We start from the raw sequence: 72,089 nt of genomic DNA, 5'->3' as shown, positions 1-72,089 counted from the left end.
CATTTAAATACAAACCAGCATCGATAGTAAACGCTCTTCTCTCCCAATGTTCCCCCTTCAGAGCCAGAAAGTCCAATGTGTCGTATAAGAACGTTTCCCAGATGCCCCGGGAGAAGGACATCAGAGACATGAAGATCTTCATCGATAAGAAGTATGAGACGGTCATCATGCCCGTGTTTGGCATCGCTACACCTTTTCACATCGCCACCATCAAGGTAACCTCTCGTTGATGTGTATCTGACTATCTGGAGCCAGATTCACCAAATAAATTCAGCATTTATTAATCTTAGTTAATGTTAATTTCAACATTTACTAATACATTCAAATCAAAGGTTGTATTACCGTAAAACTTCAAATAATAGCCGAGTCCCAAATAGACGCCTGTCTCTTTTAAACGCCCGGTGTGACGACAGGTTTGGGTAAATAAACGCCGGTCTCAAATAGAGGCCTGGTCTGTTTTTTTGTTTCGGTTTGTATTTAATCTTCTAAAACCAGTCAGATCATCTTTTTAAACCAGTTTTATGGTGCAGATTGCGCACGCAAGAGAGCCGTGCGCATCTGGGCGGGAGCTGTTAGTGCAAGCAACGGAGAGGGAGAAGTGGACGGGAGCGACGAGGAATTCGCCAATGAACTTGTGTAGTTGAGGTGTATCGCGGTGAAGATGATAGTAATGAATGTTTTTTTTATGCTGCCAATAATCTCGCACACAAGACGAGAAGCGCCACGCTGCGTCAATGACAACTCGAGGTATTATGATGTTATCTATTTATTCAGTGACGCTCTGAGGTAAAGTGTTCAGACTGCAGACTTAGCAACGATTGTATTTAATTGTACAGTACAATCATAACATAGTACAGTACAGACATTATATTAACTCCATAATGTCCTTAAACATAAAAATATTGCTGGCCATAAACTGAGCAAGTGCACGACCGGTGTGTGATAACGTTACCTCGAGTTGTCCTAGACGTGACACGACGCAATATAATGTAATTCTTACATTAACTGATTTGTTAAACACATTCGAATTATAAATAAAATGTAATATAATGTGGTAAACTCTTACTGTCATGCTTTCTGTCTGTCAGCCTAAATTCTATGGATATGCTACACTCAATGAACAACATCAACACTGAATTAAAGGCCTGTCTCTTATAGACGCCTGTCTCAAATACAAGCCGGTGCAGTTCGGCGATTTGGGAAAATAAAAGCCCGGGCTATTATTTGAAGTTTTACGGTAGTTAACATTAGTTAATGCACTGTGAACTAACATGAACAAACAATGAACAGCTGGATTTTATGTTAACTAATATTAACAAAGATTAATAAATACTGTAACAAATGTATTGGTCATTGTTACTTCATGTTAGTTAATACATTAACTAATGTTGACTAATGAACCTCATTGTAAAGTGTTACCGATATATGAAATAACAATATTAACGAAATATTATGAACTGCTTTATCTGAAATGTTTTTGCTTAAGAAGATTGAGTCTGGCCTGTGTTTTGGCCTAATCTGAGTCTCTCTCTCTCTCTCGTGTGTGTGTGTGTGTGTGCAGAACATCAGTATGTCAGTGGAAGGAGACTACACCTATCTGAGGATAAACTTCTTCGTGCCGGGCAGTTCGCTGGGGCGTCACGAGGGCAACATCTTCCCAAACCCAGAGGCCACGTTTGTCAAAGAGATGTAAGAGATTTCATGATGCTGAAGTCCATCGGTGGGCCTGAAACACAATGTGTACAAATTGCTCAAAATCTTTTAAAGTCCCCCTGTAGTCAATTTTCTGCCTTAAAACTCATCTTTAATCACCAAAATGACACATTTAAAAGTTTTTCCCTTGGAAACAATTGCTTGAATGTAATTCTACACCCTTGCCTCATTTAGTATGTGTGGTTCTATGAATATGCAAATGAGCCCCGCCTCCACTCACTCACTCGTTCGAAGATCACACGTTGATCTGATTGGTTACAAGGTAGTTTGTGACGTCAGAAACTCTATATACTATATATACTCAGCAATGGTGTTGACTTATGAATTTACACATGATTCGTGTTAAAGCATATTAAAAACTGGATTTTCACCACAGAGGGACTTTACATTAATTAGCATAGGTTTTGTATTTATTTTTAGAACTAATTGATCGTAGGATTAATCGTTTCACGCAAAAGTGAAACCCAGCATTTTTGCATTGAACTGCAAGTTCATGCTAATTAAAAAAAAAAACAAGCAAGTTTAAATCCAATGTATTCTGATAATATAGCATAATGAGAGATTTACAAACAATTTAAAAGGCGGGTCATTTCTGACCCGGAACACCAAATCAGGGAAAGGATAATTTGAAACATTGATACGTTTTTTTTCTCAAAATTATTCAACGCTTGCACCTTGGTTTCAAAGTTTGTGTTCTCGAGCCCCAAACACTGCTGTTGTGTGAGTGAGCGGCCGGAGCGGGTAAAGGCTTTTCTGTGAGAGCGGTGTGTGTTAGCGGCCGCTAAGTTAATAACTTAGGATCTTTACAACGGAAGTGAATCAATCTAATCTAACTTTAGCTGGACAATAACTTTATCCTAGATCTGCTGTAAAGCCAAAACAATCTGTTACTGTAATCTCCTGTTATCACTGTAAAGCTGCTGTGAAACATCTATATTGTTAAAGCGCTGTATAAATGATGACTTGACATTGATGAACGCCTGCTGTTAACAAGCAGAACTCTAACTCGCGGCTCTTTTCCTCTGTTAGCACGTACCGCGCGTCTAACCTGAAGTCCCCGGGCGATCACTCGGTTCCCTCCACAAACCTGCAGAACGCCTTCCGCATCATCAAGGAGGTGCAGAAGCGCTACAAGACCCGCGAGGCGGAGGAGAAGGAGAAGGAGGGCATCGTCAAGCAGGACTCGCTCGTCATCAACCTCAACCGCAGCAACCCCAAACTCAAAGACCTCTACATCAGACCCAACATCGCCCAGAAGAGGATGCAGGGCTCGCTCGAGGCGCACACCAACGGTGAGAGGGCTTTAGCGCTCCGTTAAAGGGATACCATGATTTACTCTCCCTCACGCATTCCTCGGTGTGTATGACATTATCCTTTCAGACGAATACAATCAGAGTTATATTAAAAAATGTCCTGGCTCCTCCAAGCTTTATAATGCCACTTTTATGATGGATAGATGCACTTTTATGATGGACAGATGCACTTTTATGATGGACAGATGCACTTTTATGATGGATAGATGCACTTTTATTTTACAGTACAGCAGTTACAATATTACAATATATTTTTTATTTAATTTAGCATTTTATTTAATAAGTCACAATTTATTATTTAATTTATACTAAATTTGTCAGTGGGGGAAAAGGTTGCTTGTTCATGAGTACAACCAAGAAATTAAGTATTTAAAAAAATAATTTTTATTTTAAAGTACAACTGTAAAAATCCCAAATCGCTCAGCCTTAAAAAGATGGTTCACACTCAAAGTAATAAAAAAAACTTTCCAGCTTAAATTTTTTGGATAATTTTTTTCATTTGTCAGTCGTATTAATTATAATTAGGGGCGGCAGTGGCTCAGTGGTTCATGTAGATTGTCTACAAACCGAAAGGTTGGTGGTTCAATCCCCGGTTCCTTGCATGGCTGACACCGCCGTCGGTGTATGAGTGAATGGGTGAATGTGAGTCTATATGTAAAGCGCTTTAGTGGCCATCTGTGAAAGCGCTATATAAATGCAGTCCATTTACCATTTAATTGCAATAATTGTCTCCTAACAAACTATTCAATAAATCTCTATCAAATAAAGTTCATCAATCTCAAAAGACTGACTGTCTTGGCGTCTCCAGGTTTCCGTTTCACGTCAGTACGCGGAGATAAAGTCGACATCCTTTACAACAACATCAAACACGCCGTATTCCAGCCCTGCGACGGGGAGATGATCATTGTGCTGCACTTCCATCTGAAGGTGGGCCACTTTACTAGCACTGATGCTCTATTGTAGCTTTTATTAATGTTTAATTATTATTTTTATATTTTCTATATTTTTATATTTTCTGTATTCTATTTAATTTTTTATATTTTCTGTAATATTTTTTTTTTATATATATATATTTTCTGTATTTTTTTATAATTTTTTATATTTTATGTATTATTTGTAATTATTTTAAATATTTTCTGTACTTTAAATATTTTCTTATATTTTATGTATTTTAAATGTTTTATATTTTCTGTTTTTTTATTTCTGTATTTAATTATTTTTAATATTTTCTGTATTTATATTTTATGTATTTTTAATTTCTTTGTATTTTTAATTTCTTATATTTTCTGTATTTTTAAATTTGTTTATATTTTCTGTGTTCTTAATTATTTCTTACATTTTATATATTTTATTTTTTTTTATTTTTAATAATTCTTTATACTTTCTGTATTTTTTATATTTTCTGTATTTTTACTTTTTTTTTACATTTTCTGTGTTTTTAATTCTTTGTTATATTTTCTGTAATATTTTTAATTCTTTCTTTTATATTTTCCGTATTGTTTTTCCTTCTGTTTCTCAGTACATTGGCTGAATTTAAAGTAGTTTTGTGTGTGTGTCGTAGAACGCCATCATGTTCGGTAAGAAGCGCCACACAGACGTGCAGTTCTACACAGAGGTGGGCGAGATCACGACGGACCTGGGCAAACACCAGCACATGCACGACCGCGACGACCTCTACGCAGAACAGATGGAGCGAGAGATGAGACACAAACTCAAATCCGCCTTCAAGAACTTCATCGAGAAGGTGGAGTCTCTCACCAAGGAAGAGCTGGAGTTTGAGGTTCCGTTCAGAGATCTCGGGTGAGCGAGCTGCAGATGAAATGAAGCTCAAACATGCTTGAGCGTTCCCATACACACATAAGATTTCAGTCAAAACAATGGGTCACATTCACTTTTGTGAGTCAAGCTTGAAACACAAATGCAATGTTTCTTGGGGAAATGCAAAACTTGTGAACGAACAAAGAGTCATCGCAAAAGTTTTAAGAATGAACTGTTGGGGGAATGCACAGTATTTTGAGATAACACAAAAACAAATGAAGTTTTTTGGGGCTTAACGCAAACTAGGTTTTTTGGCGTAACTTTTTTTTTTTTTTGCTTAATGCAAAATGTTTTTTGGGGGGTTACAGCAATGAGTTTTTTTGAGGGTTAGCACAAACTATGTTTTATGTTTTTTGGAGGGAGAATGCAAGCGTTAAGCAAATGAAAGCAATGTTTATTGTTAAGCGACAAAAGGCGATAAAGTGAGGTTTCTGCAAAAAGCCCTTCTATAGAGATGGTTTTTAACATTGGATCAAGTTTAAGAACAAACTCCTGTGCATAACTACATGAAGTAGAACGTTTTCGTGAGATATTTTCCCGTGCATATCAATACGCAAGATCTATGTAATTATTAGTGAATGATACCCTGTGGCTTTGTCCCAGATTTCTCCTGGTTTGAGCGCCCTGTAAGGCGTTATTCTCCACTGTTTCAGGTTCCAGGGCGCCCCCTACAGGAGCACCTGTTTACTGCAGCCCACGTCCAGCTCGCTCTGCAACGTCACCGAGTGGGTGAGTGTCGCGCCACACGACCCATACTAGTGCTGGAGCGGATCACAATATTCACGGTTCGGATCATTTACAGTTTTTGAGCCATGGGTCGGAAAGTCGGTAATAAAATACATAACAAATAAACAAATTACAAGCAGAGATGAATACTAAATAACAAAGTTACAAAGTCTAACAGTAGTATTCAGGTACAGAAATGAAAATGTAAAATAATACTGTTCACCTTAGAAATTAAAACAACAAAATACAGCTTTAACAACGATAAATCTATATTTATTATCATTAATGACACAAAGTGACAGCAGCCTAATATTCCTGCTGTCATGTAAGACAAGTGCAGATAGCGCGAGTCACGATTTTCGCCTTCTGCATTTAAAATTGTTTGAATGTGTAAATTGGCAAGACAAAACACGTCCATATTATAAACTTTCACTTTTAGTAGTCAATCCGCGAATCGCATGAGTGCCGAACCGTGGGGTAAGCTGGTCCGTTCCACCCCTAACACACACACACACACACACACCCCCGTCCTCACGCCCCGACTCTCTCTCTCGCAGCCTCCGTTCGTGGTGACGCTCGACGAGGTAGAGCTGGTTCACTTCGAGCGAGTCCAGTTCCACCTCAAGAACTTCGACGTGGTCATCGTTTATAAAGACTACAACAAGAAGGTCACCATGATCAACGCCGTGCCCGTCAACTCTCTGGATCCCATCAAAGAGTGGCTCAAGTAAGACTTTCACTGGATGTACATGTAAAATAAATACGTTTATTTGCAACAGTTGTTTTCATGTTATCTACTATCTTTAAAGGTGCAGTGTGTGATTTTAGCGCCATCTAGTGGTGAGGTTGTGAATCGCACCCAACAGAAGTTACGGTGGCCGACAGGAAGTGCCGACAAGTCTGAGCCAGCAGAGAGTAGCCAGTTAAACAATGAGGTTTCTTTACAAAGACAAATGAAGAAATTAGGTTTACTTAATTATTCAGTAAAGCGATGTTATTGCGAATATTATTGTCACTTGTTCATCATTGTGTCAGTGTTTTATTCGCTGACTTTAACTAGCTTCTTATCATGAAGAACACACAGTGACGAAACGTGTTTGTTCGTTTAGGGCTCCTGTAGAAACATGTCGATGTAAGAGAAACACCTCATTCTAAGCTAATAAACACACAACGGTTCATTATGTAAGATCTTTATACACCACTGAACACATAGATATGAATATGATATTGCATTTCTGTCAACAGATCCTCATAAATATCACACACTGCACCTTTAAATTAAACATATCAGCCAATATAGAGGATGTCGGCATCTGCCATCTAAAAAAAAAATGTGTTGGTAAATGGCTAATGCTAACAGAGTGAATGTGTGTGTGCAGCTCGTGTGATATCAAGTACACCGAGGGCGTCCAGTCTCTGAACTGGACCAAGATCATGAAGACTATCGTGGACGACCCCGAGGGCTTCTTCGAGCAGGGCGGCTGGTCCTTCCTCGACCCCGAGAGTGAGGTGAGACGTCTTGCTGTAATGAGGAATATTGTGACGTGTTCGTTCCCGGAAGAATCTCAAGACTACAGTAGAGGCGTTTCAGGAGTTCAGAATCACTGATGTAGAGAAAGATGAGTGTGGAGAAACGGGTCCTCTTTAGATGTTCCCCCGGTGATTAACTGTGGCATTTGTGCCGTGTGTCTCAGGGAAGCGGAGCGGAGGACGACTCGGAGTCCGAGATGGAGGACGAGACCTTCAACCCCTCGGCGGATGAGGAGGAAGAGGAGGAGGAGGACAGTGATGAAGATTACTCCTCTGAGACCGAGGACTCCTGTAATGGTAAGGCTGCATTAGGGGCTTCCGCACCGGAGGAACCTTTCCATCGTCCCTATAGCCACTGGTGGAAGTTCCCGGGTGTCGGCGTGTTTGTTCTAGGAACGAGTTTAGATGAGTCGGTCTAAACCAGCACTAAAGGAACTATCCATGGCGGTAGTGTTCGCTGATTGGCCGAACACACGCGAATCACACGTGAAACACAAGTACCCGCCATTATTAAAAAGGCTGTGTAAACACAGAGTATAGCCTATATATTTACTCCAGAAACTGACTCTACGAACATGTAAAACAGTAGAAACTGTAACCGTAACCCAGGTTGTGGCCTGTAACCCGGGTTCGTACGAGGTGCTTAAATTTGACCTTTTGAAATTGAAGTCCTGGAAAACCCTTGAAAGCAGACATATTTATGAAGAGCTTCTTAAAGTGCTTGAATTATTGAAAGACAATATATATGAAATTAGTGCTTAATGTTTTTGAGACAATATTTTCACTGCAGCCTGTCTGATATAGATATAAAGACATTTCGCATGGCTGTGAGTGTGATATTGCTCATATTAATATCCAAGTATATGATACGGCTTTCATTCTTCAGGTCAATCATATATTAATGTGGGAAAAATCAGTTTGAATCAGGAAAGCGATTTCTTTATCATGGTATCCTTTCAATGGTTATAGTTTCCACAGTTGCATACGTTGCTTGTGCTGCACTTTATTCCTACCATTTTGTTTTATTAATTCATTTTTGTTTATCTATTTGCCTTTTTTAGAATTTGAAAGATAATAATGATAATGTTTGATAAGTGAAATCTCTGATTGTAGTCCTTGAAAACCCAAAAGTAGTGCTCGAAAGTCCTGGAATTCGCTCCATGCACAATATGGCGGCCGTTGACGTTCGAGCTCGAGTGTGTGGGCCAGTACTTCCGGTGATCTGACAGCGAGAGCGAGAGACAACAGCGACCGAGTCCCATTACCAGAGATATTTTTTCACAATGAGTGTTTTTAGGATTCAAGAGAAGTGACTTTCCTTTCAGAGGGTGACCGCCTCAGCACTTCATCGTTGTGTGCCGTTGTGTACCAGTTCGTCACGTTACAACAGTTAAGTCAGCGTTCATGCATTCCCCGTTGACGCTGCGGTACGGGCTGAGTGATGCAGAAGATCCGGACGGATCACTTCATCCCGACCAAATGTTTAAATGCATATCATTTTCAGTGTATTTCACCTGTGCGTTTCTATGCTTTCTATCACTGCATTTATTTTGTGCAGGTGAGATGAGTAAAGATCATAAATCATAATCTGTCTGGTGTTTATAAGCAGCACATACAGTATTTTACTACGAGTAAAATATACACAAACTTACCTATATTAAATTGTTTGTGGTACCTAAGTTAAAAATGTAAAATATTTGATGATAATATTGATCGAGCAATTGATGCGAGTAAGTGAAAATATATACGCAGATTGAGAAAATAGTATTTATGGAGATAAATTGAAGCCTATCTCAGGGCAAACGTGTGAATGTTCACGGTGCATTTAATGCAAACAACTCTAATCTACTCTACTCTATAATTACAGTAGGCATAATTGTCATTGCGTATGCGTATTGCAGCATGAGTCAAGCACAATCTTCTGTTCGTGAACAGTTGTTTTTCATTCATTAATCTGACTATGCATCCGTGCATTTAATTGCCATTGGCTCGTGTGATAGTAATATGGATCTTAGTAGTATTTCAAGTGATAATTGATTCTATAAACAACTATAAAAGAGAATTTTCGGCTCTCTCCGGCTCCCTGCACCGGGCGTAATGCGAAACCGGAAGTGTCTACCCACACACTCGCTGATCCGAAATCCAAAATGGCGGCCACGTGCAACTAGCCGTACCCTGTGCAATTGGTTAGTTGGTCACGGAAGCTCCTGATTGGTTGTCTGAGTGATCATGTGATTGTTGATCTCAGATTACAGTGCGTCACTGGGCAGCGAAGAGGAGAGTGGGAAAGACTGGGATGAACTGGAGGAGGAAGCCAGGAAAGGTGAGTTCAATCCACTGTTTTCCCTCCAGAATGATGTCACTTCCTGGAGGATTTGTTAGTAATTGTTATGGTGTAGTATGGTGCATTAATGATGCATTACTTACTTAATATGCATTAATTTGCACACATTTCCAGAACAGAAATGTAAACTTTGGATAAAGCCAAGTTCAGAAATCCTCTTTTTATCACTTCATAAATCATCAAACACTGTAAAACAGATAAAAAATAAAAATGTTTTAGGAATAAAATGTTCTTTAGATCAATGTATATTTAGGTTATTTCAAGTAAATATTTAGTTTTTGATAGAAGTAAATAAATTTTGCTTTATTTTATGTTTATTAATATTTAATTTCTTTAATTTATATTAAGCTTATTTGGAGTAATACCACTATAATTTAGTATTATTATTTTTTCATTTTAACATTATTATATTAGTAGTAGTGTTTCCCTCTGTCAGAGGAGTTTGGAAAACTCTGAGACTTTAATGATATGAATTGTAATTGAAATCTACCAAACTCAAATAAAAGTTCAATAAAATAAACACTTAAATGTTTGTTTTGAGTATTATCTTTCCACTAATCTGAATAAAGACAAATCTATGGAAGCTTGTTTCCGCCACAGAATAAAACATTTTAAAAGATAATTGCGACTTTTTTATCTCACAATTCTGACTTTATCACGCGATTCTCACTTTATATCACGCAATTCTGACTTTATCACGCAATTATGACTTTATCACGCAATTATGACTTTATATCACACAATTCTGACTATATCTCGCAATTCTGACTTTATATCTCGCAATTCTGACTTTATATCAGGCAATTCTGACTGTATATCAGGCAATTCTGACTTTATATCACACAATTCTGACTATATCTCGCAATTCTGACTTTATCAGGCAATTCTGACTATATCTCACAATTCTGACTATATCAGGCAATTCTGACTTTATATCACACAGTTCTGACTTTATATCACGCAATTCTGACTATATCACGCAATTCTGACTTTATATTACACAATTCTGACTTTATCACAATTATGACTTTATATCACACAATTCTGACTATATCTCGCAATTCTGACTTTATATCAGGCAATTATGAATGTATATCAGGCAATTCTGACTATATCAGGCAATTCTGACTTTATATCACACAATTCTGACTATATCTCGCAATTCTGACTTTATCAGGCAATTCTGACTATATCTCACAATTCTGACTATATCAGGCAATTCTGACTTTATATCACACAGTTCTGACTTTATATCACGCAATTCTGACTATATCACGCAATTCTGACTTTATATTACACAATTCTGACTTTATCACAATTATGACTTTATATCACACAATTCTGACTATATCTCGCAATTCTGACTTTATCAGGCAATTCTGACTATATCTCACAATTCTGACTATATCAGGCAATTCTGACTTTATATCACACAGTTCTGACTTTATCACAATTATGACTTTATATCACGCAATTCTGACTATATCACGCAATTCTGACTTTATATTACACAATTCTGACTTTATATCACACAATTCTGACTATATCAGGCAATTCTGACTTTATCAGGCAATTCTGACTTTATCAGGCAATTCTGACTTTATCAGGCAATTCTGACTATATCAGGCAATTCTGACTTTATATCACACAGTTCTGACTTTATATCACGCAATTCTGACTATATCACGCAATTCTGACTTTATATTACACAATTCTGACTTTATATCACACAGTTCTGACTTTATATCACGCAATTCTGACTATATCACGCAATTCTGACTTTATATTACGCAATTCTGACTTTATATCACACAATTCTGACTATATTAGGCAATTCTCACTATATCAGGCAATTCTGACTTTATCAGGCAATTCTCACTATATCAGGCAATTCTCACTATATCAGGCAATTCTGACTTTATCAGGCAATTCTGACTGTATATCAGGCAATTCTGACTTTATATCACACAATTCTGACTATATCTCGCAATTCTGACTTTATCAGGCAATTCTGACTATATCTCACAATTCTGACTATATCAGGCAATTCTGACTTTATATCACACAGTTCTGACTTTATATCACGCAATTCTGACTATATCACGCAATTCTGACTTTATATTACACAATTCTGACTTTATCACAATTATGACTTTATATCACACAATTCTGACTATATCTCGCAATTCTGACTTTATATCAGGCAATTATGAATGTATATCAGGCAATTCTGACTTTATATCACACAATTCTGACTATATCTCGCAATTCTGACTTTATCAGGCAATTCTGACTATATCTCACAATTCTGACTATATCAGGCAATTCTGACTTTATATCACACAGTTCTGACTTTATCACAATTATGACTTTATATCACGCAATTCTGACTATATCACGCAATTCTGACTTTATATTACACAATTCTGACTTTATATCACACAATTCTGACTATATCAGGCAATTCTGACTTTATCAGGCAATTCTGACTTTATCAGGCAATTCTGACTTTATCAGGCAATTCTGACTTTATCAGGCAATTCTGACTATATCAGGCAATTCTGACTTTATATCACACAGTTCTGACTTTATATCACGCAATTCTGACTATATCACGCAATTCTGACTTTATATTACACAATTCTGACTTTATATCACACAGTTCTGACTTTATATCACGCAATTCTGACTATATCACGCAATTCTGACTTTATATTACGCAATTCTGACTTTATATCACACAATTCTGACTATATTAGGCAATTCTCACTATATCAGGCAATTCTGACTTTATCAGGCAATTCTCACTATATCAGGCAATTCTCACTATATCAGGCAATTCTGACTTTATCAGGCAATTCTGACTTTATCAGGCAATTCTGACTCTCGCAATTCTGACTATATCAGGCAATTCTGACTATATCAGGCAATTCTGACTTTATATCACACAATTCTGACTCTCGCAATTCTGACTATATCTCACAATTCTGACTTTATATCTCGCAATTCTTACTTTGTCACGCAATTCTGACTTTATATTACACAATTCTGACTTCATATCAGGCAATTCTGACTTTATATTACACAATTCTGACTTTATATCAAGCAATTCTGACTTTATATCAGGCCATTCTGACTTTATATCTCGCAATTCTGACTATATCTCGCAATTCTGACTATATCTCACAATTCTGACTATATCAGGCAATTCTGACTTTATATCAGGCAATTCTGACTTTATATCAGGCCATTCTGACTTTATATCTCACAATTCTGACTATATCTCGCAATTCTGACTATATCTCACAATTCTGACTATATCAGGCAATTCTGACTTTATATCACACAATTCTGACTTTATCAGGCAATTCTGACTTTAGTAGGCAATTCTGACTTTATCAGGCAATTCTGACTATATCAGGCAATTCTGACTTTATCAGGCAATTCTGACTTTATATCACGCAATTCTGACTTTATATCTCGCAATTCTGACTTTGTCATGCAATTCTGACTTTATATTACACAATTCTGACTTCATATCAGGCAATTCTGACTTTATATTACACAATTCTGACTTTATATCAGGCAATTCTGACTTTATATCAGGCAATTCTGACTTTATCAGGCAATTCTGACTATATCAGGCAATTCTGACTATATCAGGCAATTCTGACTATATCAGGCAATTCTGACTTTATCAGGCAATTCTGACTTTATATCACGCAATTCTGACTTTATATCTCACAATTCTGACTATATCAGGCAATTCTGACTATATCAGACAATTCTGACTTTATATCACGCAATTCTGACTTTATCTCGCAATTCTGACTATATCAGGCAATTCTGACTATATCTCACAATTCTGACTATATCAGGCAATTCTGACTTTATATCACGCAATTCTGACTTTATATCTCACAATTCTGACTATATCAGGCAATTCTGACTATATCAGACAGTTCTGACTTTATATCACGCAATTCTGACTATATCTCGCAATTCTGACTATATCAGGCAATTCTGACTATATCTCACAATTCTGACTATATCAGGCAATTCTGACTATCTCGCAATTTTGACTTTATATTACGCAATTCTGACTTTATATCGCAATTCTGACTTTATATTACACAATTCTGACTATCTCGCAATTCTGACTTTATCAGGCAATTCTGACTTTATATTACACAATTCTGACTATATCAGGCAATTCTGACTATATCACGCAATTCTGACTATATCACGCAATTCTGACTATATCACGCAATTCTGACTATATCTCACAATCTGACTTTATATCACGCAATTCTGACTATATCTCACAATTCTGACTATATCAGGCAATTCTGACTTTATATCACGCAATTCTGACTTTATATCTCGCAATTCTGACTATATCTCGCAATTCTGACTTTATATTATGCAATTCTGACTTTATATCACACAATTCTGACTATCTCGCAATTCTGACTTTATCAGGCAATTCTGACTTTATATCTCGCAATTCTGACTTTAAATCTCACATTTCTGAGTTTATATCAGGCAATTCTGACTTTATATCATGCAATTCTGACTTTATATCAGGCCATTCTGACTTTATATCTCGCAATTCTGACTATATCTCACAATTCTGACTATATCTCACAATTCTGACTATATCAGGCAATTCTGACTTTATATCAGGCAATTCTGACTTTATATCAGGCCATTCTGACTTTATATCTCACAATTCTGACTATATCTCGCAATTCTGACTATATCTCACAATTCTGACTATATCAGGCAATTCTGACTTTATATCACGCAATTCTGACTTTATCAGGCAATTCTGACTTTATTAGGCAATTCTGACTTTATCAGGCAATTCTGACTATATCAGGCAATTCTGACTTTATCAGGCAATTCTGACTTTATATCACGCAATTCTGACTTAATATCTCGCAATTCTGACTTTGTCATGCAATTCTGACTTTATATTACACAATTCTGACTTCATATCAGGCAATTCTGACTTTATATTACACAATTCTGACTTTATATCAGGCAATTCTGACTTTATATCAGGCAATTCTGACTTTATCAGGCAATTCTGACTATATCAGGCAATTCTGACTATATCAGGCAATTCTGACTTTATCAGGCAATTCTGACTTTATATCACGCAATTCTGACTTTATATCTCACAATTCTGACTATATCAGGCAATTCTGACTATATCAGACAATTCTGACTTTATATCACGCAATTCTGACTTTATCTCGCAATTCTGACTATATCAGGCAATTCTGACTATATCTCACAATTCTGACTATATCAGGCAATTCTGACTTTATATCACGCAATTCTGACTTTATATCTCACAATTCTGACTATATCAGGCAATTCTGACTATATCAGACAATTCTGACTTTATATCACGCAATTCTGACTTTATATCTCGCAATTCTGACTATCTCGCAATTTTGACTTTATATTACGCAATTCTGACTTTATATCGCAATTCTGACTTTATATCACACAATTCTGACTATATCTCGCAATTCTGACTATATCAGGCAATTCTGACTATATCTCACAATTCTGACTATATCAGGCAATTCTGACTTTATATCACGCAATTCTGACTTTATATCTCGCAATTCTGACTATCTCGCAATTTTGACTTTATATTATGCAATTCTGACTTTATATCGCAATTCTGACTTTATATCACACAATTCTGACTATCTCGCAATTCTGACTTTATCAGGCAATTCTGACTATATCAGGCAATTCTGACTTTATATCACACAATTCTGACTCTCGCAATTCTGACTATATCTCACAATTCTGACTTTATATCTCGCAATTCTTACTTTGTCACGCAATTCTGACTTTATATTACACAATTCTGACTTCATATCAGGCAATTCTGACTTTATATTACACAATTCTGACTTTATATCAAGCAATTCTGACTTTATATCAGGCCATTCTGACTTTATATCTCGCAATTCTGACTATATCTCGCAATTCTGACTATATCTCACAATTCTGACTATATCAGGCAATTCTGACTTTATATCAGGCAATTCTGACTTTATATCAGGCCATTCTGACTTTATATCTCACAATTCTGACTATATCTCGCAATTCTGACTATATCTCACAATTCTGACTATATCAGGCAATTCTGACTTTATATCACACAATTCTGACTTTATCAGGCAATTCTGACTTTAGTAGGCAATTCTGACTTTATCAGGCAATTCTGACTATATCAGGCAATTCTGACTATATCAGGCAATTCTGACTTTATCAGGCAATTCTGACTTTATATCACGCAATTCTGACTTTATATCTCGCAATTCTGACTTTGTCATGCAATTCTGACTTTATATTACACAATTCTGACTTCATATCAGGCAATTCTGACTTTATATTACACAATTCTGACTTTATATCAGGCAATTCTGACTTTATATCAGGCAATTCTGACTTTATCAGGCAATTCTGACTATATCAGGCAATTCTGACTATATCAGGCAATTCTGACTTTATCAGGCAATTCTGACTTTATATCACGCAATTCTGACTTTATATCTCACAATTCTGACTATATCAGGCAATTCTGACTATATCAGACAATTCTGACTTTATATCACGCAATTCTGACTTTATCTCGCAATTCTGACTATATCAGGCAATTCTGACTATATCTCACAATTCTGACTATATCAGGCAATTCTGACTTTATATCACGCAATTCTGACTTTATATCTCACAATTCTGACTATATCAGGCAATTCTGACTATATCAGACAGTTCTGACTTTATATCACGCAATTCTGACTATATCTCGCAATTCTGACTATATCAGGCAATTCTGACTATATCTCACAATTCTGACTATATCAGGCAATTCTGACTATCTCGCAATTTTGACTTTATATTACGCAATTCTGACTTTATATCGCAATTCTGACTTTATATTACACAATTCTGACTATCTCGCAATTCTGACTTTATCAGGCAATTCTGACTTTATATTACACAATTCTGACTATATCAGGCAATTCTGACTATATCACGCAATTCTGACTATATCACGCAATTCTGACTATATCACGCAATTCTGACTATATCTCACAATCTGACTTTATATCACGCAATTCTGACTATATCTCACAATTCTGACTATATCAGGCAATTCTGACTTTATATCACGCAATTCTGACTTTATATCTCGCAATTCTGACTATATCTCGCAATTCTGACTTTATATTATGCAATTCTGACTTTATATCACACAATTCTGACTATCTCGCAATTCTGACTTTATCAGGCAATTCTGACTTTATATCTCGCAATTCTGACTTTAAATCTCACATTTCTGAGTTTATATCAGGCAATTCTGACTTTATATCATGCAATTCTGACTTTATATCAGGCCATTCTGACTTTATATCTCGCAATTCTGACTATATCTCACAATTCTGACTATATCTCACAATTCTGACTATATCAGGCAATTCTGACTTTATATCAGGCAATTCTGACTTTATATCAGGCCATTCTGACTTTATATCTCACAATTCTGACTATATCTCGCAATTCTGACTATATCTCACAATTCTGACTATATCAGGCAATTCTGACTTTATATCACACAATTCTGACTTTATCAGGCAATTCTGACTTTATTAGGCAATTCTGACTTTATCAGGCAATTCTGACTATATCAGGCAATTCTGACTTTATCAGGCAATTCTGACTTTATATCACGCAATTCTGACTTAATATCTCGCAATTCTGACTTTGTCATGCAATTCTGACTTTATATTACACAATTCTGACTTCATATCAGGCAATTCTGACTTTATATTACACAATTCTGACTTTATATCAGGCAATTCTGACTTTATATCAGGCAATTCTGACTTTATCAGGCAATTCTGACTATATCAGGCAATTCTGACTATATCAGGCAATTCTGACTTTATCAGGCAATTCTGACTTTATATCACGCAATTCTGACTTTATATCTCACAATTCTGACTATATCAGGCAATTCTGACTATATCAGACAATTCTGACTTTATATCACGCAATTCTGACTTTATCTCGCAATTCTGACTATATCAGGCAATTCTGACTATATCTCACAATTCTGACTATATCAGGCAATTCTGACTTTATATCACGCAATTCTGACTTTATATCTCACAATTCTGACTATATCAGGCAATTCTGACTATATCAGACAATTCTGACTTTATATCACGCAATTCTGACTTTATATCTCGCAATTCTGACTATCTCGCAATTTTGACTTTATATTACGCAATTCTGACTTTATATCGCAATTCTGACTTTATATCACACAATTCTGACTATATCTCGCAATTCTGACTATATCAGGCAATTCTGACTATATCTCACAATTCTGACTATATCAGGCAATTCTGACTTTATCACGCAATTCTGACTTTATATCTCGCAATTCTGACTATCTCGCAATTTTGACTTTATATTATGCAATTCTGACTTTATATCGCAATTCTGACTTTATATCACACAATTCTGACTATCTCGCAATTCTGACTTTATCAGGCAATTCTGACTTTATATTACACAATTCTGACTATATCAGGCAATTCTGACTATATCACGCAATTCTGACTATATCACGCAATTCTGACTATATCACGCAATTCTGACTATATCACGCAATTCTGACTATATCTCACAATTCTGACTTTATATCACGCAATTCTGACTATATCTCGCAATTCTGACTATATCTCGCAATTCTGACTTTATATTATGCAATTCTGACTTTATATCACGCAATTCTGACTATCTCGCAATTCTAACTTTATCAGGCAATTCTGACTTTATATCACGCAATTCTGACTTTATATCTCGCAATTCTGACTATATCTCGCAATTCTGACTTTATATTATGCAATTCTGACTTTATATCACACAATTCTGACTATCTTGCAATTCTGACTTTATCAGGCAATTCTGACTTTATATCTCGCAATTCTGACTTTAAATCTCACATTTCTGAGTTTATATCAGGCAATTCTGACTTTATATCATGCAATTCTGACTTTATATCACGCAATTCTGACTTTATATCACGCATTTCTGACTTTATATCTCGCAATTCTGACTTTAAATCTCACATTTCTGAGTTTATATCAGGCAATTCTGACTTTATATCATGCAATTCTGACTTTATATCAGGCCATTCTGACTTTATATCTCGCAATTCTGACTATATCTCACAATTCTGACTATATCTCACAATTCTGACTATATCAGGCAATTCTGACTTTATATCAGGCAATTCTGACTTTATATCAGGCCATTCTGACTTTATATCTCACAATTCTGACTATATCTCGCAATTCTGACTATATCTCACAATTCTGACTATATCAGGCAATTCTGACTTTATATCACACAATTCTGACTTTATCAGGCAATTCTGACTTTATTAGGCAATTCTGACTTTATCAGGCAATTCTGACTATATCAGGCAATTCTGACTTTATCAGGCAATTCTGACTTTATATCACGCAATTCTGACTTAATATCTCGCAATTCTGACTTTGTCATGCAATTCTGACTTTATATTACACAATTCTGACTTCATATCAGGCAATTCTGACTTTATATTACACAATTCTGACTTTATATCAGGCAATTCTGACTTTATATCAGGCAATTCTGACTTTATCAGGCAATTCTGACTATATCAGGCAATTCTGACTATATCAGGCAATTCTGACTTTATCAGGCAATTCTGACTTTATATCACGCAATTCTGACTTTATATCTCACAATTCTGACTATATCAGGCAATTCTGACTATATCAGACAATTCTGACTTTATATCACGCAATTCTGACTTTATCTCGCAATTCTGACTATATCAGGCAATTCTGACTATATCTCACAATTCTGACTATATCAGGCAATTCTGACTTTATATCACGCAATTCTGACTTTATATCTCACAATTCTGACTATATCAGGCAATTCTGACTATATCAGACAATTCTGACTTTATATCACGCAATTCTGACTTTATATCTCGCAATTCTGACTATCTCGCAATTTTGACTTTATATTACGCAATTCTGACTATATCTCGCAATTCTGACTATATCAGGCAATTCTGACTATATCTCACAATTCTGACTATATCAGGCAATTCTGACTTTATATCACGCAATTCTGACTTTATATCTCGCAATTCTGACTATCTCGCAATTTTGACTTTATATTACGCAATTCTGACTTTATATCGCAATTCTGACTTTATATCACACAATTCTGACTATCTCGCAATTCTGACTTTATCAGGCAATTCTGACTTTATATTACACAATTCTGACTATATCAGGCAATTCTGACTATATCACGCAATTCTGACTATATCACGCAATTCTGACTATATCTCGCAATTCTGACTATATCTCACAATTCTGACTTTATATCACGCAATTCTGACTATATCTCACAATTCTGACTATATCAGGCAATTCTGACTTTATATCACGCAATTCTGACTTTATATCTCGCAATTCTGACTATATCTCGCAATTCTGACTTTATATTATGCAATTCTGACTTTATATCACGCAATTCTGACTATCTCGCAATTCTAACTTTATCAGGCAATTCTGACTTTATATCACGCAATTCTGACTTTATATCTCGCAATTCTGACTATATCTCGCAATTCTGACTTTATATTATGCAATTCTGACTTTATATCACACAATTCTGACTATCTCGCAATTCTGACTTTATCAGGCAATTCTGACTTTATATCTCGCAATTCTGACTTTAAATCTCACATTTCTGAGTTTATATCAGGCAATTCTGACTTTATATCATGCAATTCTGACTTTATATCACGCAATTCTGACTTTATATCACGCATTTCTGACTTTATATCACGCAATTCTGACTATATCAGGCAATTCTGACTATATCAGGCAATTCTGACTATATCAGGCAATTCTGACTATATCAGGCAATTCTGACTTTATATCACGCAATTCTGACTTTATATCAGGCAATTCTGACTATATCACGCAATTCTGACTTTATATCACGCAATTGTGAGATGAAAAAGTCGCAATTAGCTTTTTTTATTTTTCATTTTGGCGGAGACAAGCTTCCATACAAATCAGCCCAAATTGACCAGTGCATGAAAAAAAAATTCCCTCCTGGTTTCACATCTCTATCACCCTATACAACAGTGATTGGTGTTTTTGGTTGTTTCCATCAGCTGATCGAGAGAGTCAATATGAGGACACAGAGGATACAAACAACCGGAAGAGGAAGGGCCGTTCGTCAGCTCCACCGCCCAGCAGCAAGAAGAAGAGGCGGCATTAAACACACACACACACACACACACACGCACACACACGTTTCCCACAGTCCTCTTTTACTGCCCCCCCCCCACACACACACACACACACACACACACACAGTGTGTCTGATGTAAATAGCGTCGGCCAGCGCTGGTGTGTGCTGTAGGATAGTGGTTTTCATATCAGCGGATGGACGTGGATTTTCCTGCGTTACATCCCTCAGGTGTGTGTGTGTGTGTGTGCATGCGAGCGCTGTTCTGAAGGGTAGATGTGACCTAGTGTTTGTGTTTAAGTAACACTCATCCTTCCGGCTCATCTCTCTCTCTCTCTCTCTCTCTCTCTCTCTCTCTCTCTCTCTCTCTCTCTCTCTCTCCCTCTCTCTCGCCCTCTCTCTCGCCCTCTCTCTCGCCCTCTCGCCAGTCCTGCTCGTTTCTGAATAGTTCATGGCTTTTACGTTAGCACATAATGATTCACTTTGTGCTTTTTCTGTTTTTCTAAATCGAGGGGACGCAAACACACACACATTGTAAACATACACTTTTTTTTTTTTTCCTTTAATACTCTTTTGCTCATTCTGGATTGGTAGTCTTGTATTGTTCAATCAAAAAAGTTTTTTTTTTTTTTTTTTAATAAAAGTTAAGTGAAATTAAAAAAAAAACTTGTTAGTTTCTCATTTAAACCTTATTTCTGGGTCAAGGGTTTCATCGGCGCATCCAGTGGTTTGTTGACGTGGTTCTCGACTGGTTCGGTCATTAAGCCGTGATCCACGTTTTTTAGGAATTTAAACAAAGCTAATTTATTTTTCAAAAATGGTTGACACGCACAAGCGCCGTACCGCTTTTATTAACATACACTTAAATTGTAAGAATATGACTAACACGGTAACACTTTATAATAAGGTTCATTTGTTAATGTAGTAACTAACATGAACTAACCATGAGCAATACATTTGTTACAGTATAAGAATCTTTGTTTGTTAGTTAATAAAAATCCAGCTGTTCATTGTGTTCATGTTAGTTCACAGTGCAATAACTAATGTTAAAAAGATGTTAATAAAGTATTAGTAAATGTTGAAATTAACAAAGATTAATAAATGAAGTACAAGTGCAGTTCATTCATAGTTCATGCTAACTAATGTAGTTAACTAATGAACATTATTGTAAAGTGTTACCACATCTCTGATGAATAAATATTATAAGGTGAGGCTATTAAATGACATTCCCAAACTAGTTTCTGTTCCCACAATAAAGTTAGTAAGTGAGTCGCCACAATCATCAAAAATATAGAAAATAACACATTAAGTGGTATTTTGGGTTAAGGTTATAATTCAATTCAAATTTATTTTTTAAAGCGCTTTTCACAATACATATTGTTTCAAAGCAGCTTTACAGAAAGTGCATTTCAGAAATGTACATAGAAAAATACAGTTAGTTAATCAAGTATTAATTTAGGGCATAACATATCGCCGGCGTCGAGTCGTCTCTGCACGGGTGTTGGGGCATCTGAAGTTTCCATGAGAGGCTGGATACAAACTGGTGATGACGAACTCGAGATGATAACAGAAAAGCAGATGGGAAATAATTAGCGTAGCTGCTGTTCATAATATTAATGCATTCGATCCGATTCAACTGTAGTATAAAAGGTAAGTATTATGTGAATGCTTGGCTAAAGAGATGCATCTTTAATCTAGTTTTAAACTGGGACAGCGAGTCTGAGCCTCGAACAGTATCAGGAAGACTATTCCAGAGTTTAGGAGCTAAATGTGAAAACGCCCTCCCTCCTTTAGTGGACTTAGATATCCTAGGAATGACCAGAAGCCTCGAATTTAGTGACCTTAAAGAGCGCGATGGATTATAGGGCGATAGAAGATCCGTTAAATACCCAGGAGCTAAACCATTTAGGGCTTTATAGGTCAGTAGCAATACTTTGTAAATGATACGGAACTTTATAGGTAACCAATGTAGAGATGATAGAATTGGTGTTATATGATCATATTTTCTTGATCTAGTAAGAACTCTAGCGGCTGCATTTTGCACTAACTGTAGCTTGTTTATTGAGGATGCAGGACAACCAGCTAATAAAGCATTACAGTAATCTAGTCTCGAGGTCATGAATGCATGAACTAACTTTTCTGCATCAGAAACAGATAGCATATTACGTAGCTTAGCAATGTTTCTAAGGTGGAAAAAGGCTGTTCTTGTAACATGAAATATGATTTTCGAAAGACAAGTTACAATCTAATATAACACCCAGGTCTTTTACTGTAGAGGATAAAGTAACAGGACACCCTACTATGTTAAAGTTGTATTGTAAGAGGTTTTGTGGGCAGTTTTTTGGACCAATAAATAATACCTCCGTTTTATCTGAATTTAATAGCAGAAAATTACACGTCATCCAGTATTTTATATCTTTAACACACTCTGTCAATTTAGATAATGTATTGTTTTCATCTGGCCGTGATGAAATATATAATTGAGTGTCATCAGCATAACATTATTAATGGAAATTAATTCCATGTTTTCTCATAATATTACCAAGTGGCATCATATATATTGAGAATAGCAGAGGGCCTAACACAGATCCTTTACTGACATTATCTTCGATTTTTCCCCATTTAAACAGACAAAATGGTAGCGGTCTGATAGGTACAATCTAAACCAGCTTAATGCCTGTCCATGAACACCAGTGTAGTTTTGTAGTCGATCTAAGAGTATTGTGTGATCTATAGTATCGAACGCAGCACTAAGATCAAGTAAAACTAGTACTGAGATACAGCCTTGGTCAGAAGCTAGAAGTAAATCATTTGTGATTTTAACGAGCGCAGTGTCAGTGCTATGATGCGGCCTGAACCCAGACTGAAACTTTTCATAGGTGTCATTTTCTTGCAAGAAAGAGCCCAGTTGGGCAGACACAACTTTTTCTAGTATTTTAGACATAAATGGAAGATTTGAAATGGGTCTATAATTTGCTAGATTATTATGATCTAATTGTGGTTTCTTAATGAGAGGTTTTAAAACTGCCAGTTTAAATGTTCTTGGAACATGACCTAAAGATAAAGACGAGTTAATAATATTGAGGAGAGGCTCTTCCACTACAGGTAACACTTCTTTCAATAGTTTAGTTGGTATTGGATCTAATAAACATGTTGTTGGTTTAGATGCAATGATAAGTTTATTTAGCTCTTCCTGTCCTATAGTTGTAAAGCACTGTAATTGTTCTTGCGGGGTGATAATTGAGGCTGAATCATAAGACACCATTAAAGATTGTACATTTACAATTGTGTTTCTGATGCTTTCTATTTTCTCAGTGAAGAAGTTAATGAAATCATTACTACTAAACTGTAACGGGATATTTTGCTCAGGTGACGTCTGTTTATTTGTTAGTCTAGCCACGGTGTTAAATAAAAACCTAGGATTGTTTTGGTTGTTTTCTATTAGTTTGCGGAGATGCTCAGCCCTGGCTGCTTTTAGGGCCTTTTTATAACGTGACATACTGTCTTTCCACACGATTCTAAAGACCTCTAAATTAGTTTGTTTCCATTTACGCTCTAAATTACGGGTTTCTCTCTTTAGAACATGCGTAGTATTGTTGTACCATGGTGCTTTACTTTTCTCTCTAATCTTTTTTAATCTAATTGGTGCAACAATGTCTAATGTTCTAGAGAAAATGGAGCTCATAGTGCTAGTTACTTCCTTAAGTTCATCTGTTTGTTTGGGTTCACTGAGCAGCTGAGACAGATTAGATAAGCAATTTGAGTATCCATCTATAGTTGTTGGAAGGATTGTTCTGCCTGGTCGATAACGTGGCGCAACATGACAAATTTCAGCAGTACGTAATATGCAAGTTACCATGTAATGGTCAGTGACCTCATCACTTTGCGGAATGATATCTATATCGGTTGGATCGGTTCCATGTGATATTATTAAATCGAGTGTGTGATTAAGATGATGAGTTGGTCCGGTGACGTTTTGCTTGACCCCAAAGGAGTTTAATAAATCTGTAAACGCAGCCCCTAACGCATCATTTGTGTTATCTACATGTATGTTAAAATCTCCAACAATTAATGCTTTATCGACGTTGACCAATAGATCTGAGAGAAACTCTTTTAGGAAATCAGCGTAAGGCCCAGGCGGTCTATATACGGTAGCCAAGGCTAGAGATAATAGGGATGTTTTTCTTACATCCAAGAGCGTAACATTTAGTACAAGTACTTCAAACGAATTAAACCTGTGACCCGTTTTCTGAGTAACATTAAGAAAATCTCTTTAGATAGTTGCAACACCGCCGCCACGACCAATCAGACGGGGCTCGTGCTTATAGGAGTATCCTGCTGGAGTAGACCAATTAGACCGAAATAATCATTTGGTTTAAGCCAGGTTTCAGTAAGGCAAAGTACATCGATGCTATTGTCTGTGACTATTTCATTTACAATAACTGCCTTAGGTGTGAGTGATCTAATGTTTAAAAGACCTAGGTTTATAAATTGTTTTTGTTCACTAATATTGAGAATTTCTGGTTTAATAACAATTCGATTTTTCCTAGATCCAACATCTGCAAAGTTACAACGCTCAAAGTTCAAAGCAAAGGGAGATATTTTCTTGTACAGAAATCACTTTTTAAGGACTACAACAAACGGCTGGTAGGAACTACACAACCTCCCGGGTTAGTGACATCAGCAACCCTAAAATTTACATAAACCCCGCCCCCTGAACACGATTTATAGTATCAATGACTAGAAGATAGACACATCAGCTTCATAAATTCATCAACTAACCATTCAGAAATGTCCTGTTGCTTCTACATGTTGTCACTTCTTCTTGAGTCTCTCCATTTTTGTCTAACTTTGGTTTGAACATAAAAAGGCTAAAAGTTTTAGAAATGTTCAGTGTGTGTGTGAGGTAAAAGAACACGAGCTCTTGAAGCTCCGCCCCCTGTGCCGGGAGCAGCAGCTCATTTGCATTTAAAGGGACAGACACAAAACGGTGTGTTTTTGCTCACCCTCAAAAACTGACAAATTTAACATGCTGTATAAACAAATCTGTGGGGTATTTTGAGCTTCTACTTCACATACACACTCTGGGGACATCAGAGACTTATTTTACATCTTGTGGAAAGGGCATTATACCACCCCTTAAAATCAGAGCTTGATTAAAAAAAAATCCACATTCAAATAAAAATATCTGACTTCCTGTCGGTCAGACTCAGTGACTCTAAATTAGAAAGTTGTCTGGCTCAATGAGAACAATATGTGACTCTGGATCACAGAACCAGTCACAAGTTGCACGGGTAAATTTGTGGTAAAATCCAAAAATACATTGGATGGGTCAAAATTATCGATTTGTCTTTTATGGCAAAAATCAATTAGGACATTAAGTAAAGATCATGTTCCATGAAGATATTTAGTAAATTTCCTACTGTAAATAAATATATAAAACATGTATTTGTGTGAGTGAATGCAGCACAGTCAAGAACATAAATGCACAACTTTAAAGGAGATTTTCTCAATGTTTAGATTGTTTTGCACCCTCAGATTCCAGATTTTCAATAGTTGTATCTCGGCCAAATATTATCCTATCTTAACAAACCACACATCAATGGAAAGATTATTTATTCAGCTTTCAGATGATATGTACATCTCAATTTCAGAAAATTGACCCATGTGACTGGTTTTGTGGTCCAGGGTCACGTGTACAGAGTTGGTGGCTGTAGGTAAAACCAGCTTCCCACTTTAGTCAAAAGGTGGCGCTATAGAGCCCCTCTTACACTCATCCTGAGGCTTTGGCCTAGTCTACTGGCTGACAACTGAGATGTGTTTTTTCATGCAACTTGAAGCATGCTTAGAGGCTCAAAAACACCCGAAAAGAAAAGTTATTAGAGTTTGACGTGTTGCCATGACAACAGTATTCAAAAATTCCTTCAAAAATGAACATTTTTTAATTTATTTATTTTTCATTTCAATGAAAGGAATATACTGTATTTTTAGTTTCATAATATTTTTTATTTTGTATTTTTAGGGGATTTTATGGTACTAAATTATATTTACGCTGTTTTTATAATCCGTTTATTCGCGTTTTGAGCATAGACCTGAGAATTACATTTACAGCTTAGACTGTGGTAAATCTTGAACACTTCAGAACGACAGACTGAAGTTTGATCTCTTTTTAAAGATGACTCTTGGCAGATTATTGCAGAAGTGAATTTTTTTTTTAAAAAGTGAACTTAAAAGAAGTTACAGAATATTACGTTTAATGTTATGAAAAATGCGCAAAAATACTAAAAAATTTCATATGAAATCTGTATTTTCAAAAACACGTTTTACTCTAAAACTGTAAGAAAATCAAAGTCATGAAATCTAAACCAGTTCTGTTGCAAAAATGTAGTTTTCAGTCAGATTTTGTTCGGCTGCAGTACCAAAAGTTTCCACTAGATAAAATTCGTCTTTTTTGACCATCTCGCGCTGCTGTTTTGACTCCTTAATACACTTTATAAGCTCTTCACGAGTTCTCAGCCTGTCAGAATACCATCATATATAGGCTACACGCATACAACGAGCACATTAAGCCCAGAACACAGCATTGTTTTGGATATTCGGGAAGTTCTGTCATGAAATATACATGAAAATACCCCTAATGCCTAAGGTTTGGTATCTATAGGTTCAGTGAAAAAAGCCAAACATGGAAACTTCCCTTCTGGAAGTGTCTGTTGGCCAGTGGCGTCTTTCTATGGGTGTATATATTTACATAATGGCATTAACTGTGTAAATTGACCATGATTTCCTACACGTCTGTGCCGAAATACTGTACGCGACTGTAAGAGATGCCTATGTCAGAGAGCAGACGCTGGTCATCACGCTCTCTTAACAGTCAAATCCAGATTCAAACAAGCTTGGTTTGCATGACTCTGGTACAGTATTTCCACAGCAATGGCCATTTACTAAAACACAATACGTGGAGTTTGATCACATCCATCAGTTATTGTGATTATGATTTGATCAGACTAGTTCTTTAGACACAGATAATAGCTGTTTATAACTGGCGTCCTGATTTCTGTTCATCTTTTATAAACCGCAGACGCTGACCACAGGCTTCACCGCATTTACATGCATGCATTTAGCAGAGGGTTTATACAAACCAACTTACAAATCAGGGAAAACACAAGGAGCCAACAAATATGAGGAATGTCCTTTATACTATCAAATATATGATTTTTCACCTAAAGTGACTTTTTTAGGGGATGTGCATGTTGTTCGTAGAGACAATAGTTACGAGATGCTTTTTGAGCTCAGGACAATACCAAAGTAGTAAAACTCCAGAACAATTAATGTATATATTAATTATCATTTATATATGTCTGGCATTAGGGAAGATGTACAGTCAAACCAAAAAATATTCAAACACCAGATATAATTTTTATTTAATTTTTTCACTAGTGTGATCAGGACACTATAGTTCATTTATGTCAAGTCAAGTCAAGTCAACTTTATTTATATAGCGCTTTTCACAATACAGATTGTATCAAAGCAGCTTCACAGTATTAAATAAAATAGTACATCAGTGTTTGTTTCTGGTGTAAAACATCCACGTTTGGTAATGCAGATCAATAGCACTGGTGAATCGATTAATCAATTTAAGCATCCCCAACTGAGCAAGCCAAAGGCAATGTAAGTGAGGAGAGCAAAATAAAGTAAACTGTGACATATTATACCCAAATATTTAGACACTTTGAGCTGATCATGTTCTGCTGAAGTGTGTTGTCTTTAATTGCTAATGCTCTTTTTACACACAGACTGAACACAATGAAGCATTGCTTGGTGATTGGTTGAGCTAAACTGGTATTATCTAATTGTGTAGTTAAATTTAACAGCTGACAGATATTCAACATAATTCATGTGTGAGACAGTCTAACAGAAGGACGGACAAAACCAGTGAAACATCAGCTGAGTTCTGCTCATATTTCATTACCGTTCTCTAAACTATAGCGAATAAACTGATAATGTGAGAAATGTTAAAGGAGTGTGAATACATGTTGGTTTGACTGTATATACAGGAGGAGGTGTGTTTGAGGATGAGAGGATAGATAGAGCTGTGTGAGAGCAGAAGAGAAACCCTGAGGCACACCGCTGGTAAAGATTCATCTGCTTGGTTTTTATTTGCACTTCCAGAAGAATTTTTGACGTTCTGACCTCTGAAGTGAAGAAGCCTTTGATAAGTAATGTGCTTTGACCTATGATCAGTCTAAATTGATGACTTGGATGGGTTGAGTTGGCAGTGATTGATGTGTTGGTCTATAAAATGAAATTGGTGACATGCAAATCTCTGAATTTTAATATCTTTTGCAAACATGCAAAGTATGTAAAATGACAAAGAGTCACGGTAATGCCATTCCCCTACTCATTACTTTAAGAAGTCATTTTTTTATTAATTAGAATTATTAAGCGTAAAGATAATTTGATCAATCTGTAAAGCGCTGGTGTTTTAAACAGTAATTTGATTGCTTTTTAATAAAAGTTTAGTTTTGTTTTCCTGTTGGTGGTTCATGGTGTAAAGTGTTTTGCTCTTGGTGCTCCTGGAGGGTTAGTTCATTTTTTATTCATTTAATAAACTTTTAATCAGGGATGATATAAAAGAGGCGCCTGTCGACCACTGAATGTAGAGTGTCAGTTCACTTTAACCCACTGCGAAACCACTGAAACAAAAAGTTGTATTTTTTGCACAAATCTGCCAATTAAATGCATGTATTTTTGTATCTTCCCTCTTCAGTCTCGTGTTTTTTAATGATCTGGACTGTACACGTGAATTGCCTTCTGTCGGCTACACTGGTGAGTATTTGCACACACATTTCACTGCTTTATTGGCTTTAAAAGTGTAAAACTTTCATTAAACTGCTGTCATGCTGGAATAGAGAAGGATTTCTGACACAAAATGTCGGTCCTAAACATCAGATCTGGATTTGTGTGGTTGAAGCTTGATTTTTTTATTTATTTTTTTATCATATATATCATCACAGATTAAGCTCGAATTTGACAACTTATTTGCAGTAAAATACTGACCAGTTGTTCTGCGTAAAAGTTTCTGTTTATGAAAATGTATTTTTTTTATTGTACTTGCATTGATTTATCGTATTGAATAGATCAGTCTCCCATTTGTAAAAGTGGTAAATGGCATGACTGACCGTTATTTTACTACATTGCTTTAATAGAAAAACAGAAACTACTACTGCAAAATATTCTATTATTCTTTATTACTTTGATGACTGTGTATTTCTGTGTCCCGCAGAGAGACTGACGGTCTAATCAAATCAACATGTGAATGATCATTCGGTGAAGGCAGAGATTCTGGTGAAGGGGAGTTCATAATGTACAGTTTGTTGAAAGTATACTGATTTTGGAGGAACTAACTAACTTACTAAGAGTACGGATTAATAAAAGTGTGTTTGTGTTCTTCAGATACTGAAGGAGAAGGGACTGACCGAAGATGCAAAACTGTTGGAAAATTCAATCAGATGGAAATGTCCTCCAGAAGAACCGGAAGAGTGACAGACTTGCCTTTGAAAAATGGAAAAAAGCAAATACTTTTATTGATCCGCTTTGGTGAATTTATAGTATAGTAAGAGCTGAACCTGTGATTTGACAATTACCCATTTTAGCTGATTATGTAAATGTAATGCAAAAATGGATTGAGATCCGCAGTTTTGTGCAAACAGAGACTGGCCAGTATTGTTTTTGTTTTTTTGTCAATAAACACCAATCAAATGCGTATATGTGATTTGTTTATTTATCTTAATTTACAAGGGCAACTGAAATGTAAAACCATTCATGTGACAATGTTGAAGGAGTTTTGTTCATGAGCTTCCACTATAATGTAGTATGTATATGTATATATATATATATATATATATATATATATATATATATACTACATTATAGTGGAAGCTTGTGAACAAAACTGGCCAGTTTTTACATAAATTTAAAATTTCAGGTAAAATCTTTCCAGGTTTTCATGATGCTGGTTTGAGTTTCAGCCTTACATAGAACAAATCATTTGGCTACACAGTTTTCTTTCTGCATCAAAGTAACTGTTAACTTTTAGAGTGAGGGGTGTGTGTGTGTATATATATATATAATTATTATTATCATTATTATCATTATTTTTATTATAATTATTATTATTTATTTTTTTACTCCACTTTTTTGGCATGCTTTGACTTTAAATTGTAAATAATCAACATATTGCTCATGCTTCAACTGTTTGTGAGTTATGCAATATAAATGATTCTGACATGCAAATCTGTGAGGTCACTCTTTTGCAAAGTGTGCAAAATGATAAAGCAGGTCATGTGAATGCCATTCAACTACACTAGAGAGGAAAGGACTTGGCTGAGGAGAGCAGCGGGTCTAGGTCGTTTGGCTGTTTTCTTGTACAGAAGGTCCTTCATGATGAAGAATGTTTCGCTCTTGGTTTTTTTTCCAGGTTAGTTTTGGTTTTTTTGCAAAATGTTATAGTCTTTTGATTAGGGATTTAGTATGAAAGCTTGTTTCTTAAAAAAAAAAAATCTTTCAATTCAGACTTTATAACTCACAATGTTGATTTGATTTCACAGTTTGTGGAAAAAAGTAAATTGCGAGATATGGCTAAACTCGAAATTCATGTTACTAAATGTATGTCTTGTGGAGTTGCTAACGTCCATAGCTGAGTGTATCCGGGATGATGTAATAAAATGTAAACAAAGCGCTTAAACGATGTACAAGAGAGACGAACATCTGACAACGGTTTGCTAGCCAAGTGGCAAGGGCCAGACGAGGTGCTACGGACCATCCACTTCTTCCAGTGAATGGTGCAGTCCAGTGGAACTGGTACCAAAGAAAGATGGCACACTAAGATTTTGCGTGGACTTCTCAAAACTCAACTCTGTCTGCATTTGATCCATACCCCATGCCAAGAGTTGACGAGTTAAAGGTATAGTGGAGGATTTTCTTTTTCCGGGTGGATCATCAAGACTATTGGTCCTCCTAGTTGTCAATCATTCTGGTGATATGTTTAGGCTATGTTGTTTAGGCTGGTGATATGTTTATATGAAGGCTCTGGCCATTTAAGTGGGCAGTGGACACTCTTAAATTCTGCTTAATCGGCAAAGAGCTTTACAATGGCTCAACAAAATGAGAGACAGTAATGCCAGAATTACCCGTTAGTATCTTTCCACTGAACCCTTTAAGTTTAAAGTCCAATATAGGGCCAGAGCACCATTTCAGTGCGCCTCAGTGAGTGTTAGGCCCTGTCCCAAATGGCGCACTTCATGAGGACTTTCGGTCTCGTGGACTTAAATTGCGCGTGCTCGCCGAGTCTAAGAGTCCGTAGGCCGTCCCATTCAGCATTTGAACGCTCTGAAGTGTGCTCAGCAGCGCCCCCTGTGTACCCTTGAAGTGGTCTTCTGCGAAGCCCGCATGGATGCAGGCTCCACACACTTTAACTACCCAGGAATCCTTGCGAAAGGCTCACAGACAATTGTTGACATGGCTGAGAAGAAAATTTTACGGTTTTTATGACCTAGATGTAGATTTTACCAGTTGTTACCTACAGTTTATACAAACATTATGGTCACCGAGCAGTGGTTGATGTCTCAAACATAATAATAGTGCGTTGAATAATACGATCACATTATGATTCAATAAATAAATAGAACCGAACTTCAGGGCTTAATATCAAAATATAGAACTGTAAAAGCAGGCTATGTAGTGGACATGGAGATAAGACGGAGCGCAAAAATGTGATTTCTCCTGTCCAACAACAACCAGACCGTTATTTCCGGCGTGACGATCGAGTCTGTCCCAAAAATACCTCTCAATGCGCCTCGTGGACTCGCGCCAAGGGCCCTATAGGTCTGCACTACATGACGTCACCAAAGTGTGGACTCTGAGGAAGTCCACAAGTCCGGAGTGTGCCATTTGGGACAGGGCCTTAAATGTTGTTATAATTAGTCTTTCTAGTACATCGTTTAAGCACTTTGTTTACATTTCATTACATCATCTCGGGTACACTCAGCTATGGACGTTAGCAACTCCACAAGACATGCATTCAGTAACATCATCATGTAAGTTTCATTTCTCTAACGGTTTACTGTTAGCACTTGCTGAAGTGTAATAATCACAAGGAGTCTAGTGGTTTTTACAGACTGTTTATTGGTCCCTTAAATGATGCAGCTCTGTGGTGTTGTTTTGTGCTTACCTGTTGATTCTGCTCGGTCCGATAGTGCGCGTAACCCGGAACGCGCTTATAATAGCAGCGGTCATACCATTTGGCATAACCAGGGGCCAACATATGTGGGGATTGTGATGTTTGTTCTGTCTAATGTATTTTTATTATGGTAACAGCAAGCGGTAACCTCCCCGTCTCTCTCTTGAAACCTGCAATTCATCGACTGGCCGCTTGGGCTGGCTGCAGAAGTGAGTCAAATCTGTATCTCCCTCATGTTAAAATTGCCAACTTTACAGCAGAAAAAAAAACATGTTTACAGCCTGGATCTCTATGTGGCTTTGCTCTATACAGCTAATTTTGCCCTTCATAACAACTGTGAGGGGGGTGAATTGTTTTATAACTCATCCGTTTAGATGATTAATATTTAAATTTCTGCATAATTAAGGGTGTGGCCACTTGAGTGACAGATGGATTGCCGCTGTCAGTGTTTAGTTTGCCTAAAAAGATCATTTTGTCATCAGTTAGTTTCCATATCATTCTATGGCTTTCTTCCTTGGTCAACCCCCATATATTGACAATTGTTTTGTGAAGAGTAAAGGTTTTTGGAGTGAAATACTTAAATGCTGTTTGTGTTCTTCAGATTGAGCAGATGCTGATGGAGAAGGGACTGACAGAAGATGTTAAACTGACATATAGAAACCAATCCGATGGGAATGTCTTCCAAAAGGACCATACGATTAATGTCACTGAACAAACTATGTTTTAAAAGTGAAGAAATAAATCTCAATCTCAGTCTCAATCTCAATTTATTTATAAAGCACAATTATGGCGCAATGTGGCCAACATGTTTTGGAGAAAAACATTTATTTCATAATGTGATTTCCCCCCACTTTCAATTCTTTTACTTCAATGAAAGGTTAGAATTTTGCACATTTTTTGAATGAAAGATCACAAGGATAATCGATGCAGATTAATTTTTTTCACAGCCAATTTTGATCATATTTACCAGGGGGTTCAATAATTGTGGAGGGCACTGTACATGTGTAAAGTCCAGGGGTCAGAAAGTAAAAGCCCTGCCATATGTTTATTCCACTCATGAACTCAGCTGATTTCACTAATTAGCTCTCTCTCCTGGCTGAAAAACTGTGCTAATTAGCAAGTACTGAGGAGGACTTTTACTTTCTCTACCTGGGGCTCGTTCTTCGTACGTTGCTTATTACATCCGAGATCAAATGACACATCCAAGATGATATCATCGTGCTAATCATGATCCGGCTAATTGGGTTCTTCGAACTCACCTGTTGTTTATGATTAGTATCGCTGGATTGAGTTATCTGAGATAACTGCGCGTTCATGCGCTGGTTTAAAAGGGGATATGTATCGATCGTAGAAACATTGATCAGCAACGCTGCTATTGGCTGTTCAGCGTGGCCAAAGAGCGCGCACAGTTTTACTCAGCAGAGCAAGAACTAATAGTCGAAGTTTATTCGGAATTTTAATGTTTAATCAAAACGCCAGGGAACACAAAGTCTGCAAAAGCCAGGAGGGCTGGCAAAAAGTAGCAGACAATTTAAATCCGTTAGAAGTGGCCATGTTAGATGTTTTTATCACTTATTAGCCTTATTTGTATTTTAATAATTGCATAATTAGGCTACTTTGTTCATTGTAATGTCAGAGTCACCACACTAGAACATGGGAACAAATAAAAGTGAAGTAGAAAAATATTCTACATAGCCTAATGGTAATTTTTAGTTATATTATAGTCTCTTCTCTTCTATAAAAGGCACTGTTGAATAAATGGTTGTCTGTTTATAAAAGCAACCAAGAAAAAGGCTGAAAAAAAGAAAAGATCTTAGTAGCCTACACTGTAAAATAATTGTACAAATATTGCTGCATTAAATGAAGGCCGCATTAAAAGTAATGATGAATTACTTTGACTTGTGAAAGTGAAAACTGATAAACTTATGTTAATGTAAAAATATTTTGCCATGAGTTATTGATCACATTTTCCCGAGTGTAGTTCATTGTAATGACATCGTGTTTTCCTCTTTTGTGCACTTTTACATAATACACCAACACTTGTATCTGTGCCCAATAAAGTGGTGGCTGAAATATGTGCAGTAAGTGGACATTTTCTAACTTTCCAAAGGAAAGAAAGTATAAGAGTTTGTAATGTCCATTTGTTTCCATTGCACTGGACAGTGAATAAACCCTCTCAGATAACTGTCATATGGAGGAACTAGCCTACCTGCAAGAGCATAAATAACTTTACTTAATTTATACGTGTATGCTTTATGGCTGCGATATAAGTAGCAGGATTCCACATCTACAGAAAGGCCTACAGAAGAGTCTGCACAGACAGAGGAGACACAGGCCTACAGGTGGGCAGTGTATAGCCAACTTTTCCTTTTTATTTGTTGCATGAGGCATGTGTCTAATATCTCTTGACCACTGGCTTTTCTTTACAAAGAACAAATAAAATAAAACTCAAGGAACTAAGCTTTGTCTTTTATTAAACATTTAATGAAAAGGTTTTTTTTTTTTTTTTTTTTTTTTTGCAATGTTGTGTAATATGGCACATGCAACAATGTCACAGGCCCTGTCAGGTGTGCAACCCTCAGACTTTTTTCAGACACTGAAATCTTCCCTTTAGTTAGCTGAAGTTCATTTCATTGTGTGCCCTTGTCCTGGCTAGAGCTGCATTGTAACTGGTTTGGGTCAGGGAATGGGGTCATAAAACACCTGTCTGCAGGAACATGTCATAATCACCTATGAAGAAATGCAGTTCTGTTAGGATCAATAAGTGTATGTAATACAGTGAGCTTGATATTTAATTGTGGAACTTTCCTTACCACTTTCAAATAATGTGCAGGAATGTGAATCTCTGAAAATTCTTAAGTCATGCACAGATCCTGGCCGTTTTGCTTTCACATTTGTGATTATGGAAGATTTTAGTCAACTGCCTTTTTTTATTTGATATAATATTATTAATCTGGAATATTAAGAATCCCAATTGTAACTCGGCTGCACATTTACATTTTGAACTCCCTTTCTGTTCACATAATCCCCTTCATTGAGGCCTTGATGGCAGTCTATGGTCTAGCCTAGTCTATGGTACCAATCACGTTAGTGAAGCCTGAGTGACATACTGTAATCGGCATGGTCATGATTGTATGATCTTCATAAAAAATGATGATAGCCTAAAAAAAAAATTGCTTTAAAAAAAGTGGCTTGGAAATGCCAAAAAAAAAACAAAAAAAAAAAAACTGTTTTTTAAACCTAAAAGCGCCAGGTAAACTCCAAATGACACGACAGACAGCACTTTCCATCAAGTTCTCCGCATCTCCAGTAGTGTAAAGGAAAGAGCTACTCGCAAATAATCTTAGGGCAATGCAAACAGTTTGTGCTGTAGTTAAAGCCAGACTCCGACAAGTCGAAAATAAATGTGCGTTTCCAACAATTTAATAATGTAAACGACAATCTCACGAGTCACGAGAAAAATATATATCTCAGAATGTGCACTATCGCGCTGCGCTGGACTTCCCGTATCAGCTCCGCTTATGAAGCCGCGATCTAATCCTGTTTACATGAAATAAGCCTCTGCTCCCGAGCAGGTTTAAGCTTGCGCAGCTGTTGCTATGACAGCAAGTCCAGGATGAGCTTCGAAGAACCAAACGATCCAAGATCATGCCAAATCGTCAACAATCAAATCCAGCTAACTGAGTTAGCGACGTACGAAGAACGGGCCCCAGGTGTGAAAGCTAGTATATTTGTAGTTTCTCCTTCTTGGTGTGAACGGGCCTTTAAAGGGATAGTTCACCCAAAAATGAAAATTCTGTCATCATTTACTCACCCTCAAGTTGTTTCAAACCTGTAAGAATATTTTTTTTTTCTGCTGAACACAAAAGAAGATATTTTGAAAAATGTCTGTAACCAAACAGTTGATGGACCCCATTGACTTCCATAGTATTTTGTTTTCCTACTATGGAAGTCAATGGGGTCCATTAACTGTTTGTTCAAAATATCTTCTTTTGTGTTCAGCAGAAGAAAGACATTCTTACAGGTTTGAAACAACTTGAGGGTGAGTAAATGATGACAGAATTTTCATTTTTGGGTGAACTATCCCTTTAACGACTGAATGCCCGCTGTTTTATCACCTGGATGTGACACGTTTTTGCATATGCCATATGTGATAACTTACAAATTGAGACTAAAAGTCCTTCAGTCTGTCCGCTGCTGGTAAATGATGGTCATGCTTATTTGAGGAAGATCTCCGTGTTTTAAAACTGAAGTTTTGATTCTGAGAATCTAACAGGATCCTGGAAATGCTCAAGCAGTTCTGCTGGACTTTGAAAGCGTTTTCTGGATGTAAGTTAAACTCTTTGGTCACTTTGGAAAGGTGTTTTTGGTTTTAATTAAATCTCTATGATTTGGCCTTTTGTGATTTTAACAATAGACCTTTATTTCCCATCATGCTGAGATTGTAACATGAAGATCTCATTGAAGTAAACACTGAGACTGAGGCACTGCGATTCGCTTTTATAGAGACGTCAGAAATCTCACGCATCTCGGACGTTCAGAAGAGTGAAAACTACAAGTAAACATGTTTTGACTAATCAAAGAGCAGTTTGAGCACTCTGAGTTAAAACATGATGTTTAATACAAGCATTTGAGCAGTTTAATAAGTCGACGTGTTTGTCTTTCCCATAGGTGTCTGATCATGAGGAACAGCTTCCAGTTTCTGCTTTTCTCAGGTTAGTTTATGGTTTTTGTAAATGTGTTCATTTCAGAGGTGTAAAGGCCAGGGGCCCGTTCTTCGTACGTTGCTTATTACATCCGAGATCAAATGACACATCCAAGATGATGTCATCGTGCGAATCATGATCTGGCTAACTCGGTTCTTCGAACACACTTGCCGGATATGATTAGTATAGCTGGATTGAGTTATCTGAGATAATTGCGCGTTCATGCGCTGGTTAAAAGGGGATATGTATCGATAGTAGAAACATTGATCAGCAACGCTGCTATTGGCTGCTCAGCGTGGGCGTGGCCAAAGAGCGCGCTCAGTTTTTCCCCTCAGCAGAGCAAGAACTAATAGTCGAAGTTTATTCGGAATTTTAATGTTTAATCAAAACGCCAGGGAACACCTCAAAGTCTGCAAAAGCCAGGAGAGAGGGCTGGCAAAAAGTAGCAGACAATTTAAATCCGTTAGAAGTGGCCATGTTAGATGTTTTTATCACTTATTAGCCTATATTTTTGTATTTTAATAATTGCATAATTACTTTGTGCATTGTAATGTCAGTCACCATACTAGAACATGGGAACAAATAAAAGTGAAGTACAAAAATATTCTACATAATGGTAATTTTTTTGTTATATTATAGTCTCTTTTATAAAAGGCACGGTTAAATAAATGGTTGTCTGATTATAAAAGCAACCAAGAAAAAAGCTGAGAAAAAAAAAGAAGAAAAGATCTTACTCTCCTACACTGTAAAATAATTTTTGCTGCATTAAATTAAGGCTGTATAGTCATTTCAACTGTTAAATCTTGAGTAATGATGAATTGCTTTGACTTGTGAAAGTGAAAACTGATAAACTTATGTTAATGTAAAAATATTTTGCCATGAGTTATTGATCACATTTTTCCCCAGTGTAGTTCATTGTAATGACATTGTGTTTTCCTCTTTTGTGCAATTTTACACAATACACCAACACTTGTATCTGTTCCCAATAAAGTGGTGGCTGAAATATGTGCAGTAAGTGGACATTTTCTAACTTTCCAAAGGAAAGAAAGTATAAGACTTTGTAATGTCCATTTGTTTCCATTGCACTGGACAGTGAATAAACCCTCTCAGATAACTGTCATATGGAGGAACTAGCCTACCTGCAAGTGCATAAATAACTTTACTTAATTTATACGTGTATGCTTTATGGCTGCGATATAAGTAGCAGGATTCCACATCTACAGAAAGGCCTACAGAAGAGTCTGCGCAGACAGAGGAGACATAGGCCTACAGGTGGGCAGTGTATAGCCAACTTTTCCTTTTTATTTGTTGCATGAGGCATGTGTCTAATATCTCTTGACCACTGGCTTTTCTTTACAAAGAACAAATAAAATAAAACTCAAGGAACTAAGCTTTGTCTTTTATTAAACATTTAATGAAAAGGTTTTTTTTTTTTTTTTTTTTTTTTTTTATGTTGTGTAATATGGCACATGCAACAATGTCACAGGCCCTGTCAGGTGTGCAACCCTCAGACTTTTTTCAGACACTGAAATCTTCCCTTTAGTTAGCTGAAGTTCATTTCATTGTGTGCCCTTGTCCTGGCTAGAGCTGCATTGTAACTGGTTTGGGTCAGGGAATGGGGTCATAAAACACCTGTCTGCAGGAACATGTCATAATCACCTATGAAAAAATGCAGTTCTGTTAGGATCAATAAGTGTATGTAATACAGTGAGCTTGATATTTAATTGTGGAACTTTCCTTACCTCTTTCAAATAATGTGCATAAATGTGAATTTCTGAAAATGCTTAAGTCATGCACAGATCCTGGCCATTTTGCTTTCACATTTGTGATATGGAAGATTTTAGTCAAGTGCCTTTTTTATTTTATTTGATATAATATTACTAATCTGGAATATTAAGAATCACAATAGTAACTGGGCTGCACATTTACATTGTGAACCCCCTTTCTGTTCACATAATCCCCTTCATTGAGGCCTTGATGGCAGTCTATGGTCTAGCCTATAGTCTATGGTACCAATCACGTTAGTGAAGCCTGAGTGACATATACTATTACAGTATATGGCATGGTCATGATTGAATCATCTTCATAAAAAATTATGATAGCCTAAAAAAAACCTGCTTTAAAAAAACTGCTTTACAACATTGGGTCTAAAGTGGCTTGGAAATGCCACCAAAAAAAAAAAAAAACTAAAACTGTTTTTTAAACCTAAAAGCGCCAGGTAAACTCCAAATGACACGACAGACAGCACTTTCCATCAAGTTCTCCGCATCTCCAGTAGTGTAAAGGAAAGAGCTACTCGCAAATAATCTTAGGGCAATGCAAACAGTTTGTGCTGTAGTTAAAGACCGACTCCGACAAGTCTAAAATAAATGTGCGTTTCCAACAAATTAATAATGTAAACGACAATCTCACGAGTCACGAGAAAAATATATATCTCAGAATGTGCACTATCGCGCTGCGCTGGACTTCCCGTATCAGCTCCGCTTATGAAGCCGCAGTCTAATCCTGATAACATGAAATAAGCCTCTGCTCCCGAGCAGGTTTAAGATTGCGCACCTGTTGCTATGACAGCAAGTCCAGGATGAGCGTCGAAGAACCAAACAATCCAAGATCATGCCAAATCGCCAACTATCAAATCCAGCTAACTGAGTTAGCGACGTACGAAGAACGAGCCCCAGGGGTCAGAAAGTAAAAGCCCTGCCATATGTTTATTCCACTCATGAACTCAGCTGATTTCACTAATTAGCTCTCTCTCCTGGCTGAAAAACTGTGCTAATTAGCAAGTACTGAGGAGGACTTTTACTTTCTCTACCTGGACTTTACACCTCTGGTTACTTTCTCATTTAAAATTATTTTCCCATCCGAGTAGCAAAACAGGGAACGTTCTGGCAAAGTTTTGAACAATCGTTCTTCAAGTAACCTCAATAGAATATTCGTTCAATTTTAATTGGATCTTTAATAATGTTCTGAGAGCGTTAGTGTAATAGTGAGTACAGGCCGTTTGTGTTTGTACATTTCTTTGTAGTCTTTGTAATATAGTGTGATGTTAATTTTCCAATACTTTTAAATATGGTTTAAATGCTTATTTGTGCTTTATGTTTAAAAAGGAGTGTGTGTTATGCGCATTTATTCATATAATTATTTTCGCTTGGCATACCAGCGTGATGACGTCATCGCATAGTAACGCGAGCGCTAGTGATGCCTCATTCGTAGTAAATGCAGACGAGAAGCCATCACAATTGCGTTCTTCTCTTCATTGTCTTCTTGTTACTTACAGGTAACTGCAGAGTATAATGCAAAACACACTTCCGATTTGAGCATAAACACTGTTTATAATATATGAATGAGTTGTGCGCATGTTTAACGCCGTTGTTTTGTTATATGAATAGTGCGTCATGAGTTTGTCATGTTGAGCACATGGTTAGCATAAGTGCTCCGCGATTAGCGCCAGAGTCCGCCAAATAACTGGTTAAAGTATACTATTTGAATCTATAATGTATAATATTGTTTAGCGTTATACATTTAGTTCAAATTTACATATGTGGTCGTTAATCGACGGGGATGTCTGTAAACTGTGTAATGAGTTACATTTGAGTGAATGTAGTTGAGTGAATTTCACATGTCTTGTCATTCAATGTAATATATCAGACAACGAACTTGTATGTGTTCTAAACTGATAATTGGGAATGGATTCTTAATGTATTTTACATCATCATTCTCATGTTATTATTTAGATAAAGGGTAAATGCTCGTTAAAGTGTTTTATATATATAAATTATCCATTAGAGTGTCACTTTGGCAATTGTAAATCCTGAATATGCAAAATGTTTAAAGTTGAAATGTTTTATTCAGGCATAGTATGTAAAAGTCATATGTGTGTTGACCATGTAATGTGCTGAAAGGTTGTAATATGCATATACTTTTATTCGTTTCGTAGTAAATGCAGAGACGAGAAGCCATCACAATTGCGTTCTTCTCTTCATTGTCTTCTTGTTACTTACAGTAAATGCAGAGACGAGAAGCCATCACAATTGCGTTCTTCTCTTGTCTTCTTGTTACTTACTGGAGTACTACATTAGCACAACAACATTATTTGCACATCAATCATGGGATGTTTTTATTTCTGTAACATTTTGGTTGAATGTTGGTTTAACATTTTTAAATTTGTAACTTCTTGGTTTGGAATGTTCAGAGGACATTCTAAAGTAACGTTCACTTAATGTTTGAAGAATTATACAATGGAATGTTCCCTTTAAATTTAAACGTTTTGAACATTTAAAAAAAAAAACATTTTTTTTTTTAAAACTGACGCTTTGACACTTTTTTTAGCTGAGGAAAGGGGGTGAAACGAATATTTTAATCATTTTAAGGCCCGTTCACACCAAGGACGATAACTTTTAAGATAACGATTAAGATATTAAAGAATAGCAGAGTTCACAGCACAGCTATAGCAATAACGGCACAGAGAAACGATGTCGTTGGAATCACTTTCAGAACGGTTTTATCCAGCTGATGAGCGACAAAAACATTGACAGCCAATCAGAATCCACCCTGCTGTAACGAGCTTGAGCATTTAAAGCGACAGTCGAGCGTGCGCTTATAATAAACAGAACGATATCTTTAGCTGGTGTGAAAGCTAGTATATTTGTAGTTTCTCCTTCTTGGTGTGAACGGGCCTTTAAAGGGATAGTTCACCCAAAAATGAAAATTCTGTCATCATTTACTCACCCTCAAGTTGTTTCAAACCTGTAAGAATAAATTTTTTTTGTGCTGAACACAAAAGAAGATATTTTGAAAAATGTCTGTAACCAAACAGTTGATGGACCCCATTGACTTCCATAGTATTTTGTTTTCCTACTATGGAAGTCAATGGGGTCCATTAACTGTTTGTTCAAAATATCTTCTTTTGTGTTCAGCAGAAGAAAGACATTCTTACAGGTTTGAAACAACTTGAGGGTGAGTAAATGATGACAGAATTTTCATTTTTGGGTGAACTATCCCTTTAAAGGGTCATTTCACCCGTGGAGACATGAATGTGTATTGAAAGTGGGTCATTTATGTAGAAGAAATGTGAAATTATTTTTGAATTTGGAGCTTTCTAGACTGAGAAAAGCCAGAAAATGTATTTTTGGCTTATGTGGATGAAAGACAACAACTCCCAGAATGCACTTGCTTCGCTGCCCTACAAGGCCACTCCCAAGCCACGCCTACCGGTAAGACAGCGCAGTTGAGAACAAAAACATCGAGGCAAGGCTAGGCTACGAGTGAGTCTCCGTGACGAGTTTGCCCAAAATGTCCGTGATTCGGCTTTTGCGTTCTACAGTCGCCATTCATCATGTTTACTGTGGCGAGCAGGACGAGGCTGAGGGCCGCGGGAGAACGGCACGAGGCCGGTGGCGTGATTACTGACGACCGATACCTGTGAGGCACTGTTCTCGTATCTCGCACGGAGGAGCAGGTATTTTCTTAGCAATGGTAAAACACACATCAACCGATCACGCCACCGGCCTCGCGTCTTTCTCCCGCGGCGCTAGCCTCGTCCTGCTCCCTGTATTACTGTGATTACTGATGAGCGCGCCTGTGAGATGCACCGGTCTCATGGGCTATCTCTCACGGAGGTGCGGGTATTTTCTTAGCAATGTTAAAACGCAAATCAACCGATCACTTGTTTAAATTCATGTAAACATTACATTCAGATTCACCAATCGGGGTGAATTCAGTTAGATTGAAACAAAAGGTGAGCATGTTAACAATGGATGGCGACCGCAGAAAGCAAAAGCTGAATCCCGGACATTTTTGTCGATCTCGACGGCCGGACATGTCACAGTCGCCATTCGGCCGTCGAGATCGACAAAAATGTCCGGGATCACAAAATGACGATTTTTGCGTCATTGTAGGAGGAAGTGTAAAGAGGTAAATACAGATTTCTCTCATCTCGGGGGAAAATGAAAAAATGTTGCATGACCATTCAATAGTATGACTGGGTTTCTAACAATGCAAAGCTTAATGCAAATGGGTGAAGTGTCCCTTTAACGACTGAATGTCCACTGTTTTATCACCTGGATGTGACACGTTTTTGCATATGCCATATGTGATAACTTACAAATTGAGACTAAAAAGTCCTTCAGTCTGTCCGCTGTTTTATCACCTGGATGTGAACTGATGGCTTCTTCTTTCTTCAGCTCTGTTGTACGTGACCTTCTCTAGGCTTCATGAGTTTGTCTATGTGTCCGAGTCCATGAACTGGGTGGATGCGCAGACGTACTGCAGACAGCATTACACGGATCTCGCCACCGTCGATGACCAGGAGGATCACAATCAGCTGCTGAAAACTGTGGGAATGGGAAATGCATGGCTTGGATTGTTTCGCACTACATATCCTGGACCCTACGCCTGGTCAGATCAGAGCAACTCCACTTTCACAAAATGGGCACCTGGAAAACCAAGCAATCAACTGTGTGCTAAAGTTGAGGGGGGTGTTTGGTATGACAGCAGGTGTAAGAACACTTATCCTTTTGTGTGTTGTTTTGGTGAGTTATTAGCTTAATATATACACTTTTTTCAGAATTTAATTTAGTTGAATGTGTTTTTCCTTACACATGCTTAGATTTAATTCAAATTGTCATCTTTTGGTTAATACCTTTTGAACGTTTATTTTATTTTATTATTTTGCTACTTTTTAATGTTCTCTAAACCTTCTGAAACATTTCCATAATGTTTGCAAAATTCTAAAATGGAATGTTCCCTTAAAGTTTGCATAACCAAGAATTCCTTTTTTTTTTTCAGAACATTCAAAAATAAAGTTTTTATAACTTAATGAGAACATATTCATAGCGGGGACAACTTTAAATCAGATCATGATCATGAGATCTGCTGCTCAAAACTCTGAAAATAATGATTAAACATTAAATGTTTATTTAGTTAGTGTTGAGCAAATCATATACATTTATGTCTAACAGAGCAAGACATTTTATTTATGGAAGAAGTTCTGCTTAATTATTGATTGTACATTGTTCTTTATGACTGAATTCCTCATCAGTGTGTTCGTCCCACAGATCGGAAGAGACAGATTGTGAAACTGGAGGTGAAATCTAGTCAATATCTGAATGATCCAGAAGTGATGAACAAGATTTTAGCCAAGGTGAGATTCCACCTTGCTTACCACTCGTAATTCCACTGCAGAAATATTGTTCAAAAGTTTGTGTTCTTCAGATGGAGCAGATCCTGAAGGAGAAGGGAGTGTCAGGAGAAGCTAAACTTTTGTGGAGAACCCAATCCGATGGAAATGTCTTCCAAAAGAAGGACCAGAAGCGTGACGCCACTAAACAGACTTGCGTTTCCTAATTTTACGGAAAATAACTCTTTTTTTACAGTTGTTTTCTTTTCTTTTAAGTTGTTCTCAAAACTTAAAATTACAAACAATATCTGTAAAATTAACAACTCGGCTGTTATTTTAACTATTATTCCATTAATGACAAATGACAGTAATTCCTAATGTCCTAATTTAAAAAAAAGTGCAAAAAACTTTTACAGAAAAACACTGTTATTTTACAGGTATTTATTCATTTTTTTCATCTTACAGGTACCTGAATTATTACGATCAAACACCAACTGAACATGGATGTGTATCAATATTCTCTCATTTTAGCGGTTTACAGAGCAAATGCAAGAATGACAGCTGAAGTCTATCACTATTTCCACATCTTTTGTTTAGGGATGTTGTGTTTGTGTTTCAGCTTTCAGGTTCTTGGTATGGATGTTTATTCAATGCTGGATATTGTTTCTGCATTTAATAATCTCTTGTAATAATCTCTAATCTGTTGTAATTGATAAATTCACTGCACTTGATGTAATTGACATTTTAGAAATTCACTATGACATAAAAAGTTATGTTGACATAAAAGGTTTATAATTTAACTTAATTATTATTTTTTTTAATTATTACTTAGTCAGTGGGTTAGTAACGTTAATCACTGATTTGTGTGCATCGGCGCGTGATGTTTCAAGAGCTAATCGCCGGTCTCTCAGCTCGGCTTGTCTCACTAAAAGGTCGTGGATCTGTTTCTCAACAGCTTCCAGCTCAGACTGTACCGCGTGCAGCTCAAATGTGTCCTCACCTGCACCAAAAGGTAGACTACATACATCTGATATATCCGCCATTTTAACAGATGGACAGTAAGTTAGAAACGATGCTACCAGTGATGCTATCAATATTAATACTAATTTATGACTGAAGTCTTGGATATAATCCGTCTTTTTAGTGGTACAGGTGTAGAGTAGACGCACGATAGGTGACAGATGTCGGTTTGCCCTCGCACACAGCTCCCCAACCTTTGTTGGAGGTGTCCGTTGTGACCACCTTCATTCTTGAGACCAACCCCATGCTCCAATCTGATAATGATTGGGGTCCTTCCAGGGGGCCAGGGCTCTGATGCAGTCTTGGTCCACCTTGATGCGAAGGCGACCTGATCGCCAGGGGTGGGTTGGGACCTGGGGTTTTCTAGAACTCTAGAGTCTAGAACTGCCCCCAGGAAAGAGGTTTTATAGCTGGGAGACAGCGAGGTCTAGGCTTGATTGCATCTGAGTCCTAGGCATTTCAAATGGCTGAGGAGCACAGATCTGTGAGCAACGCAATATAAGTAAACATTTTGAAGGAGAACGACTGTGATTGGTCCATCCTCACCAGCGCTGAGAAAAAGGAACTGCTATCACGTGGTAAGAGCTAGTACATCATTTTGGATAATTAGGTATTTGTATTTGAATAATGATACAGAGAAAGATGATTTCAAGGTGCCATAAAATGGAAAACTCTATTTAACTTGGCATAGTTGAATGATAAGTTCTGTACGTGGAACTGACATACGGTGAGCCTCAAACACCATTGTTTCCTATTTCATATGTAAATCTAGTGTTTGCAAAAGACCACTGAAAAATGGGCGAATCCCAACATAACACTGACTGTGACATTGCCGTCGGGGTCATTAATATTTATGCCACGAAAATTTGCATATAATTCAATTCAATTCAAATTTATTTGTATAGCGCTTTTCACAATACATATTGTTTCAAAGCAGCTTTACAGAAAGTGCATTTCAGTAATGTACATAGAAAAATACAGTTAGTTAATCATGTATTAATTTAGGGCATAACATATCGCCAGCGTTGAGTCGTCTCTTCACAGGCGTCGAGTCGTCTCTGCACGGGTGTTGGGGCATCTGAAGTTTCCATGAGAGGCTGGATACAAACTGGAGCTGACGAACTCTATTTACTCTATGTACTAGCGTCCTGAGATGACAACAGAAAAGCAGATGGGAAATAATTAGCATAGCTGTTGTTCATAATATTAATGCATTCGATCCGATTCAACTGTAGTATAAAAGGTAAGTATTATGTGAATGCTTGGCTGAAGAGATGCATCTTTAATCTAGTTTTAAACTGGGACAGTGAGTCTGAACCTCGAACAATATCAGGAAGGCCATTCCAGAGTTTAGGAGCTAAATGTGAAAACGCCCTCCCTCCTTTAGTGGACTTAGATATCCTAGGAATGACCAGAAGCCTCGAATTTAGTGATCTTAAAGAGCGCAATGTATCATAGGGTGATAGAAGTTCCGTTAAATACCCAGGAGCTAAACCATTTAGGGCTTTATAGGTCAGTAGTAATACTTTGTAATTGATACGGAACTTAATAGGTAACCAGTGTAGAGATGATAGAATTGGTGTTATATGATCATATTTTCTTGATCTAATAAGAACTCTAGCGGCTGCATTTTGGACTAACTGTAGCTTGTTTATTGAGGATGCAGGACAACCAGCTAATGAAGCATTACAGTAATCTAGTCTCGAGGTCATGAATGCATGAACTAACTTTTCTGCATCAGAAACAGATAGCATGTTACGTAGCTTAGCAATGTTTCTAAGGTGGTAAAAGGCTGTTCTTGTAACATATGAAATATGATTTTCGAAAGACAAGTTGCGGTCTAGTATAACACCCAGGTCTTTTACTGTAATGGATAAAGTAACAGGACATCCTACTATGTTAAAGTTGTATTGTGAGAGGTTTTGTGGGCAGTTTTTTGGACCAATAAGTAATACCTCCTTTTTATCTGAATTTAATAGCAGAAAATTACATGTCATCCAGTATTTTATATCTTTAACACACACTGTCAATTTAGATAATTTAGTGTTTTCATCTGATCGTGATGAAATATATAACTGAGTGTCATCAGCTTAACAGTGGAAATTAATTCCATGTTTTCTTATAATATTACCAAGTGGCATCATATATATTGAGAATAGCAGAGGGCCTAACACAGATCCTTGCGGCACTCCATAGTTTACTGACATTATCTTCGATTTTCCCCCATTTAAACAGACAAAATGGTAACGGTCTGATAAGTATGATCTAAACCAGTTTAATGCCTGTCCATGAACACCAGTGTAGTTTTGTAGTCGATCTAAGAGTATTTTGTGATCTATAGTGTCGAACGCAGCGCTAAGATCGAGTAAAACTAGTATTGAGATACAGCCTTGGTCAGAAGCTAGAAGTAAATCATTTGTAATTTTAACGAGCGCAGTTTCAGTGCTATGGTGCGGCCTGAATCCAGACTGAAACTTTTCATAGATATAATTTTCTTGCAAGAAAGAGCACAATTGAGCGGACACAACTTTTTCTAGTATTTTAGACATAAATGGAAGATTTGAAATGGGTCTGTAATTTGCTAGATTATTATGATCTAATTGTGGTTTCTTAATGAGAGGTTTTATAACTGCCAACTTATCATATTCTTGGAACATGACTTAAAGACCAGCCCATGTTCTAGGACAGGCAGTATGAACGTAGACCTACACAGCCGAATCATCAGAAGTTCTGCAGCTGGTATTGTGAAGCAAGCAAGGACAATAGCGAAAATGGCAAATCATAAATATAAATGTTATGTTCCAGACTGTGCAGGGAATGTGAGCATTTTTCATACCCTTCCCATAGAACAGAACTGTCAAAAGACATGGTTGATGTTTATCCACAACAGGATACCACACCATTTTAATTCAAAGTTGTTAGTTTGCTCTGCCCATTTCACCACTGACAGTTTTTCTAACCTGGGACAATAGTCAAGTCAAGTCAAGTCAACTTTATTTATATAGCGCTTTTCACAATACAGATTGTATCAAAGCAGCTTCACAGTATTAAATAAAATAGTACATCAGTGTTTGTTTCTGGTGTAAAACATCCACGTTTGGTAATGCAGATCAATAGCACTGGTGAATCGATTAATCAATTTAAGCATCCCCAACTGAGCAAGCCAAAGGCAACAGTGGCAAGGAACCGAAAAACTCCATCAGGTGACCTAATGGAGAAAAAAAAAACCTTGGGAGAACCCTGGCTCAGTCGGGGGCCAGTTCTCCTCTGGCGTTTATGAAGTAGAGACCGGATTTAACTGTAAGATTAAAATATTATATGAATGCCTGGCTGAAGAGATGCGTCTTTAATCTAGTTTTAAACTGGGAGAGCGAATCTGAGCAACGAACAGTATCAGGAAGGCTATTCCAGAGTTTTGGTGCTAAATGTGAAAATGCTCTCCCTCCTTTGGTGGATCTGGATATCCTAGGTATGACCAGAAGCCTCGAATTTAGTGATCTTAAAGAGCACGATGGATTATAGGGCGATAGAAGATCCGTTAAATAAACTGGAGCTAAGCCGTTTAGGGCTTTATAAGTCAGTAGCAATACCTTGTAATTAATACGGAACTTTATAGGTAACCAATGTAGTGATGATAAAATTGGTGTTATATGGTCAAACTTTCTTGATCTAGTAAGAACTCTAGCGGCGGCATTTTGGACTAACTGTAGCTTGTTTATTGAGGATGCAGGACAACCAGCTAATAAAGCATTACAGTAATCTAGTCTCGAGGTCATGAATGCATGAACTAGCTTTTCTGCATCAGAAACAGATAGCATGTTACGTAATTTAGCAATATTTCTAAGGTGAAAAAATGCTGTTTTTGTAACATATGAAATATGATTTTCAAAAGACAAGTTACAATCTAATATAACACCCAGGTCTTTTACTGTAGAGGGTAAAGTAACAGGACACCCTACTATGTTAAAGTTGTATTGTAAGAGGTTTTGTGGGCGGTTTTTTGAACCGATAAGTATTACCTCTGTCTTATCTGGATTTAATAAAAGAAAATTGTGCGTCATCCAATCTTTTATATCTTTAACACACTCTGTCAATTTGGATTATTTAGCGTTTTCATCCGGCCGTGATGAAATATATAGTTGAGTGTCATCAGCATAACAATGGAAACTAATTCCATGTTTCCTTATAATATTTCCAAGTGGCAGCATATATATTGAGAATAATAGAGGGCCTAACACAGATCCTTGCGGCACTCCATAGTTTACTGGAGTTATGATCGATTTTTCTCCGTTTAAATATACAAAATGGTAGCGGTCAGATAGGTATGATCTGAACCAGCTTAATGCTTGTCCTTGAACACCGGTATAGTTTTGTAGCCGATCTAAGAGTATTGTGTGATCTATAGTATCGAACGCAGCACTAAGATCAAGTAAAACTAGTATTGAGATACAGCCTTGGTCAGAAGCTAAGAGTAAATCATTTGTGATTTTAACGAGCGCAGTTTCAGTGCTATGATGCGGCCTGAACCCAGACTGAAACTTTTCATAGGTGTCATTTTCTTGCAAGAAAGAGCCCAGTTGGGCAGACACAACTTTTTCTAATATTTTGGACATAAAAGGAAGATTTGAAATGGGTCTATAATTTGCTAGGTTATTTGGGTCTAATTGTGGTTTCTTAATGAGAGGTTTTATAACTGCCAATTTAAATGTTCTTGGAACATGACCTAAAGATAAAGACGAGTTAATAATATTGAGGAGAGGCTCTTCCACTACAGGTAACACTTCTTTCAATAGTTTAGTTGGTATAGGATCTAATAAACATGTTGTTTTAGAGGAAAAGATAAATTTATTTAACTCTTTTTGTTCTATAGTTGTAAAGCACTGTAATTGTTCTTGCGGGGTGATAATCGAGGCTGAATTATAAGGCGCAATTGAAGATTGAACGTTTACAATTGTGGATCTGATGTTTTCTATTTTCTCAGTGAAAAAATTCATGAAATCATTACTACTAAACTGTAACGGAATATTTTGTTCAGGTGACGCTTGTTTATTTGTTAGTCTAGCCACGGTGTTAAATAAGAACCTAGGATTGTTTTGGTTATTTTCTATTAGTTTAATAGTAATATCAAGCAGGTTTCACTCAGCATTTGATACTGAAGAAGGGGACAATTCCAACTATATTGCCATTACAACCCCTACCGCAAGCAGGAAGTAACATTAGTGATTTTATCCGTTTCTTGACTGTTGAAGCAATTTCTTTTTAAAACGAAAGTTTCTGTTCTGCTTCTACTTTAAATGTCACTTGAATTGTTTTATATAGTTCTTTTAGTTCTGGCGCCCCCCTGTGGTAGTTCTCTAGAAATATAAGTGATCACATTTCATACAGTCAGCTTCTCCTCGATCTTTGGATGCCATCCTTTGTTCTGTGTTTGTAAAAGCATAATCTGTAAGTTAATTCTTCATTACATAATGCTTGATGTATATTTGCATATATTTGTGATAGGTTTATTTGAAGCATTGATTTAAAGTTATTTTTGTGATGGCCTTTAGCTATTAGCCTAGCCTTTCTTTGACATAGCAATCAATGTGTTGATTCTATTCTACTTTGATGTGATAACTTCACTATATGAGTCAATATCTGTATTTGTTGATATTTTCTTTTTCCGATAATTCCATTTAAAGGTGCTCTAGAATTTGAAATTGAATTTATCTTGGCATAGTTAAATAACAAGAGTTCAGTACATGGACATTACATACAGTGAGTCTCAAACACCATTGTTTTCTCCTTCTTATTTAAATCTCGTTTTTGAAAAACACCCCTGAAAAATAGGCGAATCTCCACATAACACAGACTGTGACGCAACAGTCGGGATCATTAATATGTACACCTCCAAAAATTTGCATATGCCAGCCCATGATTAATGCCAGGCGGAACTGCGCCCTCCCAGGAATCTATAACGTTACCTAGGCTACTTTCACTTTAAAAAATTCATCACAACCGCGAGTGATCTGCTTGCAGTTGTCGAATTGGATGCTGAGCAGTTGAAGAAAAGAATAGCTAGTGCAGATTGTAAAGTTGTCGACAATACGTCATCAAAAATCTAGTCCAGTGTGTGGGAGAAATTTGGAGTTATCTGAAGAAAATATTGTGAAAGGCTTATTTGCTGCATGCATTTTCGTGTTGGATAGCCGCAAATGTGGAACTTCATCCCTGAGGAAGCACAGATAACTGTGGTAACAAATCGAGCAGTATTTTTCAAATTTAACACTGTTAAGTATGTGTGGTGTGCAGGGCGTGTTTGAACCCAAAATTGTCAGATGTAGGCTAAACGAAATTGCGTGGCAGATATAGTGTTGTAGCCGCGTCTGTTCGATTGGTAAAATGTGATAAGGCCAGGGGCGGAGTGGCAATCGGGAGAGTCGGGACTTTTCCCGGTGGGCCGGTAGTGTTTTGAGGCCGCGGAGGGCCGGTCTGATAATAGTTATACATTGCGAGTTATTTTAGCAACACCCGTCTGGCGGCCTGATGTGCGGCCGCTTCTCGCTGGTCAAACTGTGCAGCCTCTTTGCTCAACACAGTATATAAAAGTGCTCAACCCGTTCGGCAGGTCCAACCATGTCTATAGGATTTTCAAAAACATAGGGGGGTCAGTGAGCGGCCCCTCCCAAAATCGGGTCGGCCTTTGATGTAAAAAGCCGCCGAACACCTCTTTTTCCTCGTCACGTCTTGGAAGTCTAACGTCCGTAAGAGTGAGTTAAATGATGGAAAGGCAAAAAAGAAAACTTATCTTGTTATTTCGAGATATTAAGACGTTATTTCAACATAATATCTCGTTATTTCGACATAATAAGTCGTTATTTCGACATAATAAGGGGGCATTCTAATCTGCATTAAGCTAGCCTACATTAAGCGTTCTTAGGCCTAATGGTTTTCTATGGGAGGAAATTGCTTAACGTGTAATTAAACGTTGCGTTCATATTCTGGGCTCATCTGATTTTTAGTAGGCTACATAGCATTTTTATGATTTTAGTATCATAATGATTAATAAATGCACGCACAATTATCCGTGAACTTGATTTGAACAAACGCCTTTCAACTTGTGCAAAATTCAGAATTAAATGAATGTGCAGCAATTTGCACAAACAGAGAGTCTGTAGGCCTATTGTAGCCATTAAATAAGCGCATTTAGTTTCATATTTGTTAAAATATATAATGTCATTTCTTTTCCATTTATGTTTATTTATGAAAAGTGAACAGCACGAATAAGATATGATGCCTATCAAGAGACAGAGGGTCAGACAGACATGATTTTGACCATTTCATTCAGTTTTGTTTTGTAGAAAACCTTTCATTAAAGTGAATTTCGTTTTGTATAAATTGTATCTTAATTTTAATCATTTTTTAAATAATAATAAGCAAATATAACAAACAGACAATATAGCCTAATCATGGAGGCGCCCGCGCGGTCAATTGCATTGCACGTTAACTGAGCGCATCTCATCCGAACTAAGTTAACGAAACTCAGTGTATGCCTCACACAGACATGCGAAACACATCAAATACACAAAGCTTGAAATAACTTTAAACGAAATAATTCAAAACGAAAAGAAAAAGGCTTGCCTACTCTCTGATTACGTAATCATGCATTTCTCTAGGCGCGTTCACTATATATGGCGATCGTCAACTTCATCTTTGCAGCCGACACCCGACACTGTCAGAAAACACTAATTTATTACTAAAAATCAATGCACGCGTTACCGGATTTACAAATGCACATCTTGCTTGTTGCACGCACATAAATGTTGAAATAACGAAATATTATGTTGAAATAACCTTATTAATAAGCTACTAATAGCCTACATCTTTTAGAATATTTGATTGAATGCTGAATGTTGCGCTTGTTCAATTTAATAAAATTAAAACTTTAATTGTGATCATTAAAATAATTGAATATTAAATATTTAGTGGCCAAGTTTTGCTCAATTATTATTTGTATAACTGCGCAGCTCCCCCGTCAATGATCTAGCACCCCTCAGCACAAGCGTTAAAAAATCTGGCGCTGAGAAGGTCAGACTCAAAAATTATGGAGGAGGAGGCAGTGAAATGCTCCAAAATAACAGACATGTTCCGGGCATCAACAAGCAAAGATACTACAGGTGAAATAAACTGAAGCACATGTTGTCAAAGCTAGGCACAGATGGGAATTAGCACAGCTATGCAGCCAGCCAGCCAAAAGCTTGTGTAATTTGAAAGTAGCAGTGGTAAATATGAGACAAATAAAAAGTTTACTATTGAGTGACTATCTAGGCTACTAGTGGCAGATTTCCTAGTTTTAAAACGAGTAACCTCCCTTGGCTGCTGCTGCTATGTTAAGTGTATACAGATTATGTTAACACTAGCAGAAGCTAACGAGCAAGGTGTCGTGTCACCGTGAAAATGCCATAGACCCTTTTCAACAGGGTGATGATGACACGTTTTAACGGTCATCATCCGCATAAATCCTGGAAAGTTTTTTTTAATATTTTCAATTGAAAAAAATATGTATTTACATTTAACACTATTTTATATTATATTACCTTTAATAAAATTAAAAAAAAAAAACGAGTTAATGCTGCTGTGAGGGTTTCTAATGCTGCGTCTGTGGGAGTGATGACAAAGTGACTTATATTTCTCTCTTCTGAGTTCTTCTGACTGCCGTTATCCATCTCTCGCAATTTTTTTACTCTTTTAGAAAGTTGTGAAAAAACTATAGAGGAACAAAAAAAATCTATTTAATATTCTCTCATTCACTGCTATATTTTTTAGCAAAGGTTTTTTTTTTTTTTTTTTTTTTTTTTTTACCACCGAGGGCCGGTGGTCTACGAAATTTCCCGGTAGATTTTTTGGTCCCACTCCGCCCCTGGATAAGGCTACTCAGTTGTGGTAACGTTAGCCATGTTCTTCATGTACAGGCCTTTTGACAGCTTCGGCTGAAGTTGTCCTTGTGTTAATGGTCGTGTAATAACTTCTGTATGACCTGGCAATAAACATTTTTGTAATTGTGTCTATAATGTGATTGGCTAAACTTATTTAATTTCGGGTGTGGGTCGGGTGTCGGTTCTATTTAAAGCGGGTCGGGTGCGGATTTTAATTAGTGCTGCTGTCGGAAAATGGGTCGGATGCGGTTTGAAGCACTGCGGGTACGGGCGGGTGCGGATTTACAAAATCGGACCCGTGCAGGACTCTGATGTACGGTTGAATACGGCCTAATCTCTCCATTGTCACGCTGGACATCAGGGACCTATTTGCTGTCACTCTGAGCTACTGTAATGAGCCCGCAGTGAAACAGCCAATCAGAGCAGAACTCCTCAGTACTATTCATGACCCTTCCAAATAAGGTAAAAACAGACCATTTCATTCTAGGGCCAATTTCTTGGGTTGAAAATTGACCTGTAAAACCATATCTGGACATTTTAAATGCCCTTAAATAAGCCACATACCCTCTATGTAGATATCAGAGACAAAATTAAAATATTATTTCAACACATTCTAGGGCATCTTTAAGTAAATTGATGACACTGATTTCATTTGGATTATTTTCAGAAGAGTTTCAGAACTACATGAATGGTCTTTAGTCATTGTATTATTGTTCTGATTATTGTTTATTTTGCTGTTATTTACAGTTTTACTCCTAATTCATAATGTACATAGCATCTTATTAAATGGCAAAGACTAAGATGAATCCTGATTCTTCTGTACTTTATGGATGGAGTTTGGCTGGCTGTTAAATTTCATCTGTTCATGCAAGGAGAACAGTATAGTTTCTTAGTGAGCTAACAACATTAATGATAATTTACCCTTTGTTGTTGAAATTCGACTTTCGCTTCTGAGAAACCCGTAAATGTGAAAAGGGGCCTATTCAGAAGTGATCCAGTTTATGTCCTATATTGAAAAGTTCTCTTTTCACAACAAGTTTTTCAACAGGAAAAATAATAGAGCGCATTGCATTTCGGCCAGTGTTTTCTGTCCCTAAACACTTCATCCTGAGGCTAGTGAGTGGATAATGTTTATTTAGGTGACTTGTTTTGGTCCTGTCCCTACATCCCATTCTTCACTGCCTGCTTTGACTAGCCAGTCATAGGCTCATCTGTAAGTCAAAATGAAAGTTTACAGGTCAAAATGCAAATCAGTGTTTTTAAACTAATCCCTGTCAGGGCAGGGATACTCAAATCGCTTAGCTCAAGGCTAGTAAATAAACCTCTTAAAAGGACTTTTTGGCAATGGCTACTGAATCTTTTATTTGGTTTTAAAGGTTTATTTACAGACATCTGTTACTTTTATTTGCTTATAACAGTAGGACTGCTCCCTGGTTTTAAAATATGCCTCTTATAAGGTTTTACTGAAGTGTCTCTTCATATTTTTTTCATATTTATTTCTAAAATCAGGTACAGTAACACCCAAGTGAGTTTTTATACTGAACATTCTTTTACATTGTCCCTGTTAAAGGGTTAGTTCACCCAAAAATGAAAACAACAATCAGAGTTTTATGAAAAACAAATATCCTGCCTCTTTGAAGCCTTATAATGGGAGTGTATGGTACCTTAGATTTTGAAGATCAATCCATCATAAAAGTAATTGTGGCCAGCAAGACGATGCCGGTGGTATGATTGATGATGAGCAACGCCAGCGCAACGCACCGGTCTCATATCTCTCACGGAGGAGCGGAAGAATTCAGAAAAAAATCATATTTATGACTTATAAACTATAATTACTGACTTAGGTGAGAGTAGATGACCTCTGACCTAGAGCGTAAATGGAAACAAACCAACTTAGAGGTCTTTAGAATCGCATGGAAAGACAGTATGTCACGTTATAAAAAGGCCCTAAAAGCGGCCAGGGCTGAGCATCTCCGCAAACTAATAGAAAACAACCATAACAATCCTAAGTTCTTATTTAACACCGTGGCGAGACTAACAAATAAACAGATGTCTCCTGAACAAAATATTCCATTACAGTTTAGTAGTAATGATTTCATGAAGTTCTTCACTGAGAAAATAGAAAACATCAGAACCACAATTGTAAACGTTCAATCCTCAATCGCGCCTTATAATTCAGCCTCAATTATCACCCCGCAAGAACAATTACAGTGCTTCACAACTATTGAACAAAAAGAGTTAAATAAACTTTTTACTTCATCTAAAACAACAACATGTTTACTAGATCCTATACCAACTAAGCTATTGAAAGAAGTGTTACCTGTAGTGGAAGAGCCTCTCCTCAATATTATTAACTCGTCTTTATCTTTAGGTTATGTTCCAAAAACATTTAAACTGGCAGTTATAAAACCTCTCATTAAGAAACCACAATTAGATCCGAATAATCTAGTAAATTATAGACCCATTTCAAATCTACCTTTTATGTCTAAAATACTAGAAAAAGTTGTGTCTGCCCAACTGGGCTCTTTCTTACAAGAAAATGACACCTATGAAAAGTTTCAGTCTGGGTTCAGGCCGCATCATAGCACTGAAACTGCACTCGTTAAAATCACAAATGATTTACTTTTAGCTTCTGACCAAGGCTGTATCTCAATATTAGTTTTACTTGATCTTAGTGCTGCGTTCGATACTATAGATCATACAATACTCTTAGATCGACTACAAAATTATACTGGTGTTCAAGGACAAGCATTAAGCTGGTTTAGATCGTATTTATCTGACCGCTACCATTTTGTTTATTTAAATGGAGAAAAATCTATCATAACTCCAGTAAACTATGGAGTGCCGCAGGGATCTGTGTTAGGCCCTCTATTATTCTCAATATATATGCTGCCACTTGGAAATATTATAAGGAAACATGGAATTAGTTTCCATTGTTATGCTGATGACACTCAAATCTATATTTCATCACGGCCAGATGAAAACGCTAAATTATCCAAATTGACAGAGTGTGTTAAAGATATAAAAGATTGGATGACGCATAATTTTCTTTTATTAAATCCAGACAAGACAGAGGTACTACTTATCGGTTCAAAAAACCACCCACAAAACCTCTCACAATACAACTTTAACATAGTAGGATGTCCTGTTACTTCATCCTCTACAGTAAAAGACCTGGGTGTTATATTAGACTGCAACCTGTCTTTTGAAAATCATATTTCATATGTTACAAGAACAGCCTTTTTCCACCTTAGAAACATTGCTAAGCTACGTAATATGCTATCAGTTTCTGACGCAGAAAAGTTAGTTCATGCATTCATGACCTCGAGACTAGATTACTGTAATGCATTATTAGCCGGTTGTCCTGCATCCTCAATAAACAAGCTACAGTTAGTCCAAAATGCCGCCGCTAGAGTTCTAACTAGATCAAGAAAATATGATCATATAACACCGATTTTATCATCCCTACATTGGTTACCTATAAAGTCCCGTATTAATTACAAGGTATTGCTACTGACTTATAAAGCCCTAAACGGCTTAGCTCCAGTCTATTTAACGGATCTTCTATCGCCCTATAATCCATCGCGCTCTTTAAGGTCACTAAATTCGAGGCTTTTGGTCATACCTAGGATATCTAGGTCCACCAAAGGAGGGAGAGCATTTTCACATTTAGCACCAAAACTCTGGAATAGTCTTCCGGATACTGTTCGTTGCTCAGACTCGCTCTCCCAGTTTAAAACTAGATTAAAGACGCATCTCTTCAGCCAGGCATTCATATAATACTTTTAATCCTACAGTTAAATCCGACCTCTAGTTCATAAACGCCAGAGGAGAACTGGCCCCCGACTGAGCCCGGGTTCTCCCAAGGTTTTTTTTTCTCCATTAGGTCACCTGATGGAGTTTTTCGGTTCCTTGCCACTGTTGCCTTTGGCTTGCTCAGTTGGGGATATTTGGGGATATTTAATTTAATTAATCAATCAACGATACTATTGATCAGCATTACCAAACGTAGACGTTCCACTAGAAACAAACATTGATGTATTGTTCTAATTTATTACTGTGAAGCTGCTTTGATACAACCTGTGTTGTGAAAAGCGCTATATAAATAAACTTGACTTGACTTGACTTGACCTGATGCATGACAAATGACCTCTGATCCAACGCGTGACATAGTATGTAGGAGTAGAGTAATCTCAGGTGAGAGTAGATGACTTCTGACCCGACGCATGACGTAGGATGTAGGAGTAGTGTAAGCTCAGGTGAGACTAGATGACCTTTGACCCGACGCATGACATAGGATGTAGAAGTAGTGTAAGCTCAGGTGAGAGTAGATGACCTCTGACCCGACGCATGACATAGGATATAGGAGTAACATAATCTCAGGTGAGAGCAAATGATCTCTGACCTGACGCATGATGTAGGAGTAGAGTAAAACTCAGGTGAGAGTAGATGACCTCTGACCCGACGCATGACGTAGTATGTAGGAGTAGTGTAAGCTCAGGTGAGAATAGATGACCTCTGACCTGAAGCATGACGTAGGATGTAGGAGTAGTGTGAGCTCAGGTGAGAGTAGAGGACCTCTGACCCGACGCATGACATAGTATGTAGGAGTAGTGTAAGCTCAGGTGAGAATAGATGACCTCTGACTCTTCGCATGACGTAGGATGTAGGAGTAGTGTGAGCTCAGGTGAGAGTAGATGACCTCTGACCCGACGCATGACGTAGGATGTAGGAGTAGTGTGAGCTCAGGTGAGAGTAGATGACCTCTGACCCGACGCATGACGTAGGAGTAGAGTAAACTCAGGTGAGAGTAGATGACCTCTGACCTGACGCATGACGTAGGAGTAGAGTAAACTCAGGCGAGAGTAGATGACCTCTGACATGACGCATGACATAGGATAAAGGAGTAGAGTAAACTCATTTGATATTGGATGACCTCTGACCTGACGCATGACGTAGGATGTAGGAGTAGTGTGAGCTCAGGTGAGAGTAGATGACCTCTGACCCGACGCATGACGTAGGATGTAGGAGTAGTATGAGCTCAGGTGAGAGTAGATGACCTCTGACCCGACGCATGACGTAGGAGTAGAGTAAACTCAGGTGAGAGTAGATGACCTCTGACCCGACGCATGACGTAGGAGTAGAGTAAACTCAGGCGAGAGTAGATGATCTCTGACATGACGCATGACGTAGGATAAAGGAGTAGAGTAAACTCATTTGATAGTGGATGACCTCTGACCTGATGCATGACGTAGGATGTAGGTGTAGAGTAAACTCAGGTGATAGTGGATGACCTCTGACCCGACGCATGACGTAGTATGTAGGAGTAGAGTAAGCTCAGGTGAGAGTAGATGACCTCTGACCCAGCGCATGACGTAGTATGTAAGAGTAAACTCAGGTGAGAGTAGATGACCTCTGACATGACGCATGACGTAGGATAAAGGAGTAGAGTAAACTCAGGTGATAGTAGATGACCTCTGACCTGACGCATGACGTAGGATGTAGGAGTAGAGTAAACTCAGGTGATAGTGGATGACCTCTGACCCAACGCATTGCATAGTATGTAGGAGTAGAGTAAACTCAGGTGAGAGTAGATGACCTCTGACCCGACGCATGACATAGTATGTAGGAGTAGAGTAAACTCAGGTGAGAGTAGATGACCTCTGACCCGACGCATGACATAGTATGTAGGAGTAGAGTAAACTCAGGTGAGAGTAGATGACCTTTGACCCGACGCATGACGTAGTATGTAGGAGTAGCATAAACTCAGGTGAGAGTAGATGACCTCTGACCCGACGCATGATGTAGGATGTAGGAGTAGCGTAAGCTCAGCTGAGAGTGGATGACCTCTGACCTGACGCATGACGTAGTATGTAGGAGTAGCGTAAGCACAGGTGAGAGTGGATGACCTCTGACCCGACGCATGACATAGTATGTAGGAGTAGCGTAAGCTCAGCTGAGAGTGGATGACCTCTGACCTGACGCATGACGTAGTATGTAGGAGTAGCGTAAGCACAGGTGAGAGTAGATGACCTCTGACCCGACGCATGATGTAGGATGTAGGAGTAGCGTAAGCTCAGCTGAGAGTGGATGACCTCTGACCTGACGCATGACGTAGTATGTAGGAGTAGCGTAAGCACAGGTGAGAGTAGATGACCTCTGACCCGACGCATGACGTAGTATGTAGGACTAACATAAACTCAGGTGAGAGCAAATGACCTCTGACCCGACGCATGATGTAGCACGTAGGAGTAGCGCAAGCTCAGGTGAGAATAGATGACCTCTGACCCGACGCATGATGTAGGAGTAGAGTAAAACTCAGGTGAGAGTAGATGACCTCTGACCCGACGCATGACGTAGTATGTAGGAGTAGAGCAAACTCAGGTGAGAGTAGATGACCTCTGACCCAATACATGACGTAGGATGTAGGAGTAGTGTAAGCTCAGGTGAGAGTAGATAACCTCTGACCCGACGCATGACGAGTGACCTCTGACCCGACGCATGACATAGTATGTAGGAGTAGAGTAAACTCAGTTGAGAGTAGATGACCTTTGACCCAATACATGACGTAGGATGTAGGAGTAGAGTAAACTCAGGTGAGAGTAGATGACCTCTGACCTGATGCATGACATAGTATGTAGGAGTAGAGTAAACTCAGGTGAGAGTAGATGACCTCTGACCTGACGCATGATGTTGGAGTAGCGTAAGCTCGGGATGACCTCTGACCCGACGTAGAATGTAGGAGTGGCACACGCCTCTCATGGTTCAAACAACAAACTCAAGCTCCTCCCATATTTCTCTTTTCTAATTCATAACCTGTGTTTTGTTTTGCTCTATTCTCTTTGCTTCCTCATTCTTCAGTACGTCGTGTGGGGTCAGAGGTCACTCTTTCACTGGAATTTTTACACATCCATTTTATGAAGGATGTATGCGCTTTTTTGGGCTTCAAATCTCAGGTACCATTCACTCCCATTATAAAGCTTGGAAGAGCCAGGATATATATTTTTAATTTAACTCTGATTGTGTTCGGCTCAAAGAAGAAAGTCATATAAACCTAGGCTAGCTTGAAGGTGAGTAAATCATGGGATAATTTAACATTTTTGCTGAACTAACCTCCTAAAAAGGTAGTTTTTTAGTTAGTTTGGCTAACGTTCTGGCATGGTTCTCTAAAATGTCAAACGTCATTTATCCATCGTTCGTGGAAAGAAAAATTCTGAAACGTTTTAGTTGGATGTTCACTTACATTTTTTTAATGTTAATGCTTGTTTCAGAAAACATTCAAAAGTAACATTCCCATATTGTTTGTAAAATGACAAAAGGAAATGTTTCCTCAATGTTCGCACAGCCAAGAAAAATATTTAAAAAGCTAGACGGTCAATTAACCAAACATGTCATTAGCTGGGCTTGTTTTTACCATATTTTGCATTTGGTGGCTGAAGGGTTATTAGTTGTCAGGGAAAGTTCATCTGTTATCATTAGCCAGACACAGACCGGGTGTCATAGAAATGGAAATCTCTGCTGACACTTTTTGAATGTTATTTTCAATGTAAAATATGGATGACTACAGGCACTTCATGTAAAAAGTTTCCAAACAGAGCATCACACGCTTTACAAAGTGGACGGATCCCACACAACCTTTCTCGTCCCTGAAAAGAGCAGTTCAGTTGTGCATCAGTGTGATCATCTGTTGGCGTGTCGTCATGATGAGGATTGATTTGATCTTTGTGCTTTTTTCAGGTGAGTTTATGATATTTAATCTGCAACTTACATGAGTATGAATATGATTTTCAAGAAATTAAATATGTTTATTGTAATATTACAATTTGTTTTTATCAATGAACCCTTTTGACTTAAAATATTTACCCTTGAGCTTGATGGGGGTGGGCGATATGACAATCTTATAACAAGATACGAGGTATTTTATTTCACGATAACAATATATATCACAGTATAGTTATTTTTGCTTTAAATAAGGTTGTTATATCATCAACATTTTTTAAACCATTGACAGTACATAATTCTTCTCACCATTTTCTAACTACTAGCCTAAGTATAAACTCAAGCTTACTGAAGATGTCTCTTACTGTGTATGTCTTTTCAGCGCTCCAGTGAAGTTCACTTAATTTATTAGAGTTTAGTTTCGATATTACTTTAGCTCTATGCTTAATCTGACTCCAATTTCAAATGATAATCAAATTTAGATTGTGTTTCTTATTAGAAAATAATCATAAATATCGATTATGAATTCATTTAGATCTTTTATTACTCTGAGTATCCCATATTTTCAATTATTCATTCATTAAAGCACCCGGTGTCGCTTTGAGACGTCACGTCACTAATGTGCGCTCACGATCACAAACTAGCCAGTTCTGAAATAGTCAGAGGATGCAGTGCAAACTATTTTACCCTTAAGAGGTCGCCCATGCTTCCCAAAAGGTGTCATTTTTTGTAATAGTTGTAAGATGCCACTTGCTAAGTCAGTGATAGTCAGAAATCGGAAGGTCTCCTTAATGATGTGCCCCATGCTCCATTCATAGTGCCTTCAGTTAGATCCATCCTGGACAGAGATTTACGGAAACACCAGACTGCACTTTAATCTACTAGGAATAATGATTTCTGGAAAATGCCGAATAAATCAAGATGTAACATTTATTTGTAAGGTAAAAAAATTATTGCATCACAATAAGTGTATTGTGATTGTCAAAACATTTTAGTAACTAAACTGAATTTTATTAGGTTTAGCGACAACATGTTACAATGTTCACATGGTACAATTTCTGGTGAGCTATGATTTTTTACTATTTCAATTCATTTCAATTATTGTGATTTGATTTAATATGGACTCATTTGGATAAATATTAGGTACACAAGATAGGCATTAATTTTTCTCAAGAAAAAAAAACAACTCACCTAATGCTAAACATACAGAGAGCCCTATCAGCTATTTAAGGTTAAAAATAACTCAAATTAAAAATAATGCATTTTTTTATTATAATAACAACTTTATTTAATGATGTACAGTACCAGTCAAAAGTTTGGAAACGTTACTATTTTTAATGTTTTTGAAAGAAGTCTCTTATGCTCATCAAGCCTGCAGTTAAAAAACAAAACAAAACAAAAAACAGTAATATTATGAAATATTGTTACAATTTAAAATAATGGTTCTCTTTTTTAATATATTTTAAAATGTAATTTATTTTTGTGATGCAAAGCTGAATTTTCATCAGCAAGTACTCCAGTCTTTGGTGTCTTATGATCCTTCAGAAATCATTCTAATATGATGATTTGATGCTCAGTTATTATCAATGATGGAAACAGTTGTGCTGTTTAATATATTTTTTTGGAATACTTTTTTCAGGATTCATTGAGTAAAACGTTAACAGCATTTATTCATAAAAACAGCATTTATTCAAAATAAAAACATTTCTAACAATATAAATCGTTACCATCACCTTTTATCAATTTAACGCATCCTTGTTGAATTAAAGTACTAATTTCTTAAAAAAAAAATAGTTATTGTTCCCAAACTTTTGAACGGTAGTGTATATTGTTACAAAAGATTTCTATTCTAAATAAATACAGTTCTTTTTAACTTTTTATTCATCAAATAATCCTGAAAAAAGTATCTCAGGTTATAAAAAAAATATTAAGCAGCACAACTGTTTCCAACATTGATCATAAATCATCATATTAGAATGATTTCTGAAGGATCATAAGACACCAAAGACTGGAGTACTTGCTGATGAAAATTCAGCTTTGAATCACAAAAATAAATTACATTTTAAAATATATTAAAAAAGAGAACCATTATTTTAAATTGTAATAATATTTCATAATATTACTGTGTTTTTTTTTTTTTAACTGCAGGCTTGATGAGCATAAGAGACTTCTTTCAAAAACATTAAAAATAGTAATGTTTCCAAACTTTTGACTGGTACTGTAAGTAAAAATATGTAATATAGTACACATATTTAGCAAAATACTCTCTATAGCTCTTTTTTTTCTTGCCAACTAACGTGCTATAGCCTATTATGGTCATTAAATGGCTTCCTGAGGTAAATGTTATGTGACATAATTGTTCTCCAGCTGCTTTATTGACCCCTTTGTTTGATTGATGGGTCGATATAATGTATGAGGAATATACATTTCGGAAAGTTGTACTGTATCTTTCAACAGTGGTCATTCGTGTTTATTTACTATTAGCTAGAAGATCGGAAATCGGAAATGCTATTTCATGCATACTGAGTTTTTTACACTGGTAAAGAGTTGGATTCCCATGCTAAACATGGACAAAGTTTCAAAAACTAAGTTGTACGTTTGAAGGAGTATTTTTGTTCCAAAAATACTCCTGGTTTGTCACAAGTTTCGGAAAGTTTTTTTCGAGTATGGCTCTGTCTGACGTAAGAGAGGGTGGAATTTCCTTATATGGGTCCTAAGGGCACTTCTCCGGTAAGATCACGGCCGCGCGCACTCGTAGACCAGAGCAAGAGAGTGAAAGCAGTTCGCCATCAAAGCGCCCTGCCCGGCTTTTGGGAAGTCAATGTCACCAAAGAAGTGTGTTTTTGGTTGCCAGGGCAAGACAACCCTGCACAGATTCCCAAAGAACCCGGCGTTAAGGCACCCGTGGATGGAGTTTGTTTTTCCTGAGCATAAACGGAGTTGTGTAAGACTGTTGTTTCCTGCATTTCGACGATGATTGTTTTATAAACAAAGCCCAGATCGTCTAATGCTTTAGGATCGAGCCGTCACAATGATAAAGGTTCGCGGTCGTGCGTTGGAACGGTGAGTAAAACTGTTGAACAAATGTCTCTGTGTGTTGTTAGCTCGGCGCGTTAGCACAGCTTTAGCTCCGCCCACACGGCCCGCCCCCAGCCGCTCGGTTTTTTCCGGAAAGACTCGGTACAGCCTATCTTTCAATTAAAAATATAATAAAACAAAAGACTTTTTGGAGATATGAAGGATGCAATACTACTCTATAGGTACTCAAGATTAACAGGAGATTGAGTGAAAATGAGCATTTCACCTAGCCTGTGCTCATATATTCTGATGGATCCTTCAACGACGGGGAGTGTCAGGCAAAAATGCCGTTTATCTGCTATGGTGAGTTGTTTGCAATTTAACTTAACTGCTCATAGGATTGAAGTATAGAGATACAATGTTCCCGCCTGACCGGAACGATATATTGTTATTTGTAGCATTTATTTGTATTTATTGTTTTCTTTTTTCGGTATTTGATAATTCTCCACAGCACACCTGACAGCCTGTCATGGCACAATGGTTGGGAAACACTGCAGTAACTTATGTTAACAGAGTTTTGCCTTATAAGTAAATTATAGAAATTAACATGGTAAATGCTGTACAAGTAATGTTCATTGTTAGTTCAGATGAACTAATACAGTGAACTAATCTGAGCAAATGAGACCATTGTCATTTATTTTAACTTCTTTATTAGCCTGAGAACTTCATCATACAGTATGTGTTTCTCTCACAGAGATGAAGAGACAGATCGTGAGATTGGAGGTGAAATCAAGTCGAAATTTGAATTTGAATGATCCTGAAGTGAAGAAAGAGATTTTAATGAAGGTTAGTTCAATACACTGAACATTGAAGATATATTAATGACTTACCAAGAGCCTTGTGTGATAAAGGTGTGTGTTCTTCAGATAGAGCAGATGCTGAAAGAGAAAGGACTGACAGAAGAAGCCAAACTGTTGTGGAAACAAATTTCTGGAGAAAATGTCTTTCAGAGAGTGTGGTATCAGAAGAATGAAGTTTCTAAGACGCCCTGCAGCAGAATCAGGACCTGACCGTCTCATTTTAGTTGTAAATGTTCTGACTGGGAAAGTTATGAACAAACCTTCTTCCAGTAACGTTAATAGAACGTTTGTTCAAAGTTAGCTGGTCTTTTATAATCTATAAAGCACAAAAACTAAATTTAAACGTTTAGTTTAGTTTCATTTTTTTGCGTTATTATGAAATGGAATGTCTGCGTAACCAAGAAAAAAACGCTTTTAAAACATTTAAAAAACTGGATGTTTTGAACGTTTACAGAACATTCAGAAATAACAGGTTTTTTTTAGCTTGCATTAATAAAACGTTGTTAGCAGATGCTTTAGTTAGCAGGGTAGCTGCTCTCTGTCATATGTGCACTTCTGTAAAGCTGCAAAAATAGAATTTGTATGTTTTGTATAACAATAAACCATCCTTGCATCTTACACTGATGGTTTAGCCACACTTTGAATGCGTTTGCATTGTTAGTTGAGTCTTGTTCTGACCTAAAAGATAAATGTAAATGTAAATTGGAAAGCAAGACATGACACCTGCAGGTTAACACCTGTCCTGTAAGTAGTGATGAAACATAAAATGTTTTTAGAGAGTTGTAAAGCTGCCATTTACAGAAACAACGTTTTATTCCATTGCAAGTTAAAGTAGGAGTGAAAATCCAGTTTTTAATGTTGTTTATGTGTCCATGTGGGGTTTTTAATCTGCTTTAAGACAAACCATGTGTAAATTCATAAGTCGACAGCATTGCTGAGTATTTCCTCCTTAAAACTGCAGTGAACCAAAGACAGTCTCAAACACACGCTTTGAAATCGCTGGTGTTTCTGACGTCACAAACTACCTTGTAACCAATCAGATCAACGTGTGACCGTCAACCAGTGGATCTCTGAGCTGAGTGAGTGAGTGGAGGCGGGGCTCATACCTGGGTATCAACGAGACAACAGGTAATAGGAAGGTTTCTGACTGTGCAAGAGCGTGCAGGACGGTACAGGTTTGTGCTAATGCGTGTTTTACTATGGTTAATTGGTAAAGAGGGATGTTTAAGGAACAATATGGACAGTGTGTGCGCTATATTTGCAAGGTATGGACTTCACATTTCTATGTTGCGAACTAGAAAGAATTAGACACCACAGGAGGCTAATTGGCAAAAATGTTTATTAATTGAAGCACAATAAAGAAAGACACTGTTTCTATCTTACATCTGTGTTCATGGAGTTTGTACGCATCAATTACTTGCTCACTCTTGTTACTAATACCAGCGGCTTAGTGGAAGCCGGAACAGTAGTGCTCATATTTGTGTTCTTTCTAATCCATTTATACTGTTCTTACATTTATCATAAAGGCTACAAAAAGAAATGCAACATGCACACAGAATACAGTTTTTAACATCTGCAAGATTATGCAGATGTTGGATATTTAAGCAAATAAGCTCCTGAATGAATGCACTGAAAAGAAAAGGCCACAAACTTCCACAGCTTCTTAAACATCGGTGTGTTTTTAGTGCACATGCTTTACTTACTTCACACTATATTTATTAGTAGATTCTGGATTCTTGCAACAAAAGAATCAAAATGATAAATTGAGATTTAAGAGTCTCAATAACTGTCTCATTTACTTTAGTCCATTTGAATTTGTCCACTAAATGCAAAGTGTCTGCTTCAACCAATACTTACTTGTCAGGGTGCAGATTCCTTGTTCAGCAAATTTAGGTGTTTATCAATCCTATCATGTGATCAACTCTAATATGTGAAGACAATACAGAACACAATTAAATCACAAGGAGAAATACAAAATAAAAACACCATAAATTATCAGCTACAGATATTCTCTCTTTCATTAAATCAAGTAAAATAAGTAAAATGTTTGTGCCATAATTAACTACAACAAAACGAATTTCTTAAGCATCTTGTGTAATCCACATTCTGGTTGTGTTTGAACGCAAATCACATCCCCGTTTTTTAATTGGTAAACAAGCACTACATGGATTTAGTACAGTTTTTACTGACAGTTACCCCGGATCTCCACCAACTGCGGAACGGCTGCGTGTCGGCTCCGTGCTCCGCTGTCCTTCAATACCCACCAGGTCCAGATTTGTTGCGGAACGGCTGCGGCCATGACTGACAGCTGAAGTCACGAGGACCCACGAGATCTCACAAATTCACGTATGATCACGCGATATAAGTGCTGAAAATACACACATTGACTTTAATGGAAACCTATTGACTCCGCCGCCGTTCCGGAGCGGATCCGCAGCCGTTCCGCAGTTGGTGGAAATCAGGGGTAAGTGTGCTTTCACACTGGGCTCGTTTGCTGCGGTCCGAGCCCGAGCGCGATTCTTCCCGCTGCCGCTCACAGCGTTGGTCTGGTTTCACACTCAACTTGATTCTATCGAACCCTGGTGCGTTTGCGTGCACCTTACGCCATCGCAAACGTGCATGGCGCATATAGAAAAGAGAACGGGGTTCAATATATTATGTTTTTCATTAATTTGGAGCTATTATGCACAGCTGAGTGAACAACACTGGTTTACTGTGTTGGCTTTCTGCTGATTGCAGACGCACTCTTGAGGAGACAGTGGATTTCCAATTTGTTGCTCTGATTCAACACGCTATGCGCGAATACACTGGAGGCTCACTCTTGCTCGCATCCAAGGTAAATCATCAACACTGCCATCCCTTACATGTTGTTTATTTAACTAAATACATCATAATCAGCTACAACGCATGCGCAAGTTACTTTACTTCCTGAAAAAGTGCACACCCGAGTCCGTGTTGCTTTCACATTCACGCAAACCGCGGCACGGTTCGAGTGCAACCGAACTTAGACCACCTCCTCCAGGTAGTCTTGGGTTCGGTACCCCAGTGCACACCCGGGTACACATGACAGCGTTACCCGTGCCCCTTTCCGAACTAAACTGCCAGTGTGAAAGCACCCTAAATTCCACAGTGTTCATATGGGAACCACCAGCAGGGTGTTAAAGTAACACAGAAGCAGTGTTAGAGTTAATTAGATAATTAAGTGAATAATTGAGTGATGATTAGAACTACAACTGACTTCCAGCCACAGCTTTAGATTAAATCAACTGAAAAAACATTATTTATATTATTACTAACCAGACTGACTTTATTTCTGTCATTTTCCTACAGTTCATTTTGAGAATTAACAGAAGTTTAGATGTTGATGTTTTATTGAAAATATGTGGTCACCATTATGGTGATCGGTCTTTCCTTTAGTTAGGGCAGTTTGACTCTTTGCTTTTAATATCATTTTGTTGGTTTTTGTAACATTGTTTACTGAAAAACTTAATTTGTTGCAAACGAGTCCATAAACAAAAATGATCATATGTTTTAGTTTTCATCATCGCAAAGAAAACTGTTTGACTAAAGTCATCACTGACCAAAACTAGTTATTTTTTGTTAATAGATTTTCACCAATATAGAACAGAGATTATGATTTATAAAACATTCTAGGGAAAACAAAATTTAGACGCACACAGACATCAAGAATCAGCATATGAATCTCAACAATGTTGACATACTTAATGCTGCAATGCATGCTGGCAGTCATGAATTTTATACTATGGTGGCTCCCAGCATGCATTGCTGAACGAAGTATGTCACCATTGTTGAAATTCATATGCTGATTCTTGTTTTTTTGTGTGTTTTTTAAGACTTTCATCTTACAATGCATTTAAAAATCTAAATTCATAATGTTTGATCTCTGGCAAAAAAAAATCAGTGTTGGTAAAGATCTACTAATAAGAAGTAACCACTTTTAGTAAGTGATTGTGTGTCGATTGGAGATGCCCCAGATATAGATATTAAGTGTCGACTGTAGACGCTTGGGTGTCGATTGGAGACGCCCAAGATATAGATATTAAGTGTCGACTGTAGACGCTTGGGTGTCGATTGCAGACGCCCAAGATATAGATATTAAGTGTCGACTGTAGACGCTTGGGTGTCGATTGCAGACGCCCAAGATATAGATATTAAGTGTCGACTGTAGACGCTTGGGTGTCGATTGCAGACGCCCAGATATAGATATTAAGTGTCGACTGTAGACGCTTGGGTGTCGATTGGAGACGCCCCAGATATATAGATATTAAGTGTCGACTGTAGACCCTTGGGTGTCGATTGGAGACGCCCCAGATATAGATATTAAGTGTCGACTGTAGACGCTTGGGTGTCGATTGGAGACGCCCCAGATATAGATATTAAGTGTCGACTGCAGACGCTTGGGTCTTGATTGGAGACGCCCAAGTTATAGATATTAAGTGTCGACTGTAGACGCTTGGGTGTCGATTGGAGACGCCCCAGATATAGATATTAAGTGTCGACTGTAGACTCTTGGGTGTCGATTGGAGACGCCCCAGATATAGATATTAAGTGTCGACTGTAGACGCTTGGGTGTCGATTGGAGACGCCCCAGATATAGATATTAAGTGTCGACTGTAGACTCTTGGGTGTCGATTGGAGACGCCCCAGATATAGATATTAAGTGTCGACTGTAGACGCTTGGGTGTCGATTGGAGACGCCCCAGATATAGATATTAAGTGTCGACTGTAGATGCTTGGGTGTCGATTGGAGACGCCCCAGATATAGATATTAAGTGTCGACTGTAGACCCTTGGGTGTCGATTGGAGACGCCCAAGATATAGATATTAAGTGTCGACTGTAGACCCTTGGGTGTCGATTGGAGACGCCCCAGATATAGATATTAAGTGTCGACTGTAGACTCTTGGGTGTCGATTGGAGACGCCCAAGATATAGATATTAAGTGTCGACTGTAGTCGCTTGGGTGTCGATTGGAGACGCCCCAGATATAGATATTAAGTGTCGACTGTAGACCCTTGGGTGTCGATTGGAGACGCCCAAGATATAGATATTAAGTGTCGACTGTAGACCCTTGGGTGTCGATTGGAGACGCCCCAGATATAGATATTAAGTGTCGACTGTAGACGCTTGGGTCTTGATTGGAGACGCCCAAGATATAGATATTAAGTGTCGACTGTAGACGCTTGGGTGTCGATTGGAGACGCCCCAGATATAGATATTAAGTGTCGACTGTAGACCCTTGGGTGTCGAGTGGAGACGCCCCAGATATAGATATTAAGTGTCGACTGTAGACGCTTGGGTGTCGATTGGAGACGCCCCAGATATAGATATTAAGTGTCGACTGTAGACGCTTGGGTGTCGATTGGAGACGCCCCAGATATAGATATTAAGTGTCGACTGTAGACCCTTGGGTGTCGATTGGAGACGCCCCAGATATAGATATTAAGTGTCGACTGTAGACGCTTGGGTGTCGATTGGAGACGCCCAAGATATAGATATTAAGTGTCGACTGTAGACGCTTGGGTGTCGATTGGAGACGCCCCAGATATAGATATTAAGTGTCGACTGTAGACCCTTGGGTGTCGAGTGGAGACGCCCAAGATATAGATATTAAGTGTCGACTGTAGACCCTTGGGTGTCGATTGGAGACGCCCCAGATA

General features: G+C 37.4%; 2 protein-coding genes across 3 annotated transcripts in view; both read left to right on the top strand.

Annotated features, from left to right (window-relative positions):
• The window catches only part of supt16h (SPT16 homolog, facilitates chromatin remodeling subunit), a 52,001-nt gene extending 30,527 nt beyond the window's left edge, over positions 1–21,474 (top strand). Inside the window, exons 14-24 of the mRNA XM_081359825.1 lie at positions 62–215; positions 1,562–1,689; positions 2,743–3,005; positions 3,835–3,953; positions 4,588–4,826; positions 5,498–5,573; positions 6,128–6,297; positions 6,950–7,079; positions 7,265–7,397; positions 9,349–9,423; positions 20,741–21,474. Of these exons, the coding sequence (XP_081215951.1) occupies positions 62–215; positions 1,562–1,689; positions 2,743–3,005; positions 3,835–3,953; positions 4,588–4,826; positions 5,498–5,573; positions 6,128–6,297; positions 6,950–7,079; positions 7,265–7,397; positions 9,349–9,423; positions 20,741–20,847 (1,594 nt within the window). The 3' untranslated portion in view covers positions 20,848–21,474. The remainder of the gene's footprint in view (positions 1–61; positions 216–1,561; positions 1,690–2,742; positions 3,006–3,834; positions 3,954–4,587; positions 4,827–5,497; positions 5,574–6,127; positions 6,298–6,949; positions 7,080–7,264; positions 7,398–9,348; positions 9,424–20,740) is intronic.
• Positions 21,475–37,244: 15,770 nt separating this feature from the next.
• LOC308681597 (C-type lectin 1-like) lies at positions 37,245–45,676 on the top strand. Of its 2 annotated transcripts, XM_081350645.1 has the most exons (6): positions 37,245–37,384; positions 37,497–37,613; positions 37,727–37,770; positions 43,944–44,291; positions 44,817–44,902; positions 44,974–45,676. In XM_081350645.1, the coding sequence occupies exons 3-6, from the start codon at positions 37,737–37,739 to the stop codon at positions 45,103–45,105; spliced, it is 600 nt and encodes a 199-aa protein (XP_081206771.1). In that variant the 5' UTR covers positions 37,245–37,384; positions 37,497–37,613; positions 37,727–37,736; the 3' UTR covers positions 45,106–45,676. The 2 variants fall into 2 exon arrangements, with proteins under 2 accessions (XP_081206771.1, XP_081206770.1); XM_081350644.1 differs by lacking the exons at positions 37,245–37,384; positions 37,497–37,613; positions 37,727–37,770 and adding an exon at positions 40,959–41,038.
• The last annotated feature ends 26,413 nt before the right edge of the window (positions 45,677–72,089 follow it).

Source organism: Scardinius erythrophthalmus (assembly GCF_964197995.2).
Source record: "Scardinius erythrophthalmus genome assembly, chromosome: 2".
NCBI lineage: Eukaryota > Metazoa > Chordata > Actinopteri > Cypriniformes > Leuciscidae > Scardinius > Scardinius erythrophthalmus.
This window is presented reverse-complemented; position numbering and strand designations above follow the sequence as displayed.

Excerpts from the sequence above, each read along its gene's own strand:
- LOC308681597 (XM_081350644.1), top strand. The coding sequence starts at position 40,978 with ATGCAGACGAGAAGCCATCACAATTGCGTTCTTCTCTTCATTGTCTTC. Across the intron at positions 41,039-43,943 it reads TGTCTTCTTGTTACTTACAG|CTCTGTTGTACGTGACCTTC; the intron begins GTAACTGCAGAG and ends TTCTTTCTTCAG. Across the intron at positions 44,903-44,973 it reads TGAACAAGATTTTAGCCAAG|ATGGAGCAGATCCTGAAGGA; the intron begins GTGAGATTCCAC and ends TGTGTTCTTCAG.